At 34.5% G+C, this 66,709-nt stretch overlaps 6 protein-coding genes and 1 pseudogene across 6 annotated transcripts; 1 reads left to right on the top strand and 6 right to left on the bottom strand.

Moving 5' to 3' along the window:
- Positions 1 to 23,904: 23,904 nt before the first annotated feature.
- LOC133336900 (seminal metalloprotease 1-like) lies at positions 23,905 to 24,739 on the bottom strand. Its single transcript, XM_061545173.1, has 2 exons — positions 24,515 to 24,739; positions 23,905 to 24,450 (listed from the first exon to the last, which is right to left on the bottom strand). The coding sequence occupies exons 1-2, from the start codon at positions 24,737 to 24,739 to the stop codon at positions 23,905 to 23,907; spliced, it is 771 nt and encodes a 256-aa protein (XP_061401157.1).
- A 4,049-nt stretch (positions 24,740 to 28,788) lies between these two features.
- LOC133336901 (seminal metalloprotease 1-like) lies at positions 28,789 to 29,622 on the bottom strand. Its single transcript, XM_061545174.1, has 2 exons — positions 29,409 to 29,622; positions 28,789 to 29,342 (listed from the first exon to the last, which is right to left on the bottom strand). Exons 1-2 carry the CDS (start codon positions 29,620 to 29,622, stop codon positions 28,789 to 28,791), a joined length of 768 nt encoding a protein of 255 aa, XP_061401158.1.
- A 909-nt stretch (positions 29,623 to 30,531) lies between these two features.
- LOC133336897 (seminal metalloprotease 1-like) lies at positions 30,532 to 31,401 on the bottom strand. Its single transcript, XM_061545170.1, has 2 exons — positions 31,168 to 31,401; positions 30,532 to 31,101 (listed from the first exon to the last, which is right to left on the bottom strand). The coding sequence occupies exons 1-2, from the start codon at positions 31,379 to 31,381 to the stop codon at positions 30,548 to 30,550; spliced, it is 768 nt and encodes a 255-aa protein (XP_061401154.1). The 5' UTR covers positions 31,382 to 31,401; the 3' UTR covers positions 30,532 to 30,547.
- A 2,267-nt stretch (positions 31,402 to 33,668) lies between these two features.
- Positions 33,669 to 34,506, bottom strand: LOC133336902 (seminal metalloprotease 1-like; annotated as a pseudogene).
- A 519-nt stretch (positions 34,507 to 35,025) lies between these two features.
- On the bottom strand, positions 35,026 to 35,858 carry LOC133336896 (seminal metalloprotease 1-like). Its single transcript, XM_061545169.1, has 2 exons — positions 35,645 to 35,858; positions 35,026 to 35,580 (listed from the first exon to the last, which is right to left on the bottom strand). Exons 1-2 carry the CDS (start codon positions 35,856 to 35,858, stop codon positions 35,027 to 35,029), a joined length of 768 nt encoding a protein of 255 aa, XP_061401153.1. The 3' UTR covers position 35,026.
- A 584-nt stretch (positions 35,859 to 36,442) lies between these two features.
- On the bottom strand, positions 36,443 to 37,272 carry LOC133336899 (seminal metalloprotease 1-like). Its single transcript, XM_061545172.1, has 2 exons — positions 37,059 to 37,272; positions 36,443 to 36,996 (listed from the first exon to the last, which is right to left on the bottom strand). The coding sequence occupies exons 1-2, from the start codon at positions 37,270 to 37,272 to the stop codon at positions 36,443 to 36,445; spliced, it is 768 nt and encodes a 255-aa protein (XP_061401156.1).
- Positions 37,273 to 42,963: 5,691 nt separating this feature from the next.
- LOC133336898 (seminal metalloprotease 1-like) lies at positions 42,964 to 45,832 on the top strand. The gene is made up of 2 exons (XM_061545171.1): positions 42,964 to 43,228; positions 45,291 to 45,832. Exons 1-2 carry the CDS (start codon positions 42,964 to 42,966, stop codon positions 45,830 to 45,832), a joined length of 807 nt encoding a protein of 268 aa, XP_061401155.1.
- Positions 45,833 to 66,709: the final 20,877 nt, after the last annotated feature.

Here is a 66,709-nt window from a genome sequence, read left to right as displayed (position 1 = left end):
CGGTAAAATTTATTTCAAAGCCACTGAGCGGAGCAGTATAGTCCAACGATACCCTACACAACTACCACGGAACTCTAACTTTCTGCGGACTTTATTTCCGAGCCTGGGCAATATTTACACTGACATATTTTCCGAATATTAGTTATATTCAGTACAGTCGTTCTAATTACTTGTCCATGTTCCCTTCACCGTGGGTTGTATTGTGATACTTGGCTTATAATTGTGGCCAATAGATAGACTCGAAAAAAAAAACACAAAAAATGAGTTTTCGATCCATTTCATCCCTAACATATTATCTGATCATCACCGAAAAAGCGGTAAGCGATATATTTCCGACCTCCAGTGGGTTTGTAAATACTATCTGATTACGTAAGCACCTGTAAATATTTAAGCGTAACTCGCGCATCCGAGTACATAAGAAAATATATTTGCAATCATTTTAATATGTCAACCACTCCTCTTGGATATACTATCAACTTCTCGGGTGTATGTGCTTCAGGTGTAAATATATACGCCATAGAATACAAATTTTGTCATTTTTCACACAAAAGTCAGGGTACATTTGACCGATCTGTTTCAAAATAGGCATGCTTATTCTTTGGCCCAATCCCCTTCTCCGTGTAAAATATCGCTATGTTTGGGCCATAATTTCCGCCTCTGGAGCGACCAGAAAATCAGACAAAAATAAAGTTTTTGGTCCATTTCATCTCCTAAATATTAACCGATCTTTACCAAAAAACAATGGGGGTCTTCACTGGTCAGAATCCATCGTACATACAAAATTTCGTAAAGATTGGTCCATAACTGTGGCCTGTAACGTGTATACAAATTATAATGAACAGACAAACGGACACACATGTCTAGATCGAGTCAGCTAGTCCGTATATTTAAAGGTGGGTCTAGGACCAATATTTCGCGGCGTTACAAACTCTTGGGGCTGCACAAAGCTATAATACCCTGACAACATATTTGTGTAGGTTATAAAAACCCAAAATAGGTCCTTCATTCACATTTTCCCACATTTGATGATGATCAAGATTTAACTTAAATTTTGTTTGATCATTTCAGTATCCGTTTTCTGGAAAATATAGGTGCCAATAAATTGCTATCCCATTTACATGTACTGATGATGAAAATGTTTCCAACACGCTTATCTTCAATTCATTCAAAACGTGTTTTCAACATTTCTTATCTCTCAAAACATAAAACCCTCTATTTTTCCGTTCGTGTATAAAACAGTTGACGTTATCAATGTTGCCAGAATTATTAAAGTTATCCACCACCACCCTTTACCCTTGGTTAGCTCCAGTCACGTTAGTCGAGCCAACAACCAACCGACTAACCATCCCCACTGCCGCCAAACCGACAATGAGAAATGTCTAAGAATGTTAATTAAAAGTCTGCTGCACTTAATTAGGCGCAAAAATTGTAAGTTCTGCTTGGCTTATTTTTTGAGGCAGTACATTTGGGGCGAAACATTTTAATACCAGGCCGAACAACAGACCGCCGTAGCAGCCAGTCTAAATGGCCATCGCTGGGCGTTAAACGCAGATAAGTTTTATGTGGCGGTGCATGCGACTTTTCATTGTTTGCATGGCCCACTTTATTAATGGCGGTATTTTGCGTGGATAAAATATTAAGTTACAGTTGCTTTCACATTGTGAATTTTTGTTGTTTTTGTAAAATGGATTTTGAAAAGTAATATTTTTTGGAAAGTTCATGGCTAATTGTTCGGTTTGATTTAATGATGCATAATTGGGGTGTTTGTAGAGGGAAATAAATGCAAACATTGAAGATAATATATGGAGTATAATGAACACAATAGAAGGGACACTTGCCCTTAACGTCTTTGGTGTTCTTCTTACTATGCCTAGATTTTAGGTGTGTGATATTAAAAAACACAATTTTTAGGAATTTAATTTCTTTTTAAAATTTACTGCTCGTACTTCCCTTTCCAGAAGCATCAAATCATCCAATCCATCCACCCAAACAAGAATAAAAAACCAGAAGATACATCTTAATTTCCTTTCTAACTGGCATGACAAACTCAAAACACAAAATGCAACATCGTGGCTCAATTATGTTCTGGTCATAGATACAAACCGCTACCACGGCCACCAGTCTGACATCCAGTGCAACTCGCATACATGTCCGTCGCACTAATCATGATGACAATGATGATGTAACACGAACACACACACGCGTAACAAACAATGTCTATACTAGACGAGATGGATCCTTGGCAGATCACAGAGGCAGAAATGTGTGATGTGTTTTCGGTGTTTATGTAAGTGCCTCTAATCCGGTGTATCTGTGAGATAGTGTATGTGTGTGAATGCATTTTTGAGTGACTCAATATATGCGAGTGAGTGTGTGCTTGCTTGTTTCCTATTTGTGTTGAATCGGTTGTATGACAACAACAATTTACAAGTTCATGCAACACTAGCACTTTGTAGCTGTCGTTGTAGTCGCCATCGTCGTCGTCGTAGTTTTGTAGTAGTGGTGTTGTTTTTGGCTTGTCATTACATGAAACGCTTCAAGTGTTTGACAGCAACATCATAGCCAGAGTATCAGCAGCGTCAGCAACAATCGAACAAAAAACACTGAAAAATTCGAAACAGGATACAAGTATTGTGTCCATAGTATAGGGTGTTTCAAAATGAAGTGGTGCCATTTTAATTTTAAAATGTTAAACTGAATATTTAATTATTTGTGTTAAATAAGGTTTTCTAAAAAAAAAAAACAGTTTCTTTAGCCTTCATTAGCGAACTCTGAAGTATTATTTATATTTTAAAGGAAATTATTATTTGTATTTAATTCTAAGGATTCTACAGAACTATGGACATATAATATAGCATCTTTGTTATGTAAATGTACATACAGATTATGTATTATGGCTCTGCAGATCCCATACATGAATATATACTTGTGTTGGATGTTTAAATATTAATTCAAGTTTATTTATGTAATATAAAATAAATCTTGCGTTTATCTACACCCTTTATTTTCGAATTTTATTTTAATTGCTATTATATTTCTAGTTGTTCAAAATGATGTAATAGTTTTGTTAACTATTGTCAAGACCTTTACCAGTGCTTTATTATTTGTTTGGCTTCATAAAATCAAAATGTCCGAAAACATACTGACAACAGACAACAGAATTAGAAAACATTTATTACACAATAAATCCGGAATATTTAGAATGTGTTATAGGATAAAAAGACAAGGAGTGATTTCAAAACAATAAATATATTGTTTTCAAATAATTGTTTGAAATAAAAGCATACAATTTAATTTATATTAAAATATAAAATAAAAAATACATATACAGGGATGAAGTTGACATTTCAGAAAAATAAATTTTTTATTCTGTGACGACTAAAATTGTGTAAGCATATATAGTGATTTTCAACCCAAAAATCGATATCTCGACCTAACTGTCCGTAAGCTTTATAAAATTTAACCCTAAAATGGAACTATAATTTCAATTGAAATGCCCATGACATTAGCAAAATCAATAAGGTTTACTTATTGATTGGATAAATGCAGGCCATTTTCATACGCAACAAAATTATATTGTCAGAATATTATAGCTGAGTCGATCTAGACATATGTGTCCGTCAATCCGTCTATCCATTATATTTGTAAACACGGTAGAGGCCACAGTTATGGGGCAATCGTAACGAAATTTTGCATGTAGGACCGGTTCTGACCAATGAATATTATTATTGTTTTTGGTAATGATTAGCTAATATTAAGGGGATGAAATGGACTATACATTTTATTTTTGTCAGTTTTACTAGTCCTCTAGAGGCCACAATTATCCCCCGAATATCACGAAATTTTGATCAGAGAAAGGGGTCTGGTCATATAATTAACATGACTGTTTTATGAAGATCAATTAATAATTAGCAGTTCAAATGCACCCAGAATTTTGTGTGAAAATTTTGCATACTACTCCTGAATGACATAGATGTTGATAGTATATCCAAGAGGAGTTGTTGACCTTTTAAATTATACCATTTATATTGTCATATCTACTAGGTGTCTACGTATTTTGATATGATTAATATTACAATTACCAGACTAGAAGGTGAATATGTCTGGCGGGTTGCAATAAAATTTTATAGAGTAACTTCGTGTAATGTGGACCACCATTTTATTTTTTTGATATTGTGGGCGCAACAACGGTAAAAAATAAAAACAAATTGTTTTCACAATATAGTAGATTTGTAGGCTAAAGATATTCCAGGTCAAACATTATATATATTTGCCTATAAAAATGTTATTGCATTATATTTCAAAAAACTCTAAACTGTGAATAAAAATAACTTGGCGGGTAATGTGGACCAGTATATGTGGGTAATGAGGATCAGTAAGTTAAAGGTAGGTTGTGGATTGGTTGTGATAAATTTCAATTTATTGCACTCTTGGGTAACAATGAATGCAAAAATATATGGGTTTATGTTTTGGAATAGTCCCCGTTTAAGGGTACCGCCCCATTTGCGGTATTTTGAAGGTCCTTGCTTCATTATCCAACAGAAGCACCTGTAATTTCGCATATCGAGTTTTCAGAGGATAGAATACCTACTCGCATATTAAATGCGCCCATGTTTCGAACTCGTCCTCATAAAAAGGTCCCAATTTTTATAGTGGTCCACATTACCCGACATTGAATATTTTTATTTAAAAATAATTATCGGCTTCAAAAATGAATAAAAATTAAAATTCACCGATTGTAATTACGTCTTAAACGTAGATTTTTGTTAAAGAACACAAGAAAACCACATTAGTTCTTTATATTCGAGAAAAAACTTTTACAATCAGAGCTACATTTTCTACTACTAAATTTTCAACTTTGCAATTATTTATTAAAAACCAATTTTGATGTTTGTTTCAACTAATTAGGAAAACATTTATGAAAGTGGCATTGACATATTTCAAGTATTTTCTTAAATATGGGGGGTGGTCCACATTAGACGCCTGGTCCACATTACCCGAAGTTACTCTAAGAAGTTCACGGTTTGGTCAAGGATGATCAGATGATATTTAGGGAATAGAATTGACCTAAGATCTTATTGTATAGTTTCCTATTCGCTTTAGAGGCTTCTATTGTAAACCGAAGATCACAAATTTTACAAGGATATACTTATCCGGCCAACTATTTAGAATGACTGTTTTAAAAATGGTAGGTTAATGTTTAGAGGGTCAATCGACATAGGTCTTATAATCATAAATAAGGTACAGTCGAATTCGGTTAAGCGAAAACGCCTAATTTCAGAAAATGTTCTTTCTCTTAAGCAGGATTTTCAATTAAAAGAACTTCGGATAAGGGAAACTCGTTGCGCTTAAACGAAGTTTTCAATCAACCTTTCAACCTTTTTTCGTAGACATTTGCTTGGATGGTTGGAAAAATGTGCAACATAATTTTAGGGTTGCACATAAAAATTTTAATAAATTTCGTCGTCCTTTCAAAAATGATTTTTCTCTTAAACGCCGCTTTTTTCATATATATTTGTGTTTTTGCAACAAAAAAGTCTTTCTCTTATACAGATATTAAATAAACCGGTTTTTCTTTTAAGCGAAATAAAGTGTTTGAAAATTCACTCGAAATGTTAGTTTAAAATTTTTAGTTTTAATTAAAAGATTTTTTTTATAAACCGGCGTATATATATATATACCTCTTATTAGGTAGAAGTTCAGGACTAAGCCTTACAAAAGACCGCCAGTACAAAAAAAAATTCAGTCTATGTTACGACAAATATATACTCGAATAGTCCATTCGCATGATATTATAACATTAATTTTCAGTAGAATTTTGAAATTTTTTTGGGAGGTACCAGAAGGAGTAGACCCATATTCCCCATTTTGGAATCGGTTACTCCCTTCCAGTGTTATCGAATTTGACTCCAAATTATCTAAAATGGATTTGGGTCAAAGCAACATGGCAGACCCCACTTTCAATATTTCGATGAACCACATTATTGGATCATCAGAGAGCATATACCAGTGTCGGGCGAAGCACCGCTCCTGTGCCCTCTCGCGAGAGCAAATGTCACTATTCTCCCAGACACATTCAACTGAACCAATTGAAAAACCATTGACACACACACATAGACAAATGCATGAGAACCGATTTTTTACTCTCTGCCCGTGCCTGGTATATACCCCATTAGCCAAAAGACTGAGGGTATAAAAATAAACAATAACTATCTTGTCCCCTTCAAAGTAATCAGATTTTTTCTAATCCTCGAAACACTACTGAAGTGCGCATTTTGATATAGCGATGTTTTTTTACTCAAATTTTAGCAATATTGGATCATCCTTCATATCTTCGTGGGTAAAGGTTCATCTTTCGACATAACAACCATTTACAGACCATCAATTATACATTGACGATACATTTTTCAACCGAAGTAAATGACAAACTACTTAAATACCATCCTGAGAGGATAGTTAACGTTTTACATGTTTCACATTATCTTCAACTACCGACCGTATTATGTTTTCTTGTTTTTAGTTATAGCTTTATGCATTGATTTTAGATCAGTCATGATCTTCATCTTTCCACTCTGCCTCCAATACTCACAAAACCTTCAATCACTTTGTTGTAGATTTTTAAAACTAACATATCAAAATATCCTCAGATATCCAAGAAATTCATTTCATCTGAGATAAAAAAGGAAAAGTCATTGTTGCCGTATTCGGTGATATTCATGCCTCCGCTTAGCCATATGTCGTTCGGATGCAAATTCAGCCTAGTGTATAAATTCTCATTTACTGCCCTTTTGAGCTTTGCTACCACTACTACTACGACAATATACTGTTGAAGTTTGTCATATGTTTTTGTTGTTGTTGTTCTCGTTTGTCCACTCGCTTGTTATGGCATCCATGTTGCACACAGCACAGCAAGAGCTGTTGTTAGCGCTGTCCTCGGACGCTTCGTTGTCGTAAAGCAAGCGTGTAAATTGCGTTTATCTTGGTGTTACATAGTTGTCCACTCTTGTGGCGGACGCTGTGATGCGTTCGTTTTTGTTATCCTAGTTGGAACCTTTGTCGTTTCTCCTTTCGTCTTGTAAAGTTGGAGAAGGTCATTCGGTGTTGTTGTTTTTGTGCTGTTCATGTTGTTTTGATTTGGTCGTTTTTTATCCACAGTTTTGGCATTTTTTCCGTTGTTCGTGCATTCTTTTTGCATGTCTTCCTCTTCATTGCAATTCTCAGCCTTGCAACATACACACACAAACTGTAGGCGCCAACAACAACATTCCCTTGTTGGTGTTGTTGTCGCCTTGATATATCCAAAGTTTGTTGTCTAAGCTCAAGTGTGTGTGTGTGTTTGGTCGTCTAAAGTGTAAAGTTGACCACAGACATCATTTATGGCTGGATGCTGATGGTGTTTAGATATTGCTGTTGTTGTTGTTTTATCCTTTGCTCTTTGTCCTTTATCTTGTAAATGAATGTCAGTAGATTTGTGCTGGAATGTTTGTGTGTGTATGCTTGCGTATATCCTGTACTGCTTTGAGAATGTTTTATGTGTTTTTCAGTATTTTCTGTGTAAAAACAACAACATAAAAAAGATACAAGTGAGCCAGCCTATGGCATACTTGTGTTGTAAAGATGTTTCCACATTCGAAAAACATTATGTTCTGTTGACTTTTATCTTCATTTTGGGGTTTATAATTTTTCATAAGGCCCTAATCCCCACAAAAGTTCATACATAAAGAATTACAAACATTACTGCTGTCTCAAATCTCATTTGACTTAAGTCGTTTTTAAACCACAAGAGGCTCAGCACTTTTCAAGGAGAATCGTCATCATCATCAACACAACATGACATGGTATGTCCACTCTCGTTATTATATGTCATATCATTCTTCTTCTTCTCCTACCACACATACATGTAAGCCTAAGTGACAGTGGTCTTTTTTAGTTAATTGTGAAGTATTTTTAAAACCTAAAAAATTAAAGTTCAAATTACCACAAGCGAGGCTTTAAAAAATTCATTAACCTTTCCCAAATGTATATTTTTCTGCGTCTCTGGCAAAATCTTAGATTATTTCAATTTAATTATTAATCGTGTTTTTTTAAATTATTTTTCAAGGTAAGTTGGGCAAGTATGGAATTTTTCTTAAATAACTTGTTACGGGTCCTTATAGAGCGTGAACTTCAAAAAATAAATTTTAGGGCTTTAACTTAAGGAACCCCCCCATTCTCGATTTTTTATTTTTAAGATTTTAAATGGGCTGGTAAATGAAACCAATGCTTGTTAAGGTTTGTAACTTGGCACATATGTATTTGAAGATTTAAAAAGGAAGAAAAATAATTTACCAAAATTTGTTGTTGTTGTTTTGTTGTTGTTTTTTGGGTTCAAAGAAAAGTCCATATTTTCGATGGCGGACATGATAACTCCTCACTGGAACATCGGAATCCGAAAATTCCAACTGTTTTAGAAAGAGGACATGTCTGGCTCTCGTATGAACTAGGATTATTGACTTCGCACAACAATTAACAAAATGGCGGAACTTTGAAAAAATTTTTATGGAAAATCGCCTATTTACCACAAACTAAGTTAAAAAATAAGGAAGATCTTCACCGATTAGCTTTATCCTAGTTCATACGAGAGCTACACACTCCCAGAGAAACGTGTCAAAATTTGAAACCAATTGGATTATTAGTTTTTGAGTTATCGTGCCCGCCATTCGTTTTGAGAAAAACGCGTTTAAAGTTTGAGAAGCCCTTTAGCCGTCACTTGATGCTAACACAATAAATCGGCTATATCTTTAAGAGTTCTTGAGATTTTCACTTGAAATTTTGTAGAGACATTCTAGAATTAGAGTAGATTCGAATTAAATCAAAAAAATTCTTGACCCTAAAAGATTGTTTTTTAAACAATCTTTTAGGGTTCATACTAAAGCGAAAATTTTACAAATAATTCTGTTCGTCCCCTACAGAAGCATGGAGTCTACAAATTCATAGATCACCGCATATGTAGATAAAAAAATATGTTTCCAAGCCCAAACATTGATTTCTAATTTTTTCGCGGAACAATAGAGGCTTATATTCTTAACCAGTATGGAAAGTAGTTAAGTCGGCCGAAAATATTATACCCTTCACCACTGTGGGTATATTCAACAGATGTATCGTAACAATTTAATAAGTTGTGCAAAATATCTTGGCAATTGGACAGTCTTAATTCACTAGCTATGCAATTCGTGCAAATCGAAGGATATATAGGGACTTTGTTGCACCATTTAATTCGGATCGACCTGTACTTTGTTTACAATTTAACATGGGAAGACAGACATGCATAAATCGACTCAGAAAGTAATTCTAAGCATATTCCCAAAAAGAACCATGTGCCTATCTCGTTTGTGAAGGGTATAAAAACAAAGCTATTCAATTTTCCCCATATACTTGAATAATTCTTGAGTTATAATGGGGTGAACCTCGGTTTTTACTATATTAAAAAAAAAATAGCAATATCACCCATGTATGAATGTCAGCCTTCAATGTGGGTGGAAAATGTTGCTAAATACTTCAAAATATCGACAATGGATCGAACAGTTATATAGGACCAATACCAAAATGTTAAACGACATTAATTGAATTTTTGGTAGGAAAATTAACCCCAGAAAGAAGATTTTCGAAAAATAAAACAAAATTTCTATAAGAACTCCTAATATCAAAATAGAAACAAAATGTGCCCAAAAACTTTCAAGTGCCAAATAGTGTACAGCTGGGGCGACCATCCTGATAAGTGGACCAATGCTTATATCTTTTTGTAGGAAGATTTTCTACACAATAAGAACCCAAAATACTCTAGCTGATTTGCTTAAAGTGGTTAATGTATATGGGGGATAACAACAAAAAAAATTAACAGACCCCATTTCCCATTTTTTATAGCAAAAATGTCCAAAATTTCCACAAACGGACAGAAGGCCGTATCATATCGACATAGAATTTTATTCTGGTCAAGAATGGGGTCTCCGACCACTATTTCGAGTTGTTGCAAATTGAATGACAAATTTAATATACACCACATCGTATGGGGAAGGGCATAACAAGAGAATATAGTTACAGGTTGCGAATACTGAATTTCCAAAACAAAATAAATATCGTATACGCCAGCATGTACGTTTACTTAACCTATTTAAACAATCTTATGTTTCAAAATTAACATATTATATCCGCGAATGCTCACTTTCTGATTTACAATTGGTTCGCATCAATAATATGTATTTAGAGAAACGGAAATACTGTCATTATGGTACCAAATGGGAATCAGTACATTTTATAAACTCTGGAAAAATACTATTTACGTTGTCCGACGCTAGATTATTGCCCTGACTCAATCCTCAATTCATGTTCTTATAATAGCGACAAACCATCTACTACACGACTTTCCCATTATTAAAAAAACCGCCGAAGTTTTTTATGTCTGCTAAGTAAAAATTAGCAGACATAAAACTTCCGCCTTTAGTATTGAGCGTGGGGTCATTAGTGGTTGGTGGCCTTAGTATTTCGTTATTTCAGAAAATATAAGAAAAAAATGCTATTCGTTCAGCAATAGATAAATTCATTAGAGGGAATCGAAAGATTTTCGATAACTGTCATTAGCTTGAGGCTATCTCTTAAGCTATAGCAGTTTTTAGGATATAAAGCCATTTTCTTGATATCTTAAATGCCACTAATTAGAAATTTTGCAATTGAATCGACTACAGAGTCACGTTCAGCAATAGATAAATTCATTAGAGGGAATTTGTTTTAAAGATTTTCGATAACTGTCATTAGCTTGAGGCTATCTCTTAAGCTATAGCAGTTTTTAGGATATAAAGCCATTGAAATAATTTTTAAATTAATAGTTTGCTAATGGAATTTTAATGGTTTAAAAGAATTGTTAATTTAATTAAAATTGTGATAGTTCGTTTTCAGGAAGATAGGAATATATTGCTCCAATGTTTTCTAATAATAAGGAGAGAAATATAAAACATTGTATTTTTTTTTAAGTGGACAGACTTTGTTTTTATAATTACGAAAAAAATATTGTTCTGCTGTTATATGAAAGTGGTTTAAAATTTTATTCTCACGGTGAAGGTTGCTTTTTAAAAATACGAATTTCCAAATTAAATCCCATTTCGTTGGAAACTATTTGTTAAAACATTCCTTTTATTTCCTTGCAATTTCTATTCCATATAAATGAAAGAACAAAGGAACTCAACTTTATAGTACCTGACATTAGCTCTTTTAAAAAGGAAAAGGAAGTCATTCCAACGGTACACATAAAACTGTCTAGGAAAAACCTTTACTTTCTTTGTGCATCCGTTGCGCACAGTCATGGCATAGAAAACCTTGATTTCATTTCTCTTTGTTTGTTGCAACGGCAACTGCAACATCAACAATTTTAATGGATAAAACAAAAAAGTAAACAAACAGCAGCAACAACAGCAATAGCGTAAGCAGAGAAAAGAAAAACTCTCATTTGTTATTTACTTTTACAGCGAAAGGATGAAACAAATATTAATTACACACAGTCGCCTTCAAGTTTGTTAGTTGGAGTTGGGTAGTGAAAACAATGGCCGAACACAAAGGCTGCAACACCACCAACAACAATGTTCGTGCGCACAATTTAAAGGAAGTTGAAAACTGAAAGTCCTCATAATAATTTTGCTGTAATTTACAATTGTTTTAATAACAAGGATTTATGTCCTGTTGATGTGGTTGTTGGTGTTGTAACTGCTGCTGCCAAAGGAAATCTAGCAAGTTTTTCGAGGGCAATATTTTGATAGTAGTATTTAAGTGTGTGTTTGTTCCTAAAATGTTTGTATATTTACAGAAAATATTAATTAATTTTTAGTAATCCCCGAAATCAGCATTACTTATAAAAACTATTTAAGAACAATTGTGTAGCCAAAATACAGCGGCAATATCTTATTCCATATACATTTAAGATTAATGTGGTGCTGTTTTATTTTTGTTTCTCATTGAGTGGCAAATTTTTATATTAATATTTAACCTATTGGTCAACGGTTTGATATAGGCCCCTTATAATTTTAACACCTACTTGTAGTGTTTTTTTTCTCAATTTTTCATTAAAAGTCGCTGGAGTTTAAAAATTCCAAGTGGGTTACAACTTTTTTAGGAACAATTTCTTCGTGTAAATCCAATCCCTAATAGTTTTAGCCACACTTACTAACATCACCCGCTGCAGTATTTCTTAGTTCCATATGTAGTACGAAACTTCATTGCAGATAAATGGCGTATACCTATGGTAGAGTTTATGACAAGTTCGATCAGTCGATTATAGTGTCCACTTGTTGTTGCTTATGTTTTAGTCTCCACAATGCACATTACCTACATTTATTTTTTTTTTTTATAAAGATCGGATATACAATTCATAACAATGTGCGTGGTATGGAATATATTTCAGAACCATATCCTTTTTAAGAAATTTTGCTTAACCAAATCGCAATTTGGCTGCCCTATCTCATCAATAGCTGCCCAATTACATCCTTAAACGATGTAGAATCACTAGCTAAAATCACTAAGGAGTTGAATCACTAGCTTTTGGTGGCCAAACTGATCACCTCTTAGAGAAATATACGTGTACGGATATTTTTCTTAAATTTTTCTCATCATGAACTTGGCCAAAAAGCTCGAGTTTTTTAAAAACAAAAGAACCTTGAGATTATTCAAAACTATAAGCATAAATATAAGCATATTTTGAATATGCCATACTTTCTGCACCTGTAAATAGCTGTTTTTATAAAAAACTACAAACTGGGATTATGCCTGATTATTTTGCAATAACAAAATGACCATCAGACCAATGAGCGTAATTTTTCTTAAAAATAATTTATTGCTAAGAATATCTTTTCAAGGATCCGGGGAATTTGGAGGAAAATAAGCCAACCATTTAACATTTTTAAACATATTTTCTTAAGAACTATCGCAACCATAAACATTGATTTTTTAAACATATTTTTTTCAAAAACTATCAGAACCAAAATTGTGGATTTAAAAGTACTACGAGCCCCATAAACTTTGATTTTTAAAGAACTATTAGCCTCATTGGCTTTTTTAAAAAATATTTTTCAAGGTCTATTAAATCCATAAGCTTCCTAAATGACTATGAGCACCATATTGAGTCGATTTTTTAAATATTTTTTTCACGGACTATTAGAATCATAAACGGGGATTTTTTTAACATCTTTTCAAGGAATATCAGAACCATAAGCGTGGACTTTTTAAAATATCTTTTCAAGGAATTTCAGAACCATAAGCGTGGATTTTTTAAAAACATTTTTTTCAAGGAATATCAGAGCCATAATATTAGATTTTTAAAACATTTTTTCAAGATCTATCAGAAGTATAACCGTGGATTTTTTAAAAATATGTTTTCAAGGACTATCAAACCATAAGCATGGATTCCTTTAAAATCTTTTTTCAAGGGCCATCAGAACCATAACTTTTTTAACATGTTTTCTCATGGGCTATCAGAATCATAAACGTAGATTTTTTTAAGCATTTTGCAAGAACTATCAGAGACATAAGCGTAGAGATTTAAATTATTTTTTAAGGACAATAAGAAACAAAATGACCATCAGAACCATAAGCATATTTTTTTTTAAAGACAATCAGAAAAAAGCGTGGAATTTTTAATAATATTTTTCCAAGAGCCATCAGAACCATAAGCATAAGAATAACCTACACCACAAGTTTATTTATGTTTGTCGTAGGATGCTCTTAGATGGTGCTAGTAGATACGTCCATGTAAAATAAAAAAAAAACTGGCATAGTGTTGTTGTTTTTTGTCGTTAAGCTATCTTTCACACAGTCAAACATGCAATCCTTTTACTACTACTAACTAGCCCACCAAAACTATCAGACCTTTTATCTTAAGGTCTTTTCACCAGACTGATTGGTCAATACTTTTACATTTTCTTAAATTTTTATCATTTAAATTTCAATCACATATATTTGCCACTTTCTTTTTTATCACTCACAAAGAGGAAATTTAAAATTAATTAAAAAAATTCCAAATTTCTTAGACCATTTATTCAGTGGCGTATATAAATTGTATTTAAATCAATTTCCGCCCCATTCCAATGGATGCAGTTCAGGACTTTGGTATGTGGATTCTTTAAGAATGCCAGTGCAATGGTATTTCGCCACATAGCCGTCAACTGGTTCGTTTGGTGGCACACTGATTGATTGACTGACTGACTGAGTGATTGTTTGTCTGTCTCACTGCCTGTCGTCCCGTTCTGACTCTCTGCCATTTTAATGCAAATGTTAAAAATTCCACACTCAATGGAAAATGAATTTCATTTCATTAAAAAAATCGAGTAAATTTGAGTAACATTGTGAAACTCTGAATAAATTCGATTGCTGGCTGTTAAGGTGCGGCGGAAGTGTTGGGTGTCAGCAATGAAAATAGAGCCAACACTTCGTCGGTTGATTTTTTTTTTTTTTGTTTTTGTTCAGTGCCACACTTTTGCATTTCCAATAGAATGTATTATTAATTAAGAATTGTGTATTAAAACTTTGTTATTCTGCTCTTGTCGAGTTTCCTTTGCTCTAGATTGGTACTAACAGGGAAGCTATTTCTGCTGCTGGTGATGGTTGTTTTTCTTTCTCTAGTTGTTGCCGCCGCCGCTATGGATACTGCTGCGGTAATAGTACTCTGCTGCAGTTCAAAATATCCAATAATCTCTCTGTGTGACAAAATTTTCTAACACGACAACGACGACAAAGACAAACTTTTTCATTTCCTTGCACAAACAACCGTTTTGGGGTAAATAAAAAAACCCAGCGTTCGGGAGGAAAGGGACAATGAGAAAAAAAAACAAAATGTAAAAAACTATCAGAAGTCTGATATTTTATTGATATCAATGCTGATAATCGACCATGTGCTGACAGTTGGGGTATTTTAAATACACTATACTTTGATATTCAGATTTTATGGAGTTAATACTGGAAAGGAGGGTTATTAAAGATAATTTAATGAACTTCGAAAATAAAAACGAATATCTATCATTTTAAACCAGAACCACAAGCGTAGATAAAAGTATTTTTTTCAAATATTTTTTTTAAAATATCAGAACCATAAGTGTAGATTTTTTAAAAATATTTTTTCAAGCAATATCGGAACCATAAGCGTAGATTTTTGAAGAATATATTTCAACCATATCGGAACAATAAACGTGGATTTTTTTAAAAATATTTTTTCAAGGACTATCAGAACCATGAGGAATGTTTACACACAACAATGTTGTCAGGGTATTATAGCTCTGTGCAGCCCCAAGAGTTTGTAACGCCGCGAAATATTGGTCCTAGACCCACCTTTAAGTATACTGATCGTCATATCTCGACTAGCTGGGTCGATCTAGACATGTGTGTCCGTCCGTCCGTCCATTATAATTTGAAAACACCATAAAGGCCACAGTTATGGACCAATCTTCACGAAATTTTGCATGTAGGATGGGTTCTGCCCAATGAAGACCCCTATTGTTTTTGGTAAAGATCGGTTAATATTAAAGGGATGAAATGGACCAAATACTTAATTTTTGTCGGTTTTTCTGGTCGCTTCAGAGGCCGTAATTATGGCCTAAACACCGCGAATTTTAACATGGAGAAGGGGATCGGACCGAAGAATAAGCATACTTGTTTTGATAAAGATCGTTCAATATTTAGCGGGTCTAATGGACACTGTGTGAAAACTTTGTTACAAAATTTGTATTCTATGGCGTATATATTTACTCCTGAAGGACACAGACCCGAGAAGTTGATAATATATCCAAGAGGAGTGGTTGATCTTTAAATTGATACCAATAATATTGTCGTAGGTACTCGGATATGGGAGTTACACTTAAATATTTACAGGTGCTTACGTATTCATATATTATTTAGTAACTATATTTCCACACTGGAGGGCGGAAATATAGCTTTTAAATGTTCCATGAGGTTCCAGTTATGGTCAAATAAACATATATTTTTTCAATGAATATCAGGGACTATTAAAAAGAAGAAAAAATCATGGAATATCAGGTACTATTTAAAAAAATATTTTCAAGGAATATCTCTGCCTCAGAAAATTATTTTAATGTTTTAGAAATATTATCCTAAGAAAACCAAAAAGTTCCATGGAAGTTGTGCAGGATATCACATGGTCGTGCAGGATATAATTTAACTACAGTATTATAAGTAGGGTGTTTCTGAAAAAAATAATACACTCAACTCTCAAACTCTAACCATAATATTTTTTGTAACATCGAACCAAAAGTAATTTTAATTTTTGTTAGGAAAATAGATGAGAAGAAAACTAAAAACATAACACCAAACGGGAAATAACTCTGCCTTGTAGGTTTCAATTTCCCAGTCAAGCAAATGAAATCTATGGCTTTAGCCCAACTACCCCCTCAGCAACAAAAATATATATTACACAAGAGTACTGTGGCGTCAACCGGAATACAGAGGAAGACTGGCAGGCGGACAGGCAGCTGTAGTGGCAATAACACCAACAGCCATAGCCACAAATCTTTAATGAAGTGCAAATGGCAAAATGTGACAGTCACAGTTTAATTATCAATGAACGCCAAATGTCGATGCTATTGACTTTTGGTCAAATAAAAACAAAGAAAACTCATCATCAGCAGCAGCAGTATATAAAATAAGAGAAGATGGAAAAACACAATATTTTTTGTTGGCAAATGAAAGAAAAAAAACATTGAAGAGTGTTAGATAAATAGAAAAAAGTTGTGGAGAAATCCTAGCAACAGTTCCAAGCATAATGTAAAATAAAAAAAAAAACTTATAAATTATTCAAAAGCCGAATATTGAATACCCTTCACATTTCCCTTTAATGACAATTTCAAATTTGTTTCGAATGTGTAGAATGCTACATTTAAAGGAAGCCAGCCTGGGGGGCTAGTGATGTAGATTTCTATATAAAATTTGAATATTAGATTATTTTATAGTTTTACAATTATTTCTAGGTCGAAAAGTATGACATGTACAACAAAATTGCCTGGCAAAAGTGTAGAGCTCTAATATTAACAGAATTTCACATTTAAAACTTTTACAGTCCAGTAAATAGGATTTTTTTACTACTAGTTGTTGTTGTTTTTAACTACACTTTAAATAAAGCCGAAATGTTAAGCAAAAGGAAAAAGGATGTTGGCTTTTGGTCACTCGAAACTAAAATCATTTCTGCACACAGACACACACACCCTTCCCAACCAATTTATTGCTCTTTAAAAGTCTGCTCAAATATCCTCACATTCTGTTTGTCGTCTAACTTTAGATTATGTCTGGCGTTTTAGTTTTTTTTCTCTCTCTCTCTCCCTATCGCTTATTTGTTCCATTTCAGTTTGTCTGTAATGAGCAGCATAAAGAAGGATAATGGCTGGCCGACGATTATTTAATGCGAAAAGTTTTCTATAATGCATTTGACCCCGAATGGCAGCATATAAAAAACTTAGCAAATACATTTAGCCAGACACTTACAAATATCATGCACCACATCCTCGAACTCGAAGTCAAATTCATAGAACAATAAGAACTCATATATCATTTGATTTATGAGAACACTTAGCATAAACTTGGCTTTTTTAATGGTGGGTGGGTGGTTGGCGAGGACGGACGTGGTGGCAAAGAAAATAGTTTTGCATATCGTGGTAGCCACCAAAACAACATCAACATTTCGAAGTGTTAGAATACCATTGTGAGTAAATACATATTTCATTCGCATTAGAAAAGTCATTGTTCGAAATCAATTCAGCATTTTGTATTTGCGATAATTATGATGATTAATGTTTTGTCGCGGATTTTCATTCATTTGAAAGTAATTTCTTTAAAAAATAAATTGTATATTTAATAAATGAATAATGAATATTTAATAAATGAATAAAAACTGACAATAACATTCCAAATACGTTTATTATATCATGCGAAAGGTGCTTGCGATTTGATCTAAATATTACGCAAGCCAATATTTATATCCTCGTCTGGCTGTCTCGTAGGAGTAGCCGATTTCATCCAGATGGTCCACTTATTCTGAGACGCACAAAATGATCAATATTCAGCAGAAAAGTTATTTTATATGCTAATATATTATCCGATTTTTTAATGTTTGAACATGAAGCTTACAAGTTCATTTCTTCTGGTACTTCCCCTTGCAAAGGGTCCTAATTAAAAAAAATGGAAATTTCATACGAAGCTAGTGGAGTATCCGATTTGATCTCTTAAACGCATATCGTAAAATGTTTGCCAATCCCAGATGCTACCTCCCCCACAAAGGGTCAACAGAGTTAGATGCCAACACTCTGACTTCGCATACCCTGAAATCATTGTTGTCAGCAGTTCACTTGACCGATGATTTAAACATGGACTAACATTTAAAATTTTATGCAAAGACATATCCTATACCCATATCGCCTAGTCCCCCAGTCTACTCCGCTCAACTTATCCACTTGCTTGACGAAAACACTTCTTGTTCCGATAATAATATAGAATCTCAATGGCAACGGATTGTCCACTCCCTACAAACTGCAACCCATCTCTCGTCAAACTCACACTCTACAAGACGCTGATATTACCCATGCTGTTGTATGGATCTGAAGTATTGGTACTTACGCAAGCAGAGGAGGCAGCTCTTGGAGTGTTTGACAGAAAAATTCTCCGGAAGATCTATGGGCCGATCTACGTCGACGGTTAATATCGCCGTCGAATGAACCATGAGCCATACCATATATGGATATATGGCATATGAGGATGCCCCCACTCAGCTTATGGAACAACCGTTCTGTCATAATACAGCTAAGTGAGTACTACTCGTTAGTATTAAGGGTCTCTCCCACAATTTTAATAATAATTAGCACTACTTTGCATTTGACAGAAACCAAGGTTTTTTCATACCCTTAATGGACAATTGTACACAATCGGAAATAGGCCTGATCTAAGAGATATATCTCCAAATTATATGTCTGAGCTCCAGCGCCTAGATAGCCAACACTGGAGAAGCAACCAGATTTCATTACACCCTGAGGCGAGGTTTCAGAATACCTAAATTAAGTTAGACCCTTATATGGGATCTATGTAGAACGTAAATGTAAATGATCCTTGAGAAAACTAAATAGAAAATTTTAGGCACTTATGTTGCGAAATTCTCCTATGATCTTCAATATATGGGGTTATGTTACGACATGGTTCTTTATTGAAAACGTCCTCCCCGTAGTATTCTATCCTCTCAGACCCCGAAATGTCAATATCTTAAATATTGCGATCTCTACCGCGATTGCAATATATGGACGGACTTGCCTAAATCGATATTGAGTTTCATTGTTATTAATATTATGTGTTTTAAATATAATCCAATACTTATAAGATCAACAGCAATCCAATTTGAGTTTTTTTCTATTAATTTCTCTTTCGCGATGAGCTACATGATCGTAGTTGCAATGAAAAGGAAAGCCAGAGAGATACTACATTCCCACCACTATGCGACGCGTTTCGCCGTTGGTTAAGCGGCTCAACAGGCATATTAGGCAATGTGGCTTACAAATGTCTTTACTTGATAAGTTGTATTTATGTCGACTATTGTTTCGAAATTGTATCTACGAATTAAATTCAACCGTGTGAATGTTCACACCAGAACATTCCTTTTCAGAGCAGATTTTTTTGTAGTGACGGATTCCATACAGACTACAATATTTTTCTTCAATGATATTCATATTGTGCAATCTAAGGAATATAAGGAGGTGGTTTTGAACGCTATAGCACAGGACATCAACAGATGCCATGGGAACCAGGGTTCAAATTCCAGCCGGGCTCAAGCTGAATTTTTTGAGTTTTGTTTTTATGCCTTTTTAGGGCAAATAATTATTTATTTTTTTTTTTTTGTTTACCTTTTTGTTTTTTATTTTGGTATTTATTCGCTTTCGCTTTTATATTTTCCTATTTTTTCCTACAAAAGAGTAAAATATTTTGTTCACACTTTCTTTTAAATATTTTTATTTACCCACGGTGTGCGAGAAAAAAAGAGATTTTAAAATATTAAATATTGTTTAAAAAACAACAACAACGATGACAGAAATTCATTTACGCACACTGTGCAAATAATAAGGCACTCTCAATATATATTCACTTATGCGTGAGCATAATATACACACAGACACACGCACACACTTTTGTACCGCATACTTATAAAGAGTATATTGTTGATATCGCCTTACTGTCAATTTAATTCAATTAATTTTCCAATTATTGGCTTTTAATTTCATTCGATTTAACCTACATACATACAGCAGCACATGGATGTACACTCAACGAAAAATGTTAATTGTTTCACTAATCTCCGTTTCAAGAAGCAGGAACACAAATACCAACTGGTGTTGAAAAGTAATCGTTGAGAACACAACATTTCAAAGTAGATGAGTAGTGGTCTACAGTCTTTAAATCAGATCATTAAAATAGCAGATGGAAACTTATGTTTGTACTAAATTCCAAAGATATTGCAGAGAACTACGACTCTAGCAAAAATTAATTTTTATAAAAATTGAAGTTGAAATCTGGGATTTTGATATATCGGATTTTGTGCAATAATGGTTTAATAAAGTTATGGTCACACACACACTATTCTCTTGAACCTACATAATTCAATTGAGGAATTAAGATTTCTTTCAAGTGTAAATACCGAACACCCTGAATTCTTCTTCTTGAAACTTTGCACACCGACACAAACACATGCTTTTATATCAACGTGTGTGAGTCAGCAAACACAAACACATTGCTGACAAATACATACGTAGTGCAAAAAGGACGTTGTTGTATATAAATACAATATTGGTCAATGTGTGGATTGGATGCTTGGTCGTTCGGTCGAGTTCATATTCGTTAGTATTCTTGGTCTTGGCATGTAGTCAAGCTACTTTATACATCAGTGCTCTTCACAATAGCCAATGTGTAATATGTGTATGCGTGCGTGTGTGTGGTATTTGGTTTTGTATAAGTCATGCCTGCTGGAGTTCCATTATTTGCTTGTCCATTATTATGTTGTCGACTCATTAAAAATCATTTTTTAACACTTAATTGGTAATTTGTCAATAGTTCGTATGTTTTTATTTTCAATATTGTGCAAATTTGTCCTAGCTGTGAAGGAAGGTGTTGTTGCGGTAAGGTATGATTAAATTTAAAGGATTTCGATATTTGGGTCACAATGATGTATTTAATTTAGTCAATTTTTTGGGTTGTGTGAAAACTTTCTGGAAGGGTAAATCCGCCATAGACGAAGTACTTGAATACTTTTTACATTCGGAGAACAGTGGCATCAGTTCATAACGAAAACCATATTGACGTACTTTCATGGAAGATAACTTAATTATTTTAAATCCAGACAGTCCGAAAATTAGGAGATGCAAACAGAAATATGAAGCTTTTTTCCCTGTGGATGTGTCTGGAACAGAAATATCTGTCCAAAAAAGGAGTGTGGCATGGGTATTCCCATTGATAACAGCTAAATAGACAATCATTCACAACAATTAGTTGTATCGCTGAAGGGATATAATGTTCGATTTTTCATTAGGATGTTTTATAAGAACAGAGTTCCGGAAGATCTGCTTGCCATCAGTCTAATGGTTTATAAGATTCCAACAAGTTATCGTTATAGGTGCCCCTAATATTGTCAATAATCTCATCATATTACAAATGACAATGGCTTACCAATATCGTAGTACGGAAGGATATCATAATTTTTATACCCCACACAACTATGTTGTCAGGGTGTTATAGTTTTATATGGTCCCAAGAGTTCCTAACAGCGCGAAATATTGGTTCTTGACCCACCTATTAGTATACCGATCGGCATATCTCGACTAGCTGTGTCGATCTAGACATGTGTGTTCGTCCGTCTATCAATTATAATTTGTAAAGACGATACAGGCCACAGTTATGGACAAATCGTGACGAAATTTTGCATGTAGGACGGGTTCTGGAATGAAAGACACCTATTGTTTTTGGAAATGATCCGTTAATATTTAGAGGATGAAATTGGAACAAAAACTTTATTTTTGTCGGTTTTTCTGTTGACTCAAGGGGCCACAATTATGACCCGCATATTACGAAATTTTACTTGGGAAAAGAGATCTGACCAAAAAATAATTAAAGTTCTCTTCATGATCATCGGTCAATATTTAACGGTTCAAATGGAGACAGCCTCTTGTATAAAAATTACAAAATTTTTATTCTGGGGCGTATATAATTACTACTGATTAACATTGTCCCGAGAAGTTGATAGTATATTAGAGACTTATAAATTGATACGAATTATAGTGATATATCTACTCGGATGTGGGTGTTATATTTAAATATTTACAGGTGTTTATGTATTCGTATACTATTTAGAAAAAATGTGGCGGAAAATGGCGCTGACCGCTATGGATTTTTTCAGAATGTTTCAATTGGGGTCAAGAATGACACCTATTGTTTTCGGCAGTGATCAGGTGATATACATGGTATGGAATTTTATACGGTGAAGAGGATCTGGTCCACTATTGAGAATTACTTTATTATAATGATCGGTTAATATTTAGCGGTTCAATGAACCAACCTTTTGTGTGTAAAATAAGAATATTTAAATGTTCACTTCGGGAACATATGATGTCTGAATATAGACACGCAGAAAGTAAGACTTCAGTGGTAGTTGTGTAGGGTATCATATGGTCGGCCCCGTCCGACTATTCTGCTCCGCTCACATGTTTAATTTACTTTTAATAAGAAAATCAGTTTCAGTAATTTAGGTACATCACTTTTATTAACAAATTAATTTTAAGTGATTATTTATACTCTTTCGAGTCGAGCTTGATGATCTAAATTTTGCAATGAAAAGGAAAGCCAGGAGAAGAACCTACGTACCCACCATTATGCGACGCGTTTCGCCGTTGGTTAAGCGGCTCATCAGGCATATTGGGCTATGTGGCTTTACAAAGGTCGTACGTTGATAACTTGTATTTATTCCGCTTTGATGCGAAACTTGCACATGCGAATTAAATTCAAATTTGTTAAAGTTCGACATTTGTCTTCATTCTAGGAACAGTCCTTTTCAACGCAGATTTTTGTTGTAGCGATGGATAATTAATCCACACACCTACAATTGCTTCCATGGTATACACATGTTTTTGCGCAACCGTTTTGGAAGTGTGTTGATGGCTCAGAACGTTGAGTGGTCTTGGCAACATTTGTGTTGCTCCGAGGACCTAGGTTCGAGCCCTAGCCGTGCTCGGCTGAAATTAATTTTTGTTATTTGAATTTTTGTGATCATTTTGAAAGTGATTTTAAGTGATTATTTATACTCTTTCGAGTCGAGCTTGATGATCTAAATTTTGCAATGAAAAGGAAAGCCAGGAGAAGAACCTACGTCCTCGGAGCAACACAAATGTTGCCAAGACCACTCAACGTTCTGAGCCATCAACACACTTCCAAAACGGTTGCGCAAAAACATGTGTATACCAAGGAAGCAATTGTAGGTGTATGGATTAATTATCCATCGCTACAACAAAAATCTGCTTTGAAAAGGACTGTTCCTAGAATGAAGACAAATGTCGAACTTTGACAAATTTGAATTTCATTCGCATATGCAAGTTTCGCATCAGGGCGGAATAAATACAAGTTATCAACGTACGACCTTTGTAAAGCCACATAGCCCAATATGCCTGATGAGCCGCTTAACCAACGGCGAAACGCGTCGCATAATGGTGGGTACGTAGGTTCTTCTCCTGGCTTTCCGTTTCATTGCAAAATTTAGATCATCAAGCTCGACTCGAAAGAGTATAAATAATCACTTAAAATCACTTTCAAAATGATCACAAAAATTCAAATAACAAAAACAAATTAATGTTATTCGATCAAACATTAAGCCTTAACCGGACAACGATACATCAAATTCAAACGATTAATGTCACTCTTGCTCATGCCACGTCGCTGACCCATAATACCAGCAGCCTCATCCTCCTTTAATGGTACAATGGTCATTTCACCATTGGCCGAGAAGGCATAGGCGGAATAATGTAAAACACTGCCATAATCATATTCCTCATCGAAATCGTCGACAACGGTTGTGTTGTATTTGTTGAAATTGTTAAGGGTTCCCTCTGCAATGTTGGTCTTGTTGATGAAAACATATTCGTCACGGTTAGCACTACTTTGCATGTGATAGAAACCAAGGGTATGCAAAAATTCATGGACAATTGTACCCAAACGGAAGCAGCCCTGATCCAAGGGATATATTTCCAAATTATATGTCTGAGCTCCAGCACCTAGGTAACCCACACTAGAGAAACAACCAGCTGGTAAACCAGTGATAAAGACGTAATTAGTTATGTTTTCATGTGCCTCTTCGAAACGAATGCAGGATACACTTTCAATGATTTTCATGCCGTGTAAAATGTGATTGTGGTGGTCGTCATATGAGAAACGGAAAATAAGTAAGTGTTAAGATATTGTTTATAGATTCAATGTGAATTCCCCAATTACCAAATTCGGTGAGGAATCTGTAGTAGACCGTGTTGTTGGGCCATCTGTAAACCTCATCGCGCAAATCATTACGGGTGGTGCTATCCAAAACCATATCACCCTCTATGAAACCAGCAGTTAATTCAGGATCTGTTTCCACGCGTGTCACCATGGGTAGGGCAAAAACAAAACCCAAGAGGGCCGTTACAATGATCAAACTTCCTAAGACGTGCATGTCCTTTCCAAGATCTGTCCACCACTAAATTTTACGAACTAATAGTTTTTGAATAGTTTTTACTACCGTTATTTTCCCATTGTGTATCTTATCGGAATTACTTTCAATTTGATAGGTAATGGTTTATTGTTCGAATCTACTCTAATTCTAGAATGTCCCTACACAATTTTAAGTGAAAATCTCAAGAACTCTTGAAGATATAGCCGATTTATTTTGTCAGCATCAAGGGACGGCAAGAGTGATTCTCAAACTTTAAACGCATTTTCCCAGAAGCGAATGGCGGGCACGATAACTCAAAAACTAATAATTCAATCAGTCCCAAATTTTGACACGTTTCTCTGGGAGTGTATAGCTCTCGTATGAACTAGGATAAAGTCAATCGGTGAAGATCTTCCTTATTTTTTAACCTAGTTTGTTAGGCTATTTTCCAAAAAAAGTTCCGCCATTTTGTTAATTGTTGTGCGAAGTTAATAATCTTAGTTCATACGAGAGCCAGCCATGTACTCTTTCTAAAACCGTTTGAATTTTCGGATTCCGATGTTCCCGTAAGGAGTTATCATGCTCGCCATAAAAAAAGGACTTTCACAAAAAACAACAACAAAAAATTTTTGTAAATTATTTCCTTCGTTTTTAAATCTTCAAATATATATGTGCAAAGTTACAAACATTAACAAGCATTGGTATTCATTTACCAGCCCATTTAAAATCTTAAAAATAAAAAAATCGTGAATTGGGTGGTCCCCTTAAATTAGATCATCAACATTGTACATAGGATCTTTTTCTATCCTAAATTCCAAGGTTATTGCAGAGAACTCCGACACTGGGTAAACCCCAATTGATAAATTTGTTTTCTATCTACTCGAAATAAATTTCAAATAGATGTTTTGGATGATTAAGGCGAAATCTAGGACTCAATTTATGTGACCTTAAAAATTGACAAATAATATCTTAATTATAGATGTGAGGTAATTTTCTGTTAGTGCTTTATATATTACTAGCAAAGTGCCCGCTACTTCGTATGTGGAAAGGGAATACAAAAAAACATATGGAAATCGTGAATACTGTATAATTTGTTGTACTATAGTTCTGAATTCCACCCCTTTTCCTAAATCTAATATCAAGTTTATTACAATTAAGTACTCTTCATACACATCAGCACTTTTTTCCGAAATCTCTTTCTTATTTCCATTACATAGATTAAACATAGATCAGAATTCCAATTAAATACTTTAGCAGAAACGTACAGGTTCCACATTCAGTTCCATTTAGAACTTTTCGCACACATAAGTACACATTTTCAAGACACCACATAGTACTTAAAACCCTTTGGTCCTTCTTTCTAACTCTCTGTCACTGACATTCCAAATTGTAGGTTTCTAGCTCTCTCCGTTACCCAAACCCAAATTGTTCCAAATTTAGTGAATTTTCTATTTACTATTCGTACTCATAAATTCGAGTTTCCAAAGTTGTATCCATAGCTCAATACTACACTTCAACAGTAATCTGAATTCTAAAAATCAGGAATCATACAAATCGTTTCAAATTTAGTACCATTTAGTAGTTTTTATACCCATAAGTAAGAATTTCTAAAGTGGCATCAATCCTACACTCTAACAGTAATCTTTATTCCATCAAAGTCCAAATTGTACCAAATTTAGTTATTTTGGTACTCATAAGTACAAATTGCCAAATGTAAATCAATTCTGCTTTTAAATAGTAATCGTAATTGCAAATTTAAGAATTTCAGCTTTGTCTGTTCATTAAAGACCAAATTATACTATATTTGATACCATTCTCTACTTTTCGTATCCATATTCCAAACCTATCTCAATATTTCAAACCTGCTTTCAAATAGTAATCTTAAGTCCAAATGTAAGAATTCCAGCTCTATATGTTCACTAAATTGTATCAGATTTGGTACCATTCTGTACTTTTCCTACACTCCCACAGTAACCTAAGTTGTAACTTTCAGGATTCGAGTTCTACCCGTTCTCCAAAGTCCAAATTGTACCAAATTTTGTGCTTTTCGTACCCAAAGTACGAATTTCCAAAACTACATCAGTCATGCACTCCAATAATAACCTTAAATCTGCATTTAAAGATTCAAACTCTATCCCTTCACCAAAATCCAAGTTCTCCAAATTTAGTACCATTTACTACTTTTCGTAGACGTAAGTACGAGTTTCTAAAACTGCCTCAATTCCACACTGCAACAGTAATTTTAATCATAATTTCTAGGATACCAGCCCTACCCGTTCGCATAGATCTCAATTTTACCATATTTAGTACCATTTAGTACTTTTTCGTACTTATGAGTTCCAATTTCCAACAATGTGTCAATCCTGTCCCATAACAGTAATTTTATTGTTCTCTATCCTTTCCCTCAAATCTAAATTGTACTAAACTTAGTACCATTTAGTACGCATAGTTACGCATTTTTAAAACTACCTCCATGTCCCTTCCTACACTCCAACCTTAATTTTAATTTCAAATTTTAGGATTCCCGCTCACAGACAACGAATTGTACCATATTTAGTACCATTAATTGTCCATAAGTACGATATTCCAAAACTACCTTAATTCTGTAATTTGCCTTCCATCTCTATCCGTTAATTGTAATCCAAATTGTACCAAATTTTGTACCATTTAGTACACATAATGACAAATTTTCCAAACTACTGACTTGTCTCAATCCTACACTCTAACTGTAATACTAATTCAAAATTTCAGAATCTCAGCCCGATCCGTTCACGCAAAAACAATTTGCAAACTATTTGGTACCATAAGAATTTCCTAAACTACCTCAATCCTACACTCCAACAGGAATTTGAATTCCAAAATTCTGGAGTCCAGCTCTATCCGTTCTCAAATAATCAAGTTGTACCAAATATAGTACCATTTAGTACACATAAGCACTTCCATATCTCAATTCTATATTCCAACAGCAACCATTATTCCAAATTTTAGGTTTCCAGCTCTCTCCGTTCACCCAAAATCCTGATTGTACCAAATTTAGTGCCGTTTAGTACTTTTCGTACACATAAATACGAATTTGCAAAGATGTCTCTATAGCTCAATCTTCAACAGTAATCTTAATTTCAAATTTCAGGATTTCAGCTCTATCCTTTCAAGCAAAATCCAAATTGTACTAAATTTGGTACCATATAGTACTTTTCGTACCAATAAGTGACTACCTCAATCCTACATTCAACAGTCATTTTTTTCACAATTTGAAGACTCCAGCTCTATCTGTTCACCTAAATCCAACATGCACCAAATTTAGTACTATTTAGTACTTTTCGTACACATAAGTACGATTTTTTAAAGCTACTTCAATCTTGTGCTCTAATAGTTGTCCTGATTCCGATTTTCCAGATTCTATCTGTATACACTCAACTAAATGCAAATAGTAACAAATTTAGTACCATTTTGTACTTTTTATACACATAAGTACGAATTTCTTAAAGCCTGTATGTCCATATAAAATTTCAAAATTCTAGCTATATATGTTCAATATGTTCAATATATATAAATTTAGAACAAAAGTTCGTAATTTTTAGTACTTTTAGTACACTTATTGGTCGAATTTCCAAAAACCTTTTTGTACAGCTTTCTAACTTTCAATCAGTGACCCACATTCCAAATTTCAGAATTCTAGCTCTTCCCGTTCGCCTAATACAGAGGGTACCATATTTGGTACATTTTAGTACATTTCGTACCCTTCGAATTTCCAAAAACCCAGCCTTATCTCTCGCCTACACACTAACAACAACCCACACTGAAAATTTCAAGCTTCTAGCTTCAGCCGTTTCGTCTGGGCGATGATCTGTCAGTCAGTCACTCACTCACTTAACACTAAGCTCTTCTATATATATATATATAGATTAGGAATGTGAATTACATCGTACAGCAATTTATAACAATAAGATCAGCAACTATACACATTATAACGCACTATATGTTAAAGGACCACAGGTTTTATGAAATAGTTCCAAAGATTTAAATGTTTTGCACTTTTATTATCAAATTAATATAATTCAATAAACACTTTACACCTTAACCGGACAACGATACATCATGTTCAGACGATTAATGTCACTCTTGCTCATGCCGCGACGTTGGCCCATAATACCAGCAGCTTCTTCTGCTTTCAAGGGTACAATGGTTATTTCACCATTCGCCGAGAAGGCATAGGCAGAATAATGCAACACACTGCCATAATCATATTCCTCATCGAAGTTATCGACAACGGTGGTGTCATATTTGTTAAAATTGTGAATAGTGCCCGGTTGAATGTTTGTCTCATTGATGAAAACATACTCATCACGTTCGGCACTACTTTGCATGTGATAAAAGCCGAGGGTATGCAAAAATTCATGGACAATTGTTCCCAAACGGAAGCAGCCCTCATCCAAGGGATAGATTTGCAAATTGTATGTCTGAGCTCCAATCCCGAGGTAACCAACACTTGAATAGCAACCACCTGGCATACCGGTGATATTTACGAAATTAACCGTATTCTCGGTTGCCTCTTCAAAACGAATGCAGGACAGGCTTTCAATGATTTTCATGCCGCGTAAAATGTGATTATGATGGGCATCATCTAGTCCGTGAAAAAAAAATAAAATTTAAACCACCTCCATAAAATCATTCCAATGTTCATAATTACCAAATTCAGTGTGGAATTTATAGTAGACAACGTTGTTGGGCCATCGGTAAACCTCATTACGCAAACCATTGCGGGTATTGGTATCTAAGACCATATCACCCTCTACAAAACCGGCAGTCAATTCAGGATCGGTTTCCACACGTGTTACCATGGGTAGGGCGAATACAAAGCCCAAAAGGGCTGTTGCAATTATCAAATTTCCTAAGACGTGCATGTCCGAACGATTGAATATCTGTCCTCCACAAAATTCAACAAACTACTATTCTATTTAAATTTCAGTCGATTTTACTACAAGTTTATTTTTTTCAATTGTATATCTTATCGTTATTATGTTTAATTTGATAGCCAGTATTTATTATTCTACCAATCTTCTAGATTCTTATCTACTTCTGCAAATTTTGATATTTATTTGTAATCGACATACAATTAACTCCAAAACTAGCAAAATTCCCATCTGGACTAGATATGTTCGTAGTCTTGTTTGTTGCGCCAGTTCTGGTTTAAAGTGTCATCTATCCAAACGAAATTAATCGCAAATAGTTGTGTTAGATCGTTAAACGTAAATCTGCTACCCATTTAATATGACGTTTAAAGTTGCTCTGTATGTATCGTATGTGGTAGGAAATTACATATTTGAGGCAATATAAATCGATTGATCATCAAAATTAATATGGAGGTATAAATTTAGATTTCAAGGAGACCATGCAAAAGAAACATAGCATTATTTATTAGGTCACTTTATAAAGTGATTTCATCACGGTAAATATAGAAAGCACAACTAATTTTAGATTTTCTATTTTGAAGGGACGCCCATATCAAATTTTTATTACTTTTGCTTTTTTAAAATGAGGGAATATTCAGTGGCAATATGGCATATTGAGTTAGGGGTTGAAGAGTAATCAAAAGCATGAAGTGTCTATTAAATCAAAGCTATTTTTTTTCACGGACACTCACCTAACACAATTGTGAACCTCGAAGGACCTCGAAGTATTTTTTCTTATTCAAGTATTTGTCAAAGAGCTACTAAAATAGTGCTTTCATTTTTTTGAATTAGCGTTACTATGCAAATGGTCACTTAAAAAAAAACATTTTTGCTGCATTTAGAGTTTTCTTCCAATTTATTAACAAATTAATATAATTTACACCTTCACCGGACAACGATACATCAAATTCAAGCGATTAATGTCACTCTTGCTCATGCCACGTCGCTGACCCATAATACCAGCTGCCTCTTCCTCCTTCAATGGTACAATTGTCATTTCACCATTGGCCGAGAAAGCATAGGCGGGATAATGCAATACACTGCCATAATCATATTCCTCATCGAAATTATCGACAACAGTGGTGTCATATTTATTAAAATTGTGAATGGTACCTTCTTGGATATTGGTCTCATTGATGAAAACATATTCATCCCGTTCGGCACTACTTTGCATGTGATAAAAGCCGAGGGTATGCAAAAATTCATGGACAATTGTACCCAAACGGAAACAACCCTCATCCAAAGGATAGATTTGCAAATTGTATGTCTGAGCTCCAACACGGAGGTAACCAACGCTGGAGTAGCAACCACCTGGCATACCGGTGATATTTACGAAGTTAACCGTACTCTCAGTTGCCTCTTCAAAACGAATACAGGACAGGCTCTCAATGATTTTCATGCCACGTAAAATATGATTATGATGGGCATCATCTAGTCCGGGGAAAGAAAACAGAGTTTATACACATCTCATAGCATAATTTAAATCCCCATAATTACCAAATTCAGTATGGAATTTATAGTAGACAATGTTGTTGGGCCATTTGTACACCTCATTACGCAAACCATTGCGGGCATTGATATCCAAAACCATATCACCCTCTACAAAACCGGCAGTCAATTCAGGATCTGTTTCCACTCGAGTCACCATGGGTAGGGCGAAAACAAAGCCCAAAAGGGCAGTACAAATTACCAAACTTCCTAAGACATTCATGTCCGAGCCAAGAGTTATCCACAGCTATGGAAGGCCAACTAAACTCCACAAGCTGATTGTCCTTATTAATTCCGATAGGTTTTACCACAATTTTATTTCGTTGAATATCTTATCGGTATTACGTTCAATTTGATAGCTATTATTTATGATCCTACCAATCTGCCTGCTTTTTTAATCACAACCAGTTTCTGTGGATTCGTTATTTATTTACGATCGGAATTCCTACAATCGCCAATTTTCCCTCTGTCCGCCAGATAACTTAAATATTTATGTTCGTCGTTCTGTTTGTGGTGCTACTTCTGCTTTAAAGTGTTAATTAATTTGTCCCTTATCTAATCGGCAGTTAATCGCAACTAGTAGTATTAGATTGTTGAGGGAGAATCTGCTACTCAATTTAGATGACCTTGATGAAGTACTTACAATGAAATTACTATTGTCGGCGATTGGTTTCGAAGACATTTTGAGATCAGAGTGGAGTGGTGTGCCGGACCTTGCCATGAGTAAATACTCACTCAATTTTATAATGTGCATTTTTGTATAGATTGCCGCTGTACTTCAAATTACAAGAGTTTGTTTAACCCAGAAAACAGTAGACATGCTGTTACTTAATTTTGAAACATAAATATGTATACCCTATGGAACTACGTTGTGAGGATCAAGAATTAAAACTTTATATTGTATGACTTATATATTTAGTTCTGGAAGACAGAGTCAGGTGTCAGTGTATGAAAAAATATGCTATTTTTGGTTAATATTGTCATTATCACTCTGTGAGGAATAGTCACGAATAGCCAGACTCGGGATTTTTTCTATAGAGGTCCAGTAGTAGTTGTGTGGTACGGTCATCCGGCCATATTGATTTGCTTGCTGGCTTTAGCTATTTAAAAAAAACAAAAAAATATTAAAAAAATGTTCTTATATGTCAGAGGATTTGGAATTTTTATTTTAAAAGGCAGTGTAAATATAAATCGTTAATTACAACAACGACATATCAGTTATAACGACAGTATTCAAAAGTCCCTAAAAACGGCTGCCTTTAATAGAAATCGTTCGTAATTTATGTGAGGTCGCTTATGGTGATCACTTTAGACGGCCTCTTATTTCACACTTTGTGGTCAACTCTTGATATGTTGATTTAAAATTCGATGGTCAACGAAATTGTCTAAGATCCATATCAAACATTCAATGTGTGGCAATGCGAAAGTATTTGCTCAGTTTTATAGAGTTTTATTTCATTGCATATTTTTAGGATAGAAACAAAATGATACAAATTGATTTAATTTTTTGAAGTAGGTCTACTTTTCGAATTTAAAAAGTCCAATCATATATTGCAATTGAAATAATTAAAATTTAGCATTCATTTGTTTAGTAATCCAACGATCCCGTCCCAGAACCTATTCAATATGTATTTATGTTTGGTAATAATCCTTTGAAAGGAATATCCGATTTGATCCAAATTATCGCTATGAAGGACCATCATCTCCATAACCTCCTATATGAAGTCATAACATTCTCCCTGTCAAAAATTTTTCTGATTTAATTCGAATCTACTCTAATTCTAGAATGTCCCTACAAAATTGTTTTTGCGAATGACGGGCACGATAACCCAAAAACTAATAACCCAATCGATTCCAAATGTTGGGAAGTTTTTCTGTGAGTGTGTAACTATCGTATGAACTAAGATAAGACCAGTCGGTGAAGATCTTCCTTATTTCTTAACATAGTTTGTGATCAAAAATAGGCGATTTTCCAAAAATATTTTTTCAACGGTCCGCCTTTTTGTTAATTTTTGAGCGAGGTCAATGTCCTAGTTCATACGAGAGCCAGACATGTACTCTTTGTACCCTTAAATGGGGACTATTCTTAAAACTTATCCAAGATTAATAATTTCTGGCGGGAAGATTTGACAGGCAGTGACTATCAAAAATATTGAAGTACAGCCAATATGGCTGATAAACGTTTCTTTTCATTTAAAAATGACGTTCTAAAAATAAAAAAGGCTGGAAACCGTTTTTTCTTTCCGTTTTATTTTGCTATGGGAGCATTAGCAAAACATTTTCCGATTATCAATCTTATTTGGTTTCTCAAATTGTAGAATTTTCCATATGTTTAGTAGTTATGACAATCAGAACTGATTATAATCCATTGTACACACGTAAACTATATATGCCTAATCTTTTAAATTTCAGTAGCTAATATTTCGCAAAACTCCATGGGAATAGTAATCCACATTTAATGTATCTTCATCATGTCTTCCAATTTATTAACAAATCAACACATTTTGTGTTCACACTTTAACCGGACAACGATACATTAAATTCAGGCGGTTAATGTCACTCTGGCTCATGGCACGACGTTGGCCCATTAAGGCTTCAGCACCTTCTTGCAATGGTACTATGGTCATTTCACCATTGGCCGAGAAGGAATAGGCGGAATAATGCAAAATACTACCATAATCGTATCCCTGATCGAAATCATCGACTGTTTCGGCATCCTATTTATTGAAATTGTAAATTTTATCTTCTCTAATGTTCGTCTCATTGATAAAGACATAGTCGTCACGATTGGCACTGCTCTGCATGTGATAGAAACCAAGGGTATGCAAAAATTCATGGACAATTGTACCCAAACGGAAACAGCCCTCATCCAAAGGATACAATTGTAGATTATATTTCTGATATTCATCGCTACGGTAACCAACTGTGGATGAACAACCACCTGGATTGCCAGTGATATTTACGTAGTGAGGGGTGTTTTCGGTTGCCTCTTTGAAACGTATGCAGGAAACGTCTTCAATGATTTTCATGCCACGCAAAATATGATTGGTGTGTTCTTCATCTAAAGAGGGAAAATCAGGTTAATATTTTATTGCATGAATCAATGCTGTTAACTGAGTAATTACCGAATTTGGTGAGAAATTTATAGTAGATTGTGTTGTTGGGCCATTTGTAAACCTTATCACGCAGACCATTACGGGGATTGGTATTCAAAATCATATCACCCTCTACATATCCAGCTGTCAATTCAGGATCGGTTTCCTCGCGTGTCACCATGGGTAGGGCGAGAACAAAGCCCAAAAGGGCAGTACAAATTACTAAACTTCCTAAGACATTCATGTCCGCACTAGAAGTGAATCCAACTATAATTCACTATTCAGTGTCCACCACAATTTCTTGTTCCGGCTTATCGAAATTCGGCCCATTTTGAGAGCCATTGACGTCTAATCACGATCTCGTTTAATCTCGACTGCGCTAATGCTCAGGGGCTCGTCACTTCTGTGGAAAATGCCATTGCCAATGTTGATAACATAAATAATAATATTTGTAGTTCGCTGCTACTTCGATGTTAAAGTGTTAATAAATTTATCTTCCATATAATCGAAAATCAAAATAATAGTTTTGTACAAGAGGTGAAAACTGTTCATGTATTTAGTTGAGATTATGAACATATTTATAATAGATGTTTAGAGGTGAAAAGAAGATTTATTAGACCGCATCGAAGAAAAATAAATTAAACAAACATTTGCACAAACCCAAAACTGTCTTCATATTTTGCATACTAAATTCAACAAAATCTTTAATTTTTTCAATACACACAATGGTTACACATTTATTAACAAATTAGAGCACGATCATAACAATTGTTTTAAACTTTAACCGGACAACGATACATTAAATTCAAACGATCAATATCACTCTTGCTCATGCCACGACGTTGGCCCATAATACCAGCAGCTTCAGCTTCCTTCAATGGTACAATGGTCATTTCACCATTGGCCGAGAATGCAAAGGCGGAATAATGCAAAACGCTGCCATAATCATATCCCTGATCGAAATCATCGACAGTCTCCGTATCATATTTGTTGAAATTGTGAAGTTTACCATCTTGAATGTTCGTCTCATTGATGAAGACATAGTCGTCACGATTGGCACTGCTCTGCATGTGATAGAAACCAAGGGTATGCAAAAATTCATGGACAATTGTACCCAAGCGGAAACAGCCCTCATCCAAGGGATACAATTGTAAATTATAATTCTGAGATCTATTGCTGCGGTAACCGACTGTGGAAGAGCAACCGCCTGGATTGCCGGTGATATTTACGTAGTGAGGGGTGTTTTCGGTGGCCTCTTCGAAACGTATGCAGGAAACATCTTCAATGATTTTCATGCCACGCAAAATGTGATTATGGTGGGCTTCATCTATGGATGGAAAGAACAAATTAAATTCATAAATTCTTCCATGCTCTTTAAGGTTAATATTCACCAAATTTTGTCTGGAATTTATAGTAGACTGTATTGTTGGGCCATTTGTAGACCTTATCACGCAAACCATTACGTAAATTGATATCCAATATCATGTCACCCTCTACAAATCCTGCAGTTAATTCCGGATCAGTTTCCACGCGTGTTACCATGGGTAGGGTGAAAACAAAGCCCAATAGGGCAGTGCAAATTACCAAAATTCCTAAAACATGCATTTCCGCACCAGTAGTTCTTCTCAACGTAAAAAATCCAACTAAAACTCAGTTACAGTATGTCCATCGCAACTTCTTGTTTCTGCTTATCGAAATTCCGTTAATTTTGATAGCCATTGACGTATAATCAACATCTCGTTTAATCTCAACTGCTTTAATGCTCGCACGCTCGACATTTCTTTGGAATAGGCAAATTTGACACTGCCCATTTTGGTAACATAAATAACAATGTCCGTTGTTCGCTGCCGCTGCTAATTTTAAAGTGCTAATTAATTTATTTACTATCTAATCGGTATATAGGCTAAATAACCGTTTCGAATAATATGCGAAAAATTATTGCTCAATTTGTTCGAGATTAGTGAAATACCACCAACAAATTGTGCTTGCAATGAGAGGTCTGCTGAACCCTTGGCACCATACAAACAAACAACATATCGATATATCAAATTTTACCAACAAAAAATCCAAACAATGCTAGTCACATAGCTGGTCTCTATATTTTGGAATCCGAATTAAAAAAATTGCCTTTTCAGTACACGAACATGTTTACACATTTATTAACAGATTAGAGTAACATCATAACAGTTTTAAACTTTAACCGGACAACGATACATTAAATTCAAACGATTAATGTCACTCTGGCTCATACCAACACGCTGGCCCATAACAGCAGCAGCGTCTGCATCTTTCAATGGTACAATGGTCATTTCACCATTAGCCGAGAAGGCAAATGCGGAATAATGCAAAACACTGGCATAGTCATATCCCTGATCGAAATCATCGACAGTTTCGGCGTCATATTTTTTGAAATTGTGAAGTTTGCCATCCTTGACATTCGTTTCATTGATGAATACATACTCGTCACGATTCGCAGTGCTTTGCATATGATAAAAACCAAGGACATGCAAAAATTCATGGATAATTGTACCCAAACGGAAACAGCCCTTATCCAAGGGATACAGCTGCAAATTGTATGACTGGGATCCCTTACTGCGGTATCCGACAGTAGAAGAGCAACCACCTGCATTACCAGTAATATTTACGAATCGTTTGGTATTTTTGGTTGCCTCTTCGAAGCGAATACAGGAAACATCCTCAATCATTTTCATGCCACGTAAAATATGGTCACGATGTTCCTGGTCTAAAAGGATAATTAAAAAGTTCATAACCAAGTCCACAGTAAAACATTTTCTCCACACTTACCAAACTCTGTAAAGAATTTATAGTAGACCGTATTGTTGGGCCATCTGTAAACTTCAGCACGCAAACCATTACGGCTAACAGTATCTAAAATCATGTCGCCCTCTACAAATCCAGCTGTCAGTTCAGGATCAGTTTCCTCAAGGCTTATCAATGGCAGTGCCAAAACAAAACCCCATAGGACGGTACAAATGATCACACTTCCTAACAAATTCATATCCGCTTCGTTTCACAACGGTAACCTCTACTATGAACAAGTAACTCGAGAATACATTTTAATTTATTATTTTCCATCTGCCAAAATTCAGTTAATTTCGATAGTTATTGACGTATAATAACCACTTTATATAATTATGTTCGATTTTATTGTTTTGAATAGGCAGGGCACTTCTTAAGCCTGTCAATTTGACAAGATAAATAAATGTGTTTTTGTACCTCGGTATGTTGTGCTACTTGTTTTCTAAGTGTGTATTTCTATATCTTTTCTCTGATCGAAATCAATAGGAAATATTCGTACGTAATATTGAAATAGTGATCTGTCCCGCTGGACTTTGCCGAAAATATTATCGTGGGTAAACAATTGATGTATTCCTATTCCTAATCGATTACATCGAATTTTGAATACCCTAAAATGTGGGTGAGTGAGTGACTGACAGATCATCGCCTAGATGAAACGGCTTAAGCTAAAAGCTTTATATTTTGAGTTTGGATTTTTGTTGGAGAAGATAAGGCTGGGTTTTTGGAAATTCGAACTAGAAGGGTACGAAAAGTACTAAAATGTACCTAATATGGTACCCTTTGTATTAGGCGAACGGGAAGAGCTAGAATTCTGAAATTTGGAATGTGGGTTAGAAAGATGTACAAAAGAGTTTTTCGAAATTCGTCCTATAAGTATACGAAGTGCACAAAATTTACTAAATTTACTTCAAATTGTATATAAAATAATAAATTTTATATGGAATACAGGTTGGGAAGGGGTGTATGGAAATGGTTTTTAGAAATTCGTACTTATGAGTATGAATTTGCTAAAGTACTAAATTTCATATAGAGATGGAATACTGAAAATAGGAATTATGAGGTAACTTTAAAAAAACCTCACTTATGTGTGCCAAAAGTACTAAATTTGGTACAGGTTGGATTTAGGTGAACAGAGAGAGAGTGCTGGAGTCTTGAAATTGGGGATTAGAATGAAGGATTAGAATGACTGTTGGGGTGTATGATTAAGGCCGTTTAGTATATTCATACTTTTAGGTATAAAATTTACTATATTTAGAACAATTAGAATTTCGGTGAACTTTGGGTGAACAGAGCTTAAAAAGTTAAATTTGGGATTAGAATTATTGTTGAAGATTTAGCAATAGAGACAGCTTTGGGAATATGAAATAATGGTTGCGGTTGGAGTGTAGAATTGGGATATGGAAGTATAGTACGTGTGTGTACTAAATGGTATGATATTGCTGCAACTTGATTATATGTGAAGGGATAGAGCTGGAGTATAGGATTGAGGTAGTTAAAAAATACTAATGGGAAAAAAGAGTATTAAATGGTACGAAATATTTTACAATTTGGTTTGGTGTGGAAGTATAGGGAATCAAGAAATTCGGAAGGTTAAGTTAAGACCAATTAAGACACTTGGGGTCTCCGCCCAAGATTTCGACATGTTAGAGGGTATAAAACAATAAATTAATAAAAGTAGTTGTATGGGCTAGAATTAATCCAGCCAAGGTATATATCTTTAAGCAAAACCCAGCAATAAGACAACAACAAAACAATTATGGAATGTTGTATGTCTTAAAATTTAAGATTAAAGAATGCCCATCACTATAACTCGTAAAGTTTACTCAAATCGGTTTGGATAATTTCAATATAGGAAATATTCACGTTTTATTCGAATTGGGTCAAAATTATATACCTTTCTTATATACTCCATTGTTTTCATATACACAAAGTAATGTAGGGTATCATATAGTCCAGTTCTGACTTTGATTCTTTCTTTATTGATAACATAATGAGCGTGTAATCTTGTTATTATTATCAATTTTTTTTTAGACAGCCTTAGCTACTTATAATGACGTTATTTGCATGATTATTTTGTCTAAGGAGAAAAGCGAAAATATGTATTACGGGCGCCTGAGGATATGCTTTTGTCTTTAAAATAAGATACAGAAATATACACCATTTCCATTGCATTAAAAATAATTCAAATCATAGAATCTTCGGAATGTACTTTAATTAAATTTTAGTCAATCAAAAGCTTATAGATACTATTAGTAAATAAATATGATGATCACATTATTTACTAGTGCTTCCAGATGTTGGGTATCACCATGATACTTTTGTTAATGTGTTGTTATATAAATTACTCAAGAACTGATGAAGATCTGTGACTAAATCTAAAATTATAGTCTTCTCCCATGAAACAAATTAAATATTTATCTGAAATAACTTAAACTATACAATGTTTATCTATGGCATTGATTCATTTATACAAACATGTTTGTGTACACATCATTTCACCAAACACAATTTCAATAGACCGGTAGTAGTTATCTATCGGCCCAAATAATTTCGTTTCTTTGTATTGTTTCATATAATTTAATTAATTTCAATGACCCTTTTTGCTTGATCTTCGATGATGGCATTTTCTCACATTCGGTTTATTGAAGTGTGCTAACGTCGTTATTAATGACTTCCGACCAAAACGACGACGATAGATAAACGCCAGCCATTGAGAATCAACAAAGGTAATTAATAATAAAGAGTTGACTGATGTACAATTGTTTACCTGTGTGATGTGTGTGTGTGTGCGAGCGAGAGTGTGTTGTTTGTACATTGTATTTGTTGTCGTGTCGTGTTAGTCTTATCGCAACACCACTGTCTAAATACAATTGTAAATATGGGACAATTGGTGTAAATGACGATTTAAGTTGATATCGATAAGAAAAATGGTTTAGCTTCAAATATTGTATTGTAATTCTCATAAAGGTATCAATGTTTACTTGTGGTTAATAAATATTAGTCTGGAATTGTCTATAAATTATCAATTGCATTTGTAATGCATGGGAAATGTGATAATTTTGCTTAATATTGTTTATATATGGGTAATTGTTCGTAAGAGGAAGTGATGAAATAATTATTAAGTTGCAAATATTTACATTGTAAAATCCCATATTTTGCAATTTTAGAATAAACGGAATTAGAATAATATAACTCAAAGTAAATGTTATGATAGAATATTAATTCAATGTTAATAAATATCTGCCTCGTATGGTAATTTTTCCATATGAAAGTAAACCGTATTTTGGGAAAATTAATTAGTATATAAAATAATTCCATTTCATAAGTATACACTAATTTCCCAATATCCAATATCGCATGGAAAATAAGACTGGAGCTATAAACACTAAAATGGAGACAGGAATTAGACTTATATAGCGGTCATGCCAAAATATGATCTTTTATAAAAGCATTTTTGCGAAGAAGTTTTTTTAACCACCAAAATCACATACTATCAAATGCCCACCACTAATGTTGAAAGAAACGCTTAGAACCATTAAAATATCTGAAGTAGGAAGCGGATATTTCTATTTTCTGTAGAGAGGTATTTTATGATATGTATCCTCAAATTGACTAGATTTAGCGATAAAGTATGAATAGAGGCTAATTCAGAACATGGAATTATATGGAAAAAATTCTACAAACTTCCAAGAACCAGTCTCCTCCGTTGACAATGGCGGTTTAAATCTCTAAAATGTCACAATTGTTACAAAGTGATTATATGGGGACTATCACAGAAGAAAGACCCATCAACTTCATTTTTAATACTAAACAGGACAGGAATATTAAAAATGTATGAGCAAAAGTTACTGTAGTTGTAAAGAGGAACAAATAACAAATGACGGTATAGAGTGTATACACCAAGACGAGGTCTTAATAGCCATGAATCGGCTGAAGAATAATAAAGCAGCAGGAGCCGATGGGTTACCAGCCGAACTATTCAAGTCTGGTGGTCAGATGCTGGTCTGGAGCATGCAGCAGTTGATTAGTATAATACCGCTAGAGGAAACCTCAGCATTTTTGTCCCTTGCACAAAAAAGGAGGCAATACGATAAGTGTCAACTATAGAGGAATAAGTCTCCTTCCCATCGCATATAAAGTGATATTCAGCATGCTGTGTAAACGGCTGAAGTCAATGACATTGTTGGGCCATACCTATGCGGCTTCAGACCTGGTAAATCCACCATTGAACAGATTTTCACTTTGCGCCAAATCCTGGAAAAGACCCACGAACAACACATCGACACATTCCACCTATACGTCGACTATAAAGCCGCATTCGACGGCTCTATCCGTTCAGAGGTGTTTAAAGCCATGTCTGTCTTTGGCAATCCTGCAAAATTAATACGGCTATGCAGGATAACTTTAAGTGGCACAAGGTCTGCAGTTAAAGTCGGAAATGACCTTTCGGAGCCCTTTAATACCAAGCGAGGTCACATCCTTTCGTGTGACCTTTTTAACAGTTCTTGGAGTGTTTGAGAGAAAAATTCTGCGTTGACGGCCACGAATTAGATGGAAAGATCAAGTGGAAGACAACATTGCCGAACATGGTTATTAAAATTGGAAAAACTGCGCAAAATACCGACGAGCCTGGAAATATTTACGGCTTACGGAACGAAAGTCACAAGCCAGTAAAGTAAGTTAGTAATGAGCAAAAGTCTAAAGGTGTGTCATAAATACTGCAATCTCTATCGAAATTTCTAAAACAGACAGTCTTGTATGTATGTATATATGCATGTACCCTACTTTTCGATAGATAATCTTTTAATCAAGAAGTGTGGCTGTATGTGAAATTTTTTTTTAAATTCCAATTCATTTTAAATTAAATGGAGATATATGTAATTATGACCCGAAGTAAATTAATCTTGGATACGTCATTCTAAATTTAATTCGGTCGTTTGATGCAATAGATCTGATAATTATTTCTCCAGTGCTAATTTAACCCACAATGAATTCGGATAGTGAAAATTAGTTGTTCAGTACTTATTTGATCCATAGTGATCGAACTTGGCTTTTCATTTAGATAGATTTGAAGAGATTTTCTAATAAAAGGGCTCTATCTGAATTAAATATAGCTTATTAATTTTTTGTCAAGTTTCCATCTCAAAAGTGTAACTTTTTTGAAGTTGCAGAATAGCACTACAGGTAACTAAAACAACTCCTACGACGTTGGTCTAATTTCAATTAAAATATATCAAGCAGTCTGTTGTACACTGTACAATTCATGTTGTCATTTATAAGGATCCTACTGTATTGTCCCAGTTTAAAAGGGGGATAACAAATATTTAATTTACGTCATTTTACACTCTGTTATAAAAGAATTAGAGAGGGGCGAAGAGATGCCAATAACCATTAACAACTATGATAATAATAATAATGAAAACACTTGAAATTTAGACATTCCAATATTAGTCACACATTCTAACTATGGAAACACTAAAATAGAAATAAAAAATTCCAACATTTTTTTCTCACTATAATCTAGATAAAAAACAAACAAATGCACACGAAATCAATGAGTAATAAATATCAATTATTTGTTTATATTTTTATATAAATGTTAAGACATTCGAATATTCGTGGCTTTTTCAAAACACCATTTGTAATTTTTCCCCTTTGGATTATAAAGTGTAAAAAATAAAATAAACTTCGCCACTGTCTTTGCCATAGTCAAAGTTATCTTATCTCTTCAATATATATATTATTGTATAGCCAAGTAAAATCATCGAACTCCCCACGCTTGTCGAGAATAATTGGCATTATATTTTTTGTTTTTTTAATATCTATTTTGTTTCGAATTTCATTGGAAATTGTTAGTAGTTAGTCTTGTCTAAAATTACAAACGATAAAGATGTCACACGGCGTACGACTTGTGTCGTTTTTGATTTTCTTAATTGTCGTTTTTGAGTTTGAAGTGGTTCAGGGTAATCCTTTACCTGCCACAACATTAGATCCTGAAGAATCGGCTGGTTTTGTTGAGGGTGATATGGTGCTAAGTGATACACAATTGCGATTAATTAAGGGCTCTTCAAAAGTGCAAGGTCGCAATGGACTAATCGATGAAAATAAACGCTGGCCCGATGCAATTGTTTATTATAAAATTGTTGGAGATTTTGGTGAGTTTTCTAAAAACGGAAAACAAATTAAGTAAGGATACGCCTAATACGTATGTGTAATCTTGGGTATATTTGTGAATTTTAAGTAACACCACAAATTTAATGTACATTTTATGATCGAGCAAGTTTTAAGAGGAAACTCGTCGGAATAATTTTATTCGCTGCAAGTGACACGAGCTCTTTAGGAAATATTTTCAATTATCAGTGCACATGAGGGAATTATATATTGCTCAAGAACCGGCATGAATCAGTAATCATGTTTTTTGAGTTAATGAAGCAGAATTGTTGCTTATTTCAGACTTCATGCTGTGTAAAAATTCAGATGATTATCTTTTACATATTGACAAGCTGCAGAAGTTCCTCAAAATGATTTTTTAATTTATGCTGGTCTGGCATATTTCATATAACAAAACCAATGAAAATATTGAATGGAAAAGTTACATTCAAACGGTGACGAACAAGTCATACTACCTTTACTTTTCATGCACTCCACAATATTCCATTTTTCATTTCGCTTCCTTGAAATAATCATTGGAGAGCTGTAATGAATATGTATGTATTCCCGACATTGTATGTTGATTTAGCCATGTAAGTCTGTCGGTTGAAATCACATTAGGACTGTGAAATCACATGATTAAAAAGTGGGATATATCAGACCACGTTTTGCTTGAGATCCCATATAACATGTTTCCTTTTTTTATTTCAAAGATATTTCACTGATTTTCCATCCGAAAACCCAATCATTAAATTTTCCATTATTTTAGATGGATCGATAAAGGAAACGTTCCGTACATGATTGGAAATAGACTCTATATAAAGTTCTTACACCATTTTAAGGGGCATTTTTGAAATTAGGGGACAAACTCCCTTTCCCCAGAAAATGTTCACTATAGTCCCCCTATAAAGGTCCGGTCAAAAACGATTTTTCCAAACTGTAATTTTTCAGCTGATAATTTGACACTTTATTTTGTACGAGAATAAAACAACCTTCTGGCTGAATTTTTTAAATAGGCCCCATATAAAGACCCCCACTAATGTATAGTATTTTGAATATCCACCTCACGGTGAAGGGTATTACATGTATTTTAATTTATTTAAGAAATAATAAATGGACATCAATATATGGACATAGTTCCGACACATATTGATCATCATATCCATCACCTAAGCTGCCATGTCCGTCTTTATTTGTTGTCCATTATTGTGACGAATTATGGCGTAAATCATTGTCGGTGATGAATCATCTATAATGACCCTATCGTGGAAACCAAAGCTCAACTGTCGGAATGAGGACTGTCACATATCTTTCTCAGATAATCTGTGTCATGCTCGTCAAATGTTAAGGCTTTGCTCACAAATTGATTGACAGGTGTAGGTTAATAACTTGTAATTTCCATGTTCCTCCACATCTGAAATAAAAAATGTTCGAAGTTTGAATCCTCTGATTTTTCCCTCACTTGCATTCGATATTTTAAGTACGTATATCGGTCACTGCATGTTTATTATGCCATAAAATGTTATCAATTTCAAGATTGATATTCCATAAATGCACTCCCGGAAATCTATTACGCTGTAAACAGTGGCGTAGCTATGGAAGCTATTTAATTATCACAACAAATCAAATACGAACTTTTCATAACTTCTTCATAGATATAATCTTAATATGGTTCATATCGTTTCACTTACATATTTTAGTATCCCCCATATAGGGTAACTATTTTGATACAAATATAAGTTTCCTACAAAGAAAAATCCGATTTTGCCCAAATTTTGCACAACATTTTATTTAAACTGAAAATAGGTTCTATCTACCTGACGATATAGGTACATAGAACCTATAGGTCTTTGCTGACATTGGTCACATATTTAAAGAATCATATACATATATAATATATTTTAACTATCCACAGTATCTTATCAAATAAAAATAATTTCCAAAAATTTACAGCAAGACTGATCTACTCTGATTCATTGTCTCCGAAGTTTTGAATTATTTATTTATTTGAAATTTTCTGAAAAAAATATTTTTCACTAATTGTTGTACTATTTTTATCTCTTTCAGATTTGGCTCATCGCAATGCAATTTTAGATGGTATTTCCACACTGGAATCCCGCACCTGCATACGTTTTCGTGAAGCCGATAGCTCCCAGAAACATTACGTGGCCATAACATCACAATCTGGTGGTTGCTTCACAGCTGTCGGTTACCAACGGAAAGTTCAACAAATGAATTTACAAATCTTTCCACTGGGCGAGGGGTGTTTCCGCACCGGAACAATATTACACGAATTTATGCATGCCTTGGGTTTCTATCATCAACAAAGTGATTCGCAGCGCGACGATTATATTCGTGTAGTCTATGAAAATATTGTACCGGGAAAAGAATTTAATTTCGATAAATATAGCAGTTCGTTGGTAACGGATTTTGATGTTGGCTATGACTATGACAGTTGTCTGCATTATCGTCCTGGTGCCTTTTCACAAAATGGTGAAGATACAATTGTTCCGTTGGATCCCAAAGCGAAGATTGGTCAACGAGTCAGTTTGAGTGAAAAGGATGTGAAGAAAATCAATATTATGTACAAGTGTCCAATAAAAATATGAGCATGGTAAATCTATTTTATTTATATTATTTTGTGATTTGTAGAAAAAACATGAAATTTAAAATATACATTTCGATTGTAGACTTTTGAATGTATTTTGGATACGTAGCTGTATGGTAGATGTAGTTTTAGAAATGTTATATCGGATTTGTTTTGTTCCTGTTTCTGTACTATAAAATAATATTACGGGACATTACAAAAGTATGTGCAAATATTTAGATTTTTAAAGACAATATTCTCCGGAGTACCATAAAAAGGTCGCTATAAGCGATATGTCGTTATATCAACAAACATGGAGAACGTTCCTCGGGCGTTGGGATAGGTCATTTTAACCGATATGTGGTATTAAATGGTGTTATTAAAAATGAGTTCGACTGTAATGTTCGCAGTTCTGTGAAAGCTCTCAAAAATTCTTAATATACTAATCCATTTCAAGTAATTTTAAGGAGCTAACTGTATTTTTCAATTGCAGATGGTGGTATATATTTAGAATTTTTTTAAGGTTTTAGCCGAATAGTATGATTCTACAGTGGATACAGGGTTTAACATTTCTGATTTAAATTTTTGAAGAAAATCAGATCATGTATGGATAGCACATGTACACAGAAGACGGAATATAATAGAATAAAAACAATTTGTCAGCACAGTACCGGCAAAATTACTAATGAGAACAAATCAGGGGATCTTTAGACTTTTAGACTTCAGCTTTACCCAATATAATTGTATATAGATCTTTAAGAATTCAAATTGATCATGTTGTGATATACGAAAAGCATTCATCCAGTGTTTTAGACGTTCGATCGATCTGAGGAGCGAATATCGATTCATTACCTCGTAGCAGACAAGTTCGCCCTCCTCTCAAAATAGCAGCAATAGTGCAATCTAACACAACACGGAAACTGGACGTCAAAAAGCTGAAAACACAACAGAAGCAACCCAGCAGATAGTAGCAACACGCAATTCGAGAGAGGATTATCGGGAGAAAAGAAGAGAGGAGAAACGTATTTTCAGCAAAAAGAAGAAATAACAAGAAAAACGTGAAGTGGGAATTTACCAACGTGTGAAAAACCAAGATTAAGAAGAAAATCTGGTGCCAGATGCAGGCAGCGTTTTGAGGATCTGGAAGCAGCATCATGAAAAGCTTATGGTATCATATAGAAATGATGAAGAAAATACCCCAGAACCAATAAGAGTGATTGCCACCTAGCCAAGATGACGCCTGAATAGCAATCAATAGGTTGCAGAATAATAAAGCAGCAGGTGCCGATGGGCCACTAGCTGAACTATTCAAGTATAGTTTTCAAATGATGGTCAGGAGCATGCGCCAGCTGAATAGTTAAATTTTGCTAGAGGAATGCATGCTCAATGATTTACGATATATGCCAACTATAGAGGAATTAGTGCCCTTCTCATCGCATATAAAGTGCTATCCAGCATGCTGTGTGAAGGACTGAAGTCAGACCAGTTAAATCAACTATAGACCATATTTTCACTTTGCGCCATATCCTGGAAAAGACCCACGAAGAACACAGCGACACATTCCACCTATACGTCGACTACAAAGCCGTATTCGACAGCTCAATCCGCTCAGATGTAGATAAGGCATGTCTGTGTTTGGCATTCCTGCAAAATCAATACGGCAATGCAGGATCACTTTTAATGGCACAGGGTCAGCAGTTAAATAAGTTACTTACGCAAGCAGATGAGGCAGCTTTTGGCAGTGTTTGAGAGAAAATTGTCCGGAAGATCTTTGGGCCGATCGACGGTCGAATGAACCATGTACTATACCATCTATTCTCAGACATCCACATAGTCAGACGTATCGAGCTGCAGCGACTGCGCTGGCTAAGCCATGTTGTGGAAATGAATGATAATGTCTCAGATCAAAAGGCGACCCAACTGATGGCGCACCCTTTCTAGTGAGGTTTTGTAAAAACATGGCGTATTTGGAGCATCCATTTTATTGAAAAATTCGCCTTCAGTCAAAAAATGAGCCTAGGATCAAAATACCTAAAATTGGGGCAAAAAATGTCAAAATACCAAAAGCAGGAGCTTTTACAAAAATTTGAATATATGACATTGGGAATAGTAAGTTTGAATCTTTAAATTGTATTTCCAAAATGGATTTTCAGAATGTATCTTGGAAATCCCGGTTGCAATTTCTAATTTTCTTGGTTATGGTGACCAGAGATTATTTTGACAGGAACTTGAGCCGTCAACATGATCTATGTTTACATTTTGCATCCACTATATATCCGCATGTTTTTGTATGTTATTTTTGCCGATTTTGCCTACAATGACATATTAACAATAAAACGTTTTATTTTTTATGTTTCCACAACTGAAATTATTTATTAAACCAATTAAGTTTTTCCTCTTCACTACGGATGGATCAGTTAAATGAACCACGAAATAAAAAGGCGTTTGTGAACAACCGACCCCTAAAAAACTCAAACGGAAAAACACTTTATAACAGCGACAGCAACAAAAACAATTCCATTTGGCATGAAAAAAATATTTTCTCGAGCCGACAAAAGTACTCTGACCATAACTATTTAACAATTATCAATTTATTGCATTCGAAATCACATTTGTAGTTATGCTGAGGTTCACATGGTGTGGTGTTGCATTTTTGTACATTAATTTTGTGAATAATATTTATTGACTATTGGCCGGATAAGTGAGTGAGTGTGTGAGGGTGGGTGGTTTATTGTTGTCATGTATACATTTATTGGCTAAAGTGTTAAATAAGTTTTATTCGATTCAAGTAAAAAAAGAAAAGTAAACTTTCACACCAAAAGGCAAATAGACAGTGGAACATCGTTGGAATGAACATTAATTATAATAGTCGTAGTCATATGGCTATTATGTTTAAAGTGTGTATGTGTTCAAGCAAATATATGTACATATTTTTAATACACTTTCCCTTTTAAAAATGCTCTAGTGTTCACTTGTACATATTTCCTTCAACGGTTCCAATATGATTTATTTTTTATATTTTTTGAACATACGCTGATTCTCTTGAAATTTTCCCACACACTCATCTCACCAAGGACATTCGGACAGCAAGGAAACAAAATAGTCTACTACCAGCACTGGTAACTGTTGTTGCAATGTATTCAATTCCTCGTGTTGTACACCAGCACATTAAAGCTGATAAATTTGCTATCATCCTCGTTGCTGCTGCTGTTGGAAGAATCCAAACAGTTTCATTCGTTTGACCCTTATTGTCGGATGCTCGTCGTCAATGGTAGTGTCCTTACCAAATGTCACTTTAGTAACAGCGGAATTGTTTTTGTATTTTTTGTGTTTTGCTTTTTGTTAATGTCCTTGTTGTTTGTTTTGAGAATTTACTTAAAGTTATTAAATGTGACTGTATATGTATGTGTGTTTTTGGCAAACAAGCACAATACATATTTATGTACCAAACAACAAAACAGTGGTCAACAAGAAGACAAATTTTATTTGACTTCCATTTAGAAATTTGGGCACATGGTAATGTGTATACTTCCTACAAGGAACCATAAATCTGATATTATTTAGATTTGACATATATTGTAAATATTAGGTTGGAGAAAAAGAAATACATTATTTTTATATGAATTATAGGTCTTTATTTAACTTGCTTCGGAATGTCTGATTTGGGCCAAATATGCACCATTTTTTGTATGATTTGTTGCCATTTTAAAGGTAACTTCATAATGCATTTCTCATCTCCTGATCTCTATTTGCAAAAATAAAAAAATGGTAGTCGATTTTCACAATCCTTCCTAGATCCCAATTTTTTTATCATTAAACAAATTTTACAATGCACGAAAAATATGATAGTCGCGTGGTGGCAAGTCCGGACTGTATGGCGGATGCATTACACCTTCCCAACCAAGCTCCCGAAGTTTCTGGCAAGTCACTGTAGATGTGTGTGGCCTAGCGTTGTCCTGGTGGAACACGACACCTCTCCTGTTGGCCAATTCTGGCCTTTTCTGTTCAATTGCTATGCTCAATCAGTCTAGTTGTTGACAGTAGAGATCAGAATTTAGGGTTTGGTCATATGGAAGCAACTTATAATAAATAATCCCCTTCCAGTCGCACCAAATGCATAACAGAACCTCCCAGCCTGGTTTGGCAACCGTTTGAGGTTATTTACCGTTCATTGGTCACGATGGTTTTCGCACAGGGTTATCGTATGTGATCCATTTCTCATCTCCAGTCACCACCCGTTTAAAAAATGGGTTTATCTCATTATTGCAAATTGTATTGCATTACCCCACTGTGTCACATTTATGTACACATACATACATTTTCACTCACAACAGTTATGTTGCCTTGTAAATGAAAATACTTTTGTTTAACAAAAGATACTTATGTGTTCATCCAAACACTTGCTCTCTCTCTCTCCCGCTCACTCACACCAGAACAAACACACACGCACTGTAATATAATATACACAGGATATGCACACGAGTGTCTTTATGAGTGTAGCTGTGAACATGTGTGTGTGTGTGTGCGTTATATAAACTGGTTGGCACTTACACTTATGTGGCTATTGCACATTACTCGTAGATCTCAAGTATTTTGGCAAACAGAATAAGATTTTAATTGTTTGGGTGTATCTGTGTGAGTGCGTATGCGTGTGGTTGCCGTGGTGTTGTTGTCCACAATACGCACTAGTGGTGTTGGTGCTGTGTTGAATTTTACGTTATTTTTACATTAATTGTTGTGTTTTGCAAATAAAGCAACCTACTACAGTGGGTATTCTTGTAATGTTCAAGGACAACGTGTCATAGCATCGTTACTTTTTTTAATTTTAATTAATATGAGTACTACAATTTGTGGTGTAATTCAGACGTGGGATGAAGGATCCGGTAAAGGGGGGTTTGGTGGGAAATTTGAAAATTAAAAAAAGAATTTTTAAATTTAACGAAATTTACAAATGTGTTGAAATAGTATTTTAACATTAAAACTGCTAAGGAATTAAATATTTATTTTTTTCTTATGTTCGATCCGTCATTTTGAATTCTAGGCTGTAAAAGCCTTCTGTTTATAAAAAGATCCTTAACTTTTCCAATGGCTAATTTCTGAAACCAATATCTTGGTATACTTTTTAAATGACCTAACAAGAAAATGAAATAAAAAGCAAATTAAAACCAGTAAGCGGAGCAGTATAGTCGGACGGGGCCGACCATACGATACCCTACACAACTACCACAGACCTCTATTTTTCTGCGGATTTCGAATATTACCGATATTCAGTACAGCCCTTCTAATACTTGTCCATATTCCCTTCACAGTGGGTTGAGTTGTGATATTCGGCTTATAATTGTAGCCTATAGATCGAATCGAAAAAACATAAAAAATGCTTTTATGTCCACTTCATCCCAAAATATTTATCTGATCGTCACCGAAAAATAAAGCCGTTGTCCTTGACCAACTCTGGAACCTCTTGCAACATTACAAAGCGCTATATTTCCGCCCTCTAGTGTAGTAATGATTTATTAAATAATATCTGAATACGTAAGCACCTGGAAATATTTACGTGTAACTCCCCCGACTACATACGACAATATAATTGGCATCAATTTAAAGGCATACCACTCCTCTTGGATACACTATCTACATTTCGGGTCTATGTCCTTCAGGCGTAAATATATACGCCATAGAATACAAATACACACAAAAGTCAGGGTCCATTTTTAAGGAAACAGACATGCGTTTTCTTTGGCACAATCCCCTTCTCAAATTCGAGATGTTTGGGCCATAACTGCAACCTTTGGAGCGAATTGAAAAACCGACAAAAATTAAGTATTTGGTCCATTTCATTCCCTAAATATTAGCCAATTTTTACCAAAAACAATAGGGGTCTTCATTGGACCGAACCCATCCTACATGCAACATTTCGTGAAGATTGTTCCATAACTGTAGCTTGTATCGTGTTTACAAATTATAACGGACGGGCACACAGGTCTAGATCGACTCAGCTAGTCGAGATATGACGATCGGTATACTTAAAGGTGTTATAATACCCTGACAACATAGTTGTGTTGGGTATAAAAATAATTATGAAGATGTATTGGCAATATATTTAAACGTTTCAAAAAATATAAAATAGCACACATAGCGTCTTAATTACCCTAAAAATTTAGTCTCGGAACTTAAACCCAAGGATTTGCCATTTACATATATCCCCATTTGGTTATAACTACCACATCGATTTTAGCCATTTTTATCAGAAATTGATCTGTTTTGTATCACAGTGGGCAAAATGCCCTTACAGATCGTTCGCCAAACTCCATCTAAACCGTTTTCGAGCAGAGTTCACCCTATACCTATACCCTTTCGTGAAATTAGTCTACTGTATTTATCATTTTCAATATTTCCATTTAAAATTAAATCATTTGGAATTTCCCACCCATTTTTTTGTAATTAATCAACGTTTAAAATTACAAATCTACATATTTGAATTGATTAACATAAAAATCGCTTATCCGTTTTTTCAGCTTCGGGTTTCAATTATTATATTTCAATTTTGTTGCAAACTTTGCCAGTTTTTCCTTTTTTGTAAGCCACTGTTTTTTTATTATGTTTTGTTTTAACAATAATATTAAAAACAAGGAAAACAACAACGACAACAGCAAAAAGGACAAATAATCTATGGACAATAATGCCAATGGGATAAACTACTTTTTAATGAAAAATTCATGTGAATTTTAAGTTTGTGGTTGTCCACGTAATGATAATGATATGCATTGGGCATAATAATTCAATCAGTTTAAAATACTGTTGGACATATTGATACAAATAAATAGCCAGACACAGGCAAACACAAACAGTCCAGCGCACTCACACATACATGCTATATACATAAAAGTCCATTATGCATACATTAAAAACTTTGTACTCTGATCCCATTAAAAAAAATGCCGGACACTGAGAAAGATGATTTTATTCTGCTCGTACATAACGATAGGTGATTGATCTGTTGTCTCATATCTACGGTTGGGGGAGGTGGGTGGTAGTATAATAAAGCCATCAAGCTATTAAAGCTTTAATTATAATGTAGAATATGCATGATTTTGTTATGAATTTCAGAACAGTGCTTTTTAAGGTTTCATTGTAACCAAAGCATGGTTTACAAGGAATGGTATAAAGGTATACAAACTGAGAACAAGAAATTTCAGAATGTTTGAATGTTGTAGATATATGCATCTCACTGTAGGCAAAAAAGTTTCGTTCCAAAATTTATTGGCATTATTTATTATTTGGTATTAACTACGACAACCGGTATTTTTTTGACACGTTTTTCCATCTAATGACAATAATTTGATATTTTTGCTTCTTTCAGCGTTTGAAAATATTCTCTATATAACAGTAACTCCGAATTTTAACATTTGGAAGATTTATTTTCAGAAAAATCTAAAAAAAAATCAATTGTTTATTTATTTCAAAATTTGCAACGATTTTGCCACGAAATCGATTGTAGACCTCAAAAATAGAATATCGATTTTCTTATGTACTACTTCGTGAACAGGATATCGTCCTTTAAGCGTGTTCCTCCTTAATATAACAAAATGTGATAATTTATTTAAAAATATGAAATTATTCGCCCACCCATTCTCGATTTAAAATATTGACAATTTTTATCCGGCAGTTAGTGATGGTTGAAGCATAATATTTGTTTTTAAAAAAAAAGTCGCCCAAAAGTATCGATGTGAGCTGGTGCGTTATTATTATTGGTTTATCCACTATTCATTGTGTTTCCGAGAAACTGCGTTGCGCACACGTCGTATAACTTCGAGGTAGTATTCCTCATTGATTGTACGACATTGTTGCAAGAAATCATAATACGACACGGCCTACAAGTTGAAGACCACAGTGATCAAAATTTCACTTTTAACCTGACGTGTTTTTTTCGGTCATGGCTCTTCTTGACATTTCTGTTGGAATGATTGCGCTTTGTGTTTAATGGCATAGTCATACTCCATTGATTCGTCGCCAGTTATGACCCCTTTGACGTAAACTGGATCGTCCATGTTATGTTGTTTTTCCTCAAGATGTAAAAAAACCTTTGATAAAAATTGAAGAGTCAATTACAACTGACAGTTCAAATTGGCTGATAACAGAAAAATGTTTTTATATCACACCTAAATTTGAGGCCAGAAAAATCTGAATATCCCGAAATGTCTTTATTTGTAATTTTTTTGTTTATAAAATCACAGTCCGTTCATATTATTATCATTATTATTTAATATCTTCATAAAGTAATTTGTAATCCATATAATATTCTCTGTTGTATAAGATGGGTTATAATTATTTTAAGAGACGACACACATTTATGGGCGAAATGAAAAATGAGACAACATTCTTCATTTCCCCCTCCCCACCTATCTACCTACCTATATGGACATATCATTTGGTCGTTGTGGCAATCTCATCGCCCTCATCATCATCATTTGGGAAAGATCAGCTTTTGTTCGTTCACATTTTTGTTTTGTTGGGGCACCCACTCACCTCAGGCCTTTATTTACTGGTAAATTAATGGATTTTTAATTGTCTCTGTGAGCCCTCGGAATGAATGGTAGGACTACTAGCCTTTGAATGAGAATTTATGTCGATGTGTGTGTGTGTTTGTGTCTATGGATAGGAATGTTGCAAACGGAAAAGGATTAAAGAGGCACACACACGTACACACAGTGATATCACTTTGGTAAAAGAAAGGATGTGAAGAGGTAAACATATTTCGTATCTGTGTGGGTTGCAGTTGTTGTTATGGAGGAAGTTTGGCGATTGAATCGATGAAATTGTAAAAATAAAATTAACAACTTCAGCTGGTTTCAGTTTGTTGTTCTGTTCTGCGTCTTCTTCTCATCCCATTGCTATGCTGCTGATGATGATGATGAACAGGATGAAATTTGTTTTAAATTAAATTGCAAAAGGATTAATACAATGCATTAAGCTGAACAAATCCAGCATTCAGTCAAACAGACAATCGGTTAAGGAAACCTATAGGCCATCAGTAGGAAATCAAATGTACACACACACATACATATATATTGTGTGTTTGCTTGCATGCCTGAGGGGTATTGACGGCCAAATTTAAGTACAGTTGCATGTCATGTGCAGAAAGACGGCGGCTTATATAACAGCCAGCTTTTCCTGACTCAGCAGCAGCAGTAGCATCATCATTACGGAAACTTCTTCCGTGCAGTGTAAAATCCTGAACAAATGCGTTTTTAACGTAAATCGTAAAGATGTAAAAAATATTAAAACAGAAGCGCCGAATGGCAGGGCATAACAAGAAAAAGTCATTTATCAATATACAAAAATGTAGACCAGCCACCACAAGTAGGCGGGCAATTGAGCCAACAAATATTCTGAAATTGATTGGACTTTTATGGAATTGGACAAATAGTAAGAAATTGGTTATATTTTATGACGATTTAAAGCCAAGAAAATAAAAGGAACAAACAGACTCCGACACACAAAGAATAATTCATGGCCTCCCGCAGTTAAATAAATTTATTATTCAATTGCAAATACATATTCTCGATGTGGGCAAAAATATGCGCGAATCCGTTTAGTCATTGTGTCTTTGTGCCAAGCAAATAAATCATCCATCTATTTCGAATATTTCTCCACTTTTAGCCGATCTCCTTCTACGGATTGGCACACAACTTTGTGTGGAGTTTAAAATTAAAATCCATTCGTCAGCATAATAAATCCTTTTGGGGTTGACTTGCCCCAACCTCACCTCATTGGACACTTGGACTAGACTAACTTCAGTAGCAAGTTGTCCTCTTCCAACACCGCTGTTAATATTTTTTATTTTATAACATCTTTACCCATTAGGAGGATACTTGGTCGGTACATAGCGGGAGGTATACATAAAATCATCGTATGCTTGTTGAGAAAATGTATAAATTTTCATATAATTTTCTCATAACCATGCACGTCAAAAGTAAAGTGAAATGCAAAAAAGGAAAGTAATGAAATGAATGGAGAAATTTTCAATTCATATTTTATGTGTTTTACATAGACGAAAAATGGGATTTTCTACATTAAAATGTATTGTTTTAAGTGAAGACGAACTTGTTGAAGCCTACAAATGTTAGGAAATATGAACAGTTATGATTACACAATTTCCAAAGATGATAACTATTCGTAGAAATATTTTGTACACATATACATATCGGCCACCGTAGACGCTGCGGCTCGATACGACTGACTATGTCGATGTCCGCGTGTATATTGTAAAGCTTGTGGTTCATTCGACGCCGATATTCACCGTCGACGCAGATCGGACTGTATATCTTTTGGAGAAAATTTCTCTCAAACACCCCAAGAGCTGCCTCATCTGTTTGCGCAGGTACCCATGCTTCAGATCCATATAACAGCACGGGTAGTATCAGCGTCATGTACACTGGACGTCTTGCGCGTTGATACCATCAGCTTGGTCTTCTCGTCCTTTACTCTCAGCCCCACTTTGGCAGACTTCTCCTCGATTTGTTCAATGGTAGCTGTTACCGCTCGCAATGTTTGACGCATTATGTCGGTGTCATCGGCATAGGCCAGTAACATATGTTGTTTGGTGTACATAGTGCCGTATCCGTTCATATCTGCATCTTGTATGATCTTTTCCAGCAGGATGTAAAACAGTCCTTTCCTTAACTGCTGACCTTGTGCCACTTCAAGTTATCCTGCATGGTCGTATTAATTTTGCAGGAATGCCGAACGCAGACATGCTGTCGAATGCGCCTTTATATTCGATGAATAGGTGGAATGTGGCGATGTTTTTAGTGAAAATCTGGTCAAAGTTGGATTTGAAGGCCTGAAGCCGCATTGGTATGGTCCAATAATGTCAATGACCATTTACTTCAGTCGTCCATATAGCACGCTAGATAGCACTTTATATGCGATGGGAAAGAGACTTATTATTCTGTAGTTTGCACATATCATATTGTCTCCTTTTTTGTGCACGGGGCACAGGATGCTGAGGTTCGTAGATCGGCTAGTAATATCGGCACCTGCTGCTTTATTATTCTTTATTATTGCTACTCTGACCTCAACTTGGCTAGGTGCTACACACTCTATACCGTCATCGCGTTTTGGTTCTGAGTTATCTTCTTCGCCGCCACTATTTGATACAAGAAGCTTTGCAAAATGCTCCTTCCAGAACCTCAACACGCTGTCGGTATCTATCACCAGGTTTCCTTCTTCATTTCTACAGAAAGATGTACCTGCACCAAAGCCTTAGGTTTGGTGTTTTACTCGTTGCCAAAATATTCGGTCTTCATTCTGATTCCTGCACATCTCGATTTGTTTTTCTTGTTCTTCTTTTTCTGAAAATACGTTTCTCCTCTCTCCTTTTCTCTCGATAATTTTTCATCGCATTATCTGTTGCTACTGTATGCAGGTTTGTGCTATGCGCTGCGTTTTTCGCCTCAAGAGCATTACGACTCTTCTGATCGTACCATGGGTTTATTTATGGAAGCTTTTGGTACCCATGTGTTGCTTATGCTGCAGTTTGAAGGAAAGCAGGTGGGTAAGTTGAGCGGAGTAGGCTTGAGCTACCTGTTGTGTTTGCAGTATTTCGTTGATACATTATGACGAGTGCGAACCTTGGCTGCTACAAGGTAGAGGTCCGAATCGATATTCTCTCCTCGTATCGATCGAACGTCTAAAACACTGGTTGAATGCCTTCCGTATTTCACAACATGATCAATTTAATTTCTCTATATTCGATCGGGAAAAATCCAGGTGGCCTTGTGTATATCGAGATGCTTGAATTTGGTGCTGCTAACTACCATGTTTTTTGCTGCCGCGAAGTCAATTAATCTCATGAAGTAGTCAGATGTTTCTTCATGGAGGCCAAATTTTCGACGGTGGGGCCATAGATATTTCCCTTTCCGATTTTTGCATTAAAATCTTCTAGCTGAATTTGAATTTAGTGGCGCTCATATGCGCCAAATTTTTAAGTTTTTTGCTCTGTCCGTTCACATGCTAAAATTATATTACATTTTAGAATCGTTAAATTTCTTTGTCAGTGAATTTCATAATTCCAAATACAAATGATAGCATCTTCATTTTCGCCAATTTCTGATATCTTAATATTTGAAACAAGTACAACACTTCCCCAAATTACATTTCAAATGTTACCAACAGATGGTGTGAATTGAATATACCACAAGAATATTACGCAAAATTTATTCTTTGCTTTCACAGCTAAAAAACAGCCGCCTAGCCATTGTGGATTGCCAATGAGGCTATAATAATATATGAATACATATGAAATTTATTGTCTACGTTGCTTCTTCTTTTTTTCATTTTTTATTGTAATGCCTGTTAACATCATTACCATTTTGCGAGAAGAAGAAGAAGACACACAGTAAAATACCATTCTAGGGCCCCCAACATTTAAAATCGTTTTATGCACAAAAATATGAAACATTGTTGGGTAGAACATAAATTAGTTGTCATCTTCCATTGCTGCGGCCGTTGTTCGCATTCAATGACGACACTCTTATCGCAACTGTCTGAACTCAGATACACGGCGGATACGGATGCTGAGATAAGAGATATAGACATTTAGCCATAAGACATAAATTAAGGCTGTGACTAGGAATTGCTGTTATTGTTGTCGTTGTTGTTGTTCATATTCAATTTGAATTGTGGTAATGGAAATGGAGGAACAGTATTTTGTTTGCAAAGATAATCAAATGAAATTCGCAAAATCTATTCTCCAATAATAATAATTGCTATAGCAAACTATGCTCTTACATAACATTTTTTTATAAATGAAAATTAAAAGGCAATCTTAAACATGGTTTAGGTGTTTGTATGTTATTTCATACTTGAGATCCTAAGACACATTTAGATTATATCCGTTTAAAACCTCTAAGTCCACGCATATTTTAAAATATCTGTCTACAAAATTGCACCCTTGAATAAAATGAGCAATATTTTTAATTATAACCACTGTGCCAACATAAAAATCGAATGTGTCAAAAAGGCCATGCATACTAAGAACTCACAGCTTTATGCCATTTTTGTATGAAACAGCATTTCAGTTAACACTTAAATACAATGCCTATGTGACCCGGTCGCCACATATTACTAGAGGGGCAACACACTCACATACACGTACACACACAGATGTCATCCACAGAGAATAACATTTCGGGACTTCTTTCGTCTTTGCCAGTACCACATTTTTGGGCAGCGTAATACAGACACTCTTCGAACTAAACAATGAATTGTATTGTCACCAATTTTATTGTATATGGGTGTGTGTGTGTATGCGTATGTGTTTGAAAACATATAGAAGGAATAATGCAATAAAATATAGCTTTGGTTAGCATAAAAATAATAATTTTTAAATTATGGTTGCCAGTGGCTTCTTGCTTTGTCGTTTTCTTTTTGGCTGAACTTGGCAGGGAGGGTGGTAGTGAGAAAACCTAGGGCATACGATTGCCCTAGGGTTGGCTGTCAAACAATATTTATAACAAAAATGGAATACTGTTATATACTACAGAGAAGGACTATTCAATTAGAATTATAAGGAAAATAAGAAATCATAGTTCTAGGAAATTATCATTTTGTAGGTAAACCCTCCCTTGTAAGTTGGTCCGCAATATTGAGGGATTGGGCCTATAACTCCAATTCGACCTAGACTTTCCAATCCTAATATGTGCATGCTCAGAATAAATGTTTTGTCTATGCCTGTCTATGTGAATTGTGGGCCGACTTGTTATTTAAGGACCTATTAGCAAAGACATAAAATGTAGTTTGTTCTTGATATTTAAAAATTGTTGGTGAGTATTGTTTCTCATTCCCATTGAGATTTCTTTGAAAGTTTGTTTCATAGAAATTAAGTATTGATATACATATTAACATATTTGTTACCATTAGATGATATATAAGTATCTAAATCCTGTATAGAAAGAATTGATTTTTTGTGTACTTCTCAAAAATGGTTTTAAGAAATAATTCATTGACAGAATGCCGTACATTAAAATTTTATTAATACCCTTAGCATTGCAAAACAATAAAGGACTTCAAATCAAATTTCCGCAATTCGAAAGGAATAGATCCAATAAAATGGCCATGCCAATTTTTAGATTTTGAGTTTTGCATACAAACTCACTTAAAAATATAAATCTAAAAACGTAATATATTTTCTCTAAATTATATATTTCGTAATGAACATGAAAATGTGCATATATGACATACAAAGTTGGAACCACCAGTAAAACTAAAATTGTGCAACAGGGAAAACGTCGTAAAGTTCGCCGGGGTCCAAATTCTTATACTTTCCACTGTGAGGAGCGTATTCAGGACACTCTATCATTTAAAATTATTTCTCAAGAGATATTTTATTTTTCGGGAAATCGAAATGCCAAATTACCGACGATCAGGTTCGAAAGCTTTGCTATGCTCTTCAGTATAAAAAATGTGTTGGGCCGAGTGAAAAAAAAATTGTGTTGGCGCTATATGAAAACATTGATCTTTATTGAGAAATTTCGGTATATATGTGTTTTTTTTTGTTTTGATCGAAAATGCGACTTAAATACTTAATGTTGGCGGGTCCTTTAAATGTGTATATGTAAAAATTGACAATTCTCTGGGAAGATGATTTTTGATCACCAAAATCCCGGTAGTTACAATTACTGTCCCTATGTGACTGGCCAAAATTATTCATTCAAATTTCCTAATAAGTTTCTGACGTATTAAAAACTCAGAATTTTCAATTACAACCACATCGGATGGAAAATGGGTCTCAGACCATTAAAATACATAAAAAGAATATCGGTCCACTCCTTCTGGTACCTCCCAGACAAAATTTTCAATATTTATAAACCCTTATACCAGGCGAATGGAATTGCCGATACAACTCGTACAACTTTTTTTCTTTACAAAGCTTAGCGAAAATGGAGAATATGACATTATATACAAGAAGAGGGCTTGATCTGTGAAATGATACCAATTATTATTGTACGTACAACTTATTGTTGTACGTACTCGGATGTGGGAGTTATACGTAAATATTTGCAAGAACCTATTCAGACATTATTCAGTATTAGCATTACCACACAAGAGGGCGGAAATGTAGAGGTGATAGCTAACAAATTTTCCATAGCTTTCGGTTATGTTCCATTTGTTGACGATTAAAGGTGATATTTCGGGGATGAAATGGACCGAAAACTTTATTTTTGTAAGGTTTTCTAGTCGCTATATACACTCAAACATAGTAAAATTTGCGTTAAGGGGACCTCCCCCATTCTCGATTTTAAATTCTCTCAAAAATTCACAAAATGTCAGACCTTTGAATTTGGTCTTGAAATTCTCCTGACCACAAACTAAATTAAAAAAATAAGGACGTTTTTCGCTGATTGCCTTTATCTTAGTTCATACGATAGCTATACACTCCCAGAGAAACGTATCAAAATTTGGAGCCGATTGGATTATTAGTTTTTGAGTTATCGTGCCCGCTATTATTAAAACACTGATTCGAAAAATGCGTTTAAAGTTTGAGAATCACTCTTGCCGTCACTTGATGCTGACACTATAAATCGCCTATATCTTCAAGAGTTGTTGAGATTTTCACTTCAAATTTTGTAGGGACATTCTTGGGAATGGGGGTCCCCTTAAATAAGAAAATTTGTTGGCCACTAATAAATCAACAGAGTGCAAATATTACGAAATATTGTCCATATTACTCGAAGTATAGATTCGCAGAAACTTAGAACTCGGTGGTAGCTGTGTAGGGTATCTTATGGTCGGCCCGTCCGACTATACTGCCCTGCTCACTGTTTTTTAATTAATTTGGCAAATATCACTGTCTGTTTTCCTAGCAAGAGTATACATCATATCTTAACTTATATTTACCGTTCAACAAACATTTTAATAAATAATTTTGCATAACAAAGTATTTACTGCACACCGTCTAAAGGCGGGCCAGTCAATTAAAGGTTAATGTGGATGGTACAAACTTCACACTCCTGACGCCTCGAAATGTAAATTTAAGAAACTTAAACCATAAAAGGTTTGTCAAATTCAGGTACATCACACCAAAATAAACTAGAACAACATAAACTGAACAATTTTTTGGATTAGTTATTTAATCGCAATGTCAAAACTTTACCATTCAATCGTGGATACTTCGTTTTCCCTTTTCATTGTAATGACAAAGTTTTTTAGTAGTGTAACAAATTAGTCTTAGCCAACATTACTTCTCACCTAATATAAACAAATTAATTTTAATCATTTGATTTCTTCCATACCTGTTAATAGTTACTTACAATTGTTATCTCTCCCCCTAACACATGATGATACGAACAGGCCGCCTCCATCGAACACTGAATTTATTATCGCCACAAACATTTATAGCTCAGTATTTCCCCAGGTGCCTTTAACTGATATAATTGTTATGAATTTATGGTTTATTTATTTTGATTCAGTTCATTAGCCGTTATTGCGTCAAATTATTTGTTTTGAAGAGGGCTAGAAGAAGAAAACGAAAAATGATTACATTTCTACACTTTTGTGTTAAAGAAGAAGACCTATGCCACATAAAATCCAGACAGACAGACAAACAGTTATAGACATTTACATACATTGGCAAAGAAAAAATAAACCACCGCACCGCAGTCGATGCCACTAAACGTTTTCAATTTGCAAAACTGTTTCTGTTGTTGTTTTGTTCATTCCACTTTTCTTGGAGGGCAAATTGAATAAAAGTTTGCCAGACAGCATTTTTTCGGGGATACCAAAAAGCACCCCCAAATGATGGTCTGTCCCCTGAGCAAAGCGTTCGAAAGATTGCCAAATACCTGCCTACATTCCATACTACTCCACGGTAACCAGAAGTGAAATATTTATTTATAAATGAAACATTTACAAATGTACACATGGGTATATTTGAAGGTACATAGTGGCGGCAAGAACTAACAGCATTGTGGTAAGATGGGGAAAATCCAACTTCAAACATCAAATACAAACAAACAAAAAGTTAACGAATACAAACAAATTCAGCCATATGAAAATTTCTACATGAATTCATATTCTTCAAATGTGACCAAACACACACAGACACACTCGAATATATGTATATATTTACAATAAGGCATATTCACAAAGTAAATAAATATCTTAAAGTGGCTGCTTGTCTGTCGGTAACAGTTTACTTTTATTCGAATATTGAAATAAATAAAAAAAACATATTTTGATATTTTAAATGAGAATGATGGCTATAGTGTTTGCGGTTCCATTTATGGGGACCCCCCATTCTCGGGGTCAAATTTTTTGTTGATATAATTCGAATCTACACTGATTAAAGAATGTCTCTACAAAATTTCAAGTGAAAATCTCAAGAACTCTTGAAAATATAGCCGATTTATTGTGTCAGCATCAAGTGACGGCTGAAGGGCTTCTCAAACTTTAAACGCGTTTTTCTCTAAACATTTTTTTGCGAATGGCGGGCACGATAACTAAAAAACTAATAACCCAATCGATTCCAAATTTTGTCACGTTTCTCTGGGAGTGTATAGCTCTCGTATGAACTAGGATAAAGCCAATCGGTGAAGATCTTCCTAATTTTTTAACTTGGTTTTTGGTAAAAATTCGGCGATTTTCCAAAAATATTTTTTCAAAGTCAATATCCTAGTTCATACCAGACCACCATTTTATGGAATCATGGAATTTTCGGATTCCGTTGTTCCAGTGAGGAGTTATCATGCCCGCCATCAAAAATAAGGACTTTTCTTTAATTACAAAAAAAATAACAAAATTTTTTTTGTAAATAATTTTTCTTCTCTTTTAAAACTTCAATTATATATGTGCAAAGTTACAAACCTTAACAAGCATTTTAAATCTTGAAAAATTAAAATCGAGAATGGGGGGTTCCCTTAAATGTATTTTTGGTATTTTGGAAAAATATTATTATAAAGAGCATATTTATTAAACGATGGTAATCCCTATTAAAATATTCTTAGGAAATCTACACCATTTGAAATGGTAGTCCTTGAAAAAATATTCTTAGAAAATCAACATTTATTACCATTGAAAAAATAAATGTCCAAACTTTGTTTGCTAATAACCTTCTGTCACGCATAAGATGGATTAAAAAATCCATCCAAGAGTCCTGGAAACAGTTTTCTTAGAAGGATCTATTGAATTGTCCTGAAGATTCTTGGAGAATCGAAGCTTGCGAGTCGGATATTTGTATATGAATAAAGTTAGTAATCCACAATAGGCTCTGAAAATGTCCATACAAAAGTTTAAAAAGTCGTCTAGATATATGTAATTGCAGCGCTAATTAGAGTTTTAAACCTCCATAGTCTTTCTAAATTCTTAGAAAATCCTCCCTTATAACTTTCGTCACTCATTTATACCTTAGTCGTAGTAAGAGAGCCAATATTCAGGGTCCCTGCAATTTCTTTGGACATTTCTCTAATAATTGCTTTAGACAATTTACAAATCTCTGGATCATTACAAAAACATCTGACAAACACAATTAAAGGTAGGAAGTAAAAAAGGCACAAAAGCTCGAAGTAAACCCGTGTCTATGTGTAAAACATTTGTGGTTTAGTAGTTGATGTTGTTGTGGTCAGTTTATTTATAATTTATTGTTTTTTGTCCGCTTAGTTACTTCTATCAGCCAACCAGACAGACGTGCGGACATCGAAGCAGATGGCTTGCACATTTGTCCTTCACATGAGGTGGTGAATGCAAGCATGTGTATGACAACATCCGTCTCCTCGACAACATCCGTTTCCGTTTTACATGAAACGGAGTTTTTTCTATGTTTTCCTCTTATATTCAACAAGGAATTTTCGTTTTTTTTTACCATTCAGGTTTTCCTCAATGTCTGTGTGTATTGGTGTATGAGTATGTGTGTGTTTGAATGCTATTTTGTGTTTTTTATATAAAAAATATTTTTTTGTGGTTTATATGAAAGACAGGAAATTAAATTAGATTTCGTTTGAATGACATCGAAACAGTAAAAGTATATTGAGAAATTTCCTGACAAAATATTCAATGTCATGCCAAAGAAAGAACCATCATTGGTAACAATAATGAGTTTTCATTTAAAATATGTTAGAATCTTGTAATATTATTAAATGAAAAATTAAGGCAACTTCTTTCCAAAATTCACACTGGAAATGCTGACAGTCCATATATAGTTCGGATTTATAATAATATCATATGGAACTATTGTCACGGCAATAGTTAATATTTCATGAATAATTTTCGTGACATAATATTTTGTTGGTTATATCTTTAGGGCTAAAAGCCACATAACTTTTTTAAAGATTAAAAGCAAAGGCAACAATTTTTTAAAGGATGATCAGCGTGGAAGGAAGAGTCATGTAAGCATGGATTAGAAGTTTTTTTGTTGAAGGATCATCAGTCCTATATACCTGGATAAAAAAATTGAAAAATTATCGGCTTGGATTTTTTTTAAATAAATTTTTAGAAGGACTATTAGGTCTATAAGCGTGGATTTTTAAATATATATTGTTACAAAGACTATCAGCTCTATAAACTTGGATTTTAACAAGGACTATCAGCTCCATAAGCGTGGATTGTTAAATATGTTTTTAGAAGGACTATCAGAACCATAAGCGTGGATTTTTAAATATATTTTTAGAATGGACTATCAGTTCCATAAGCGTGTTTTTTTACATATATTTTTAGAAGGACTATCAATTCCATAAGCGTGGGTTTTTAAATATATTTTGAAAATGGACTATCAGTTCCATAAGCGTAGTTTTTAAATATATTTTTAGAAGGACTATCAGCTCTATAAACGTGGATTTTTTAATATATTTTTAGAAGGACTATCAGCTCCATTAGCGTGAACGTTTAAATATATTTTTTGAGAGACTAACAGTTACAAAAGCTTGGATTTTAATTTTTTTTTTTTTTTTTTGAGGGACTATAAGATCCATATATGTTGATTTTTTTTAATATAATTTTAGAAGGACTATAAGATCCATATATGTTGATTTTTTTTAATATAATTTTAGAAGGACTATCAGCTCCATAAGCGTGGATTTTTTAGAAGGACTATCAGCTAAATAAGCGGGGCTTTTCAAATATTTTTTTGAGGGACTATCAGATCCATATTTGTTTACTTTTTATACCCTACACAACTATGTTGTCAGGGTATTATAGCTTTGTGCAGCCCCAAATGTTTGTAACGCCGCGAAATATTGGTCCTAGACCCACCTTTAAGTATACCGATCGTCATATCTCGACTAGCTGAGTCGATCTAGACATGTGTGTCCGTCCGTCCGTCTGCCCATTATAATTTGTAAACACGATACAGGCCACAGTTATGGACCAATCTTCACGAAATTTTGCATGTAGGGTGGGTTCTGGCCAATGAAGACCCCTATTGTTTTTGGGAAAGATCGGTTAATATTTAGGGGATGAAATGGACCAAATACTAAATTTTTGTCGGGTTTTCTGGTCGCTCCAGAGGCCGCAATAATGGCCCGAACATCGTGAAATTTTCCATGGAGAAGGGGATTGGGCCAAAGAATAAGCATGTCTGTTTTCATAAAGATCGGTCAATATTTAGCGGGTCAAATGGACCCTGACTTTTGTGTGAAAAATGACAAAATTTGTATTCTATTGCTTATATATTTGCCCCTGAAGGACATAGACCCGAGAAGTTGATATTATATCGAAGAGGAGTGGTTGACATTTAAATTAAGACCAATTATATTGTTGTATGTGCTCGGATGTGGGAGTTACACCTAAATATTTACAGGCATCTATTTATTTGTATTTGTATGTTATTTAGTAACCCATTTTCACTCTAGAGAGCCGAACATAGCGCTGATCGCTTTGAAATGTTTCATGAGGTTCCAGTTATGGT

The sequence above is a fragment of the Musca vetustissima genome, unplaced genomic scaffold (genome assembly GCF_032173495.1).
Source record: "Musca vetustissima isolate MV318-11 ecotype Yass unplaced genomic scaffold, APGP_CSIRO_Mvet_v1 utg34657, whole genome shotgun sequence".
Taxonomy (NCBI): Eukaryota; Metazoa; Arthropoda; class Insecta; order Diptera; family Muscidae; genus Musca; species Musca vetustissima.
The sequence above is the reverse complement of the archived record's forward strand: the minus strand, read 5'-3'. Positions and strand labels throughout refer to the sequence as shown.

Bases quoted from the DNA above. Each gene is read 5' to 3' on its own strand.
- LOC133336896 (XM_061545169.1), bottom strand. From the start codon at position 35,858: ATGCATGTTTTAGGAATTTTGGTAATTTGCACTGCCCTATTGGGCTTT. The intron at 35,581-35,644 runs GTGAATATTAAC...TTCCATCCATAG, and splicing joins TAAATTCCAGACAAAATTTG to ATGAAGCCCACCATAATCAC.
- LOC133336898 (XM_061545171.1), top strand. From the start codon at position 42,964: ATGTCACACGGCGTACGACTTGTGTCGTTTTTGATTTTCTTAATTGTC. The intron at 43,229-45,290 runs GTGAGTTTTCTA...TATCTCTTTCAG, and splicing joins TAAAATTGTTGGAGATTTTG to ATTTGGCTCATCGCAATGCA.
- LOC133336900 (XM_061545173.1), bottom strand. From the start codon at position 24,739: ATGCACGTCTTAGGAAGTTTGATCATTGTAACGGCCCTCTTGGGTTTT. The intron at 24,451-24,514 runs ATTCACATTGAA...TCATATGACGAC, and splicing joins CCGAATTTGGTAATTGGGGA to CACCACAATCACATTTTACA.
- LOC133336901 (XM_061545174.1), bottom strand. From the start codon at position 29,622: ATGCACGTCTTAGGAAATTTGATAATTGCAACAGCCCTTTTGGGCTTT. The intron at 29,343-29,408 runs GTAATTATGAAC...TTCACGGACTAG, and splicing joins TAAATTCCACACTGAATTTG to ATGATGCCCATCATAATCAC.
- LOC133336899 (XM_061545172.1), bottom strand. From the start codon at position 37,272: ATGAATTTGTTAGGAAGTGTGATCATTTGTACCGTCCTATGGGGTTTT. The intron at 36,997-37,058 runs GTAAGTGTGGAG...TTATCCTTTTAG, and splicing joins TAAATTCTTTACAGAGTTTG to ACCAGGAACATCGTGACCAT.
- LOC133336897 (XM_061545170.1), bottom strand. From the start codon at position 31,381: ATGAATGTCTTAGGAAGTTTGGTAATTTGTACTGCCCTTTTGGGCTTT. The intron at 31,102-31,167 runs GTAATTATGGGG...TCCCCGGACTAG, and splicing joins TAAATTCCATACTGAATTTG to ATGATGCCCATCATAATCAT.